We start from the raw sequence: 71,156 nt of genomic DNA on the forward strand, positions 1-71,156 counted from the left end.
AGGTTTCGTATTAGTGATTGTAGATAAATAGATAATAAAAGTAAAGTAAAGCAAATAAACTATCTAAACTAAGTAAAAGTTGTAAAGATATTTTTGTTTTGGGATTTTGTGTGTGATTAAGTAAAGAAAGTTTTTTTTGTATTTTCGGATTCAAATAGTGCTGCAAGTGGAAAGTATGATAAAAGTAATGTAAAGGTGTTCCTTATGATTAAAATTGGACTGGGGCTCATGGGTTCACTGTCTATCCTCTTTTTAAGTTGTAGTGGAAACTAAAAATTCATCAATGAGATAATATTGGTGGAACTTCATTATGTGTTTGATAAATATTCATATGGGCATAACGTCCTAACATAGATATGGTGCAACACATCTCTCTTATACTCCACAAGATAGGGAAAACTACAAGCAATCTTGTATTAAGAATTAACAGAGCATAGCTTTAAGTACTTTTACATGATGTTTGAATATCAAATATGCTACCTTGAGAAAACAAGATTATGACTATTGTCACATGATAAACATAACACATGCATGCACTTTCTCCCTAGTGAAGCACCAAAGGAAAAGGTAAAACCTTAATAGATCATGAATTTGTTATCACTATTCAATCACTAAAACCATGCTACTCCATCTAATACACACATCTCCCCACATATGTTCTTTCATACAAGTTGGATCAGAATAAACACTTAAGAACGGGGTACATAATATGCATCTATCAATACATCTTACACAAGATTCCAATCTCATATCTCAATATCATAGAATAAAGATCCACCATATAGGAATTACATATATGATCATAATCATGTTGAGCAGCTCATATGGTACTAAGATCTATGAAGAATAAGAGAGAAATAGGTTCAGCTACTGCCACAAACCCATAGCCCAGAGGTGGACTACTCCCTCTTCATCATGGTGTTGATGTGGAAAACGTTGGAGAAGGTGGAGATCTCTCCGGAGGCGGCTCCGACAGAGTTTTCCCCTCCAATCTTCGCTGGTGTAGCCTCTGTTTTGGTGTTTGCGTCTTTTGGCGACTCTTTCGTCGAGGAAACCTTGGGGTCATATATATAGGGGTTTTTAGGTCAAACAGAGTCCGTAGGCAAAAGAATCAGGCGAAACGGACGGTTTATGGTGAAAAGAAGGTGGGTGGCGCGCCTACCCTTACTGGGTGCACCACCTATGCTCTTTTGGGCCTCATGCCCTCCCTCGTGAGGTCCAAGCGGTCCATATGCTTCTCGTGGTGAATATTAACTGGTTGCGTGGAAATCTCAACTCAGGACCAGGAAACTCTTCTCGATTCTGTCTCTCCCCCCGCGCAGGAAAATCCTAGCTCTTCGCCTATCCCTCATTGTCGAGTGTTGCCAGTGGGGTGCCAGTGGCGGCCGGACCTTTCCCACGCGCATGAAGCCGGTGGTGTGCTTCGTCTATGCAATACTAAGGCACGACCGGGTGGTCTTGGGGGCGATGGCGCGGCTTCTTGTCGGAGGAGCGCCGTGGTAGTCTGAGCGCGGTCGGCAGCACCCTCCCGACCATGATCTGGGCACTTTGGGCCCTATCTGGGTATGGCGGTCCACCTCAAGTGCGGTAGCAATGCCCTAGCAGACGGAGGAGCAGCTACTCGTGTTGGGGGAGGCGGAAATGGTGGCATTCCTTCTACAGTGCGGCGGTGTGTCTTTACATGCTTTATCCGGGCCCAACCGGGCCTGGGTAGGCCTAGTGTCCAAACTGGTGCATCCGGCCAGCTACCGTCGATGGCGGTGGAGGACGTTCCCTCCCGCATGCTACTATACTGCCATCCCTTGCTGGAGTCCCTTCTTCTTGATTTTGTCGGACTCGCAACGTGGGCTATGGTGGAGCACTTCAGATCGTCTAGAGGTGTGGTTTTTTTTTGGGGTTTGGAGAAATCCTTGTTTTCTCGACACCGACATGGTGACACTGGTACATCTCAAATGTATCTACTTTTCCAAGTACTTTGCTCGATGATTTGTTCCGGAATCTCACCATGCTTGGACAAATCGTTGTTTTTAATCAAAACAAGGAGCCCCGGACTTTGGAATCACACGAGGGGGGCCAAGAGGCCCAAAAGATCACATGTGGTGCACCTCCCTCTACTGGGTGTGCCACCCAAGCCCTTTCGTCCCTGTAGCATCGTCTCGGCCTGGCGTACCCCCATATATACCTGAAAAACTAGGCATCCAGAAGCACGCACCCTTTGGCAAAACAGAGCGCCGCCACATCGACAATCTTTGTTTTGGGAGTTAGATTGGTCCTACTTTCCACACCGGAGAGGGGGATTTCGAGGTCTTTTCCGCCATCATCACCAACAACTATGTGCTCACTCTCCATCATCATGTCTGAGTAGTTCTCTGTAGGCATGTGAGGTGGAAGGGGATTGGATGAGATTGATCATGTAATCATCCATATGTATCGAGATTTGAGGTATTTGTCTTCTTTTATGAGTGTTGGTACACCTTTGCAATGTTTAATGCTTGTTTTTAGGGCCCGAGTGACATGAGGTCAGTACTGAACTTCTATTGCCCCATCATATATATGAGTTCAATATCTATTTGCAAAGTGTATTGCCTATTATTATGTTGATCGAACCTACGAACCCTAAAGTGATAGTTATGAAAAACAATGAGAATAGCGATAGTTTGAGGATATTGTGTGTTCATGAAGTGTTAATACTTTGTTTCGGGCTATTCGAAAGGAAATACCTTAATTGCATGTAGTTCCAAGTTGGCCCCGGTGAAATGGGTAGGCACGACAATGTATGTTATGCAAATTCTAGTTAGTACGTATAAAAATATTTGGATCACACACCTACACAGAACAGAATTAGAGAGAATTAGAGATGAATGGAATGTTGATAGGATTACATTCTATGCTCAATATCATTCATGCAACACCCCGCTATCAACTCATGCTTACGCCTTTAGCCACTGAAAGTTACACATCACTACTTTCAGTGAAAACTAGAAATCTGATGCTATTGTTTAATGCTTGTTCTACTGCTTTTAATCAACGGCTATAAATCACCACTTGCTTTGTGAGTTTATTGATATACATGTGTGGTTGGGAGGTGACGTCTCAATTGCTAAAGTCTTATTGATATTCTTGTGTTCCCCTAGAGTCGAACTATAAATTTAGGTAATACTTCCAATCGAAGATTTCAACGATCCCCTATACTTGTGGGCTACTTGTGGGCATCAGACAATTGTGGGTGTCACCGTTCCTTCCTGAAGGTGTACCTCCACTCCATGTACCGTACCAGGGGAACCCCTAGGGCCAGTCTAGGCAGCAACATCGTGGTCGTCGATTCCCTTTTCGGAGGTGTTGCTTGGTATGTGGCGCTTCAGAGTGCTAGAAGCGTGGTGGGAATTCTCCGGAGGGCGCAACAGTTGCAAGTCATCTTTGTTTTCATCGATCCACTGATGTCGGCCCCATCAGTCTCGTTCTATCGTGTGGTTGCTATACTAATATAGCGGGGTGCAAACCTCTTTCGAGGAGGATAGACCGTCGCGTATTACGGAGATATAGCAGGCAGCCGCGCTAACGATCTTGCTAGCAAAGGCTCGAAAGAAGGGGTTGTTGAGGACAATGTTGTCGCCGACGATGCCGATGTAGCCACACCAATAGATCACAACAAGAACAAACCCATCGTCCATGAAGGCCGCTGGGGACAAAAACTCCAAAGCTCCTCGGCAACTCCAAACCAAGCAACACCGAGACAAGATTGAATCTGGAGGACTTTTATTCGTGATGACATCGCCATGTGAGAGATGTTGCCGTGACACCAGTAACAAAGAAAAAACTTGCTTCTATGGATAAAAGACGGAAATTCTCTCCCCACTACGGCCCACGGCACCGGAGCGGTGGCCGGAGCTAGAGGGGAAGGAGATTGGATATGTGTGGCAGCTTCTATCCGTCCATCTGGATCGTATATGATCGATATCATGTGTAGCATTTAAATAACCAGTCTGACAATGAACTCTGTACTGCTGCACCTGCACACAAATGTTCACTCAGCAATCATCTGCAGTTTGTTTAGAAGTTCAGTCTCAATAATGCACTTGTTCTAATGCAACCGATTGCCCTAAAACAGGTACACTTGTGGAGAGTTTGGTTATCATAATACATGGCAGCAGCCAGATTTATCAAACACAAACGTTGACAAAGTTCTAGTCTATCAGACAAAAAGATGCAGCATATGAGCACATCATCAGGATAAACAACTCCGTGACTGCCATATCATGTTCTGTTTCTAAGCAAGCATGTACACAGAGCCACGGAAAAAATTAGCAGAGCTAAATGGAGGCGCCGGCGCTACGGTCCCAGCCACCGAGCCTGTCTGCAGGATCGTAGTTCGTGAACAGGCGGAACACGTTTCCCAGTTTGTTCGAGTGCTGAGGTTTGAAACCGCAGGGGCGCACGTCTAGGAGCTCCAGCGCGCGGTCCGTCTGAACTTCCCCTGGTAAAAGAAGAGCGAATCACGTGAAATTTCGTTAGACAAGAAAGAAATGGTTCGAAAGATCCGTCACATCTCGATACATTCACATCTCTCAACAATCAACACGAGGGAATGGATATTTTTCAACAAATTATATCCATGCCTTCAAGTTGTCAGGGAAGCTGTGAGCAAGTGCCTAACTGTAGATATTATGCTAATTACCAGTCATCGACAGCAAGCTAAAATGAGCGACCATATTTCTTGAAGAGAAAACCATTTGCATACAAGTAAAGTAGAGGCAGATGATGTTCAGTTTCAAAAGATGAAAAGAAGCTGCTGGTGTACTGTGGCACTTGCAGTAACAAGCCACCGACGGTCTATCCTCATGACAGTGTTATAAGCTGATACGATCAGAGCAGAGTGTTTACTATTTTTATTACGAAACAAGAACCAACTAGCTAACACACAGAACCAGGTTCCCGTTTACAGAACCATGAAGTATCAAACAATAACTGATTGGATCAAACTCTTCTCAGTACAAAAAAAAAAAACACTAATGAGTTCAGTTGACTTGACGCAGAACTGGAGCAAGCATCAATTTACCTGTGAGTAAGAGCAGGAACGAGCCTTCAGGCGGCGCGAGAAACGACACCGTCTTAGCAACCTTCTCCAAGCACTCCTGACTCTGCACCAGCAACAATCACCATTTCTCCCCACAATTTACTCAAACCAGGATCTATCCACCCAAGAAACAACCGAAATACCAGGTAAGGAGGGTCGGCGACGACGATCCGGTAGGCGTGCCTCATGCCGGGCGGCAGCTCCTCCGGCCGGTTGTAGTCGTAGAAGGTGAAGTCGGCGCCGTACCGCCCGAACCGCTCGTCGTGCTCCAGCAGCCGCGCGGGCACGCCCGGGCTGCCCTTCTTGAGGTAGGCGTAGAGCGTCGGGCACGCGACGCAGGCCACGGCGGCGGCGCCGGGCAGGCCGGAGGCGAGGCGGGCGACCTCCGCCGCGAGCGCCCGCGCGGTGCGGTCGTCGTACCAGAACTGGCTCAGCCGCCAGTCCTCCGCGACCAGCTCCACATCCTTTTCTCCCTCGACTCGCTGCTCCAGGAACTCCCGCAGAGCCAGCGCAGCCGCCGCGCTCAGCTGTGGGCTCTCGTCGTCGTCCTCGTCCTCGACCCCCGGCCTCACTCTCTCCTCCTCCGGACCGCTCGCCATTGTTTGCTCTCCGACCAAGGGAGGCGGCGCGGCCAGGTAAACTCACCGGGCAAAGTCTCAGATTCCCACATAAAGGGCCCAAGGGCCGGTTTGTGGGCTTGAGTTAGGTACGGGCCGGGACGTGGAGGCCCAGAGGAGCTGGAGAAGACCAAATATAGGCAGAGAGTGGCAATGGGGAAGTTCTTAGGAAAAACAATCGTCTATGTCACCAGTCATCATTGTTCAACAAGTTCTTATGAAAAACAATCTTCCTTATATGCATGAAATAAAAATTGGCACTACACATCATGTTTCTTGTCCTTATGCTCACCAATAAAAATGGTTTAATTGGGCGTAAGCATCTTCATATTGTTGAATTTGGTCTTGCTTTGCTTGCAAATCTTCTATGCCCCTAAAATTTGGGATGAAGCCTTCCTCAGTGTCACTTCTTTCTTAATTTGGCTTCCCACTACATAGAGTACTAAATTTTGTGTCTTCTACTTCTCAATGTCAAACCAAAATATGACTCCCTTCCTTTTTGATTATACATGTTGGCCTAACCTTTGTCCCTACAACACAACAAAGTTTGCATTTCGTTACAAATGTTCTGTTTTTCTTGGGTATAGCCTGCTTCAAAATGGGGCCAAATGTTTCGGTGTGTCCACTGGGTACATATATCCATTCTCTTCATCCTAATGTCGACTCTTGTTTTCATGAAGAAATTTTACTTCCGAGGCAACAATCATAGCAGCAACGAAAATGACACGAAAAATGGTGAAAACATCAAGATCTATCAAGTTCTACGCAGAGGGAAATAACTCCGGCGTGGATCCACATGTTAAGAGCCCTACAAATTCCGGGCATACAAGATTCTCTACATCTGTATCTACTTGAGCAGTGCAATGGAAGCATCTTCACATCGAGCTCCGCACGTAGACTACTCGTAATGGGGCTCTACCATAAAGCTAACATGTACTAGGCGTGTCGTCCAAGGAAATAACCACCTGGTCGCGAGGAAGAGACAAGTTGTGTCCTCAACCTCTTCTCCCGATTTCAATCAGAGCCGACCCATAGGCCGGGGCAACGGAGCGCCCATCCTAGGCCACCGAGAGGCAGGACACCTCAACCCAGGTAGTAATTCAACGTTAGTAGCCGCATATTTCTGATTTTTAGGCCAAGTTAGCGGTGTAAAATTTAGATAAGTGATTACAGAGGCCAAGTTTTAAGTAGAATATTGTCATCATCTATTATCTCCAACAAGCTATTAAATATCTATATAAGGCTTGGGTTTTTCTAGGAGCTAAGTCCATACCACAAACCTTGTATCATATTGGAGCAAACCAAATTGATCGACCATGGCGAGTTTAGCTATATTGATAATCTCGCTCTAGTGTAAACTCCCCTAGCTAGTTGTATTGAAGCAGTGGTTTTGATGAGCCTAGCAACTCAAGTTGCCTTACAAGAAATTTGAATAATTCATAATACTTTTATAATAGTAATTAGTAATTTTCAATATATAGTATATATCATGCATCCATTGTCGGATTATTGTTGAACACACTTTGTTATTGTGAAAATACAATAGACAATTATAGAGCGGTCCAATTATACTCTAAAAGTTCTTATAAATTTTCTTACGTAATTGTATACTAAAAATCTCTCTATTAAGATATTTGTCATGACGTGCCTAATAAATATATTTACCATACTATTAAAACCATTTAAATATTAATGAAGATAAAAAAATAACGATGCATACAATTTTGTTAACAGTCTGTAATGATTAATTTATATTAAAGTAAAAAATAATAATATTAATATTAATAACATCTAAATTTGATCAACTATGCTAACTGCGTAATGAGGAAGGTACATATTAATATTGTAGCGTAATAAAATAAGTTATTATGGGCCGGTTCGTGGGCTTGAGTAGATATGGACCGAGGGTGGCAATATAGGCTCTACCGTGAGGCGGAATGCACGAACAACTGCGAGGGGGCGGAAGAGAGTTGCTGAGGATTTAGTGGACCGAATCGTGTAGTCCAATCAATGGAGACGGACAAAAATGGTACACACCTCAACGTCACTACTAGGGCGGAAGGGGAGGGGTGTTCGGCTTAGAGGGAAGGTGCGACCCATGAAGAGGCAGGGAGCGGCGGCAAATTGTCGGAGGAATCTCGAGTAACTCAAGCAACATGGACAACACACAACTTGCCATCTCCTCCGCACTCGGTTGGGGTCATACGCGGAAGGAAAACATAATTACAACGTGTAGTCGAAGGAAATAGCCGCCCGGCTGCAAGGAAGAGATGAATTGTGTCCTCAACCTCTTCTCTTGGTTTGCAATTAGGACTGACCCATAGGTAGGGGTAGCGGAGCACCCGCCCTAGGCCACTAAGAGTCAGGACACCCCAACCCAGGTAGTAATTCAACATTGGTAGCCACATATTTCTGATTTTTAGGCCAAGTTATTAGTGTAAAATCTCGAAAAACGATTGCAGGGGCCAAGTCCCATGTAAAGTACTGCCATCATCATTATACTATTATCTATTATGTCCAACAAGCTATTAAATATCTCTATAAAGGCTTTCGGTGGTTGTAGGAGCAAGTCCGAACCACAAACATTGTATCACATTGGAGCAAACCAAATTGATCGATTATGGCGAGTTTATCTATTATGTCCAACAAGCTATTAAATATCTCTATAAAGGCTTTCGGTGATTGTAGGAGCAAGTCCGAACCACAAACATTGTATCACATTGGAGCAAACCAAATTGATCGATTATGGCGAGTTTAGCTGCATTGATAGTCTCTCTCTGATGGAAGCTCCCCTAATTGTAGTGAAAGCAGTGATATTTATTTTCATTTTTAATATCACTCACAATTTTGTCGAAAAAATGATATGAAAAGTTGATTATATCAACGGCCTTTTGATGAGCCTAGAAACTTAAGTTGTGTGTACAAGAATTTTGGTGAATTCACCTTTTATGATAGCCGGTAATTAGTAATTTTCAGTATCAAATATACATCATCCATGCACTGTCGGATTATTGTTGAACACACTCTCGGACCGTAAAAGACCGGTAGAAAGTCCAGCAAACAGCACAATTATACTCTAAAAGTTCCTATAATTTTTCTTACGTAATGATACATTAGAAATATCTCTATTAAGATATTTGTCGAGACATACCTAATATATTTATCTACCATGCTATTAAAAGTATTTAAACATTAATGTAGATATAAAAAATAATGATGCATACAATTTTGTTAACGTTGTCTATATCAATTAATTTATATTGCAACAAAACAATAACACAATTAATATTAGTAACATTAAATTTGATTAACTATGCTAACTATGTAATAAGGAAGGTACGATTATTGATTATTAATATTTTAGTGCATTAAATTAAGTTATACATAAGTATAAAAGTTTAGTGTAAATTATATTTATTAAAGTTGGCCTGACTTAAAAAAAGTTATTTTCTGAAATTTATTTGGACCATCTATTTTTGTAGTTTTCTTGTCTTGAACTTTGTCTATTTTGAGTCAAACCTTAACCTATAAATCACTCAAATCTAAGACCCTACAACTTTCTAATACCGGACTAAATCGCGTTTGTTGATTATTTTAGCCGGGGTGAATCCGGATTGCTGATTAATACATCATGCTGAAAGGTGGAATTCAACAAATTCGTTTGGTGTCATTTTTCAACTACCACTAAAACTTGTTCACTAATGCATAGAAATGTACATTATCATCCAATAAAGATATGATCAATCTAATGTGCACCATTATCATAAGATGGTCCAGATAACTGTGTGTCATTGTGCACAATCATTTGCAGTTCATTCAGAAGCTCAATATCAATAATTATGCACTTATTGTAAAGCAACCATTGCCAAAAAAACATGTATAATTGTGGAGAGTTTCGTCTATTAGACATAAAGATGTAGCATATGAACACATCATCGGGATGAACATCTCTGTGACATCTAAACAAACATGTACCCAACGACATGGGCCACGAAATAATTAGCAGAGCTAAATGTGGGCGATGTCGCTACAATTGCATCCACCGAGTCTGTCTGCAGGATTGTAATTCGTGAACAAGCGGAACACGTTTCCCAATTTGTTCGAGTGCTGAGGTTTGAAACTGCAGGGATGCACATTCAGGAGCTCTAGCGCGCGGTCCGTCTGAACTTTCCCTGGCAAAGGATGCGTGAAATCACACAAAATTGAAGAAATAAATGGTTCGACCGACCGGGCACATGAGGGAATGTATGTTTTTCAACAACTATATTTGTGCTTTCAAGTTAATAGGGAAGTTGTGAGCAAGTGCCGAACCGTAGATAATATGCTAATTACCGGTCATCGATAGTAAGCTAAAATGAGTGATAATTTTTTGAAGAGAAAACCATTTGCATACTAGTAGAGGCAGATGATTGTTCAGTTTCAAAAGGTGAAAGAAGTTGCTCGTGTGCGGTGGCACTTGCAGTAATCAGCCATTGACAGTCTATTGGGCAAAGCTCCCCTTAGGGCAAGGTATGGCATCTGCCCTATCTTAATTAATGGAAATGTTTCTCTGTAACCTCAGAATGCCAGCCTCCTTTTTATTGAAAATGAGATTAGCTTCCTTATGTTTCTTCTAGTAAATTCATATGTTTGGAACTGGAGAGCTAGGTAAAATATGCATAATTATACTATGCCATGTTTCAATTTAGTATTCTAGTCATTTTCTCGTTGGAGAAATAATTAAGTTATTGATACATCAATATACATGATGGATAAATGAGAAATGAAAACTGAGTTGAAACATGTCTATCAGGCATGAGTGCACATCCTCTGCTGAGTTGCACATTGTTGAGACCAATGTGATCTTCTAACTTGAACAATGCTTATTTTTCATAGCAAACCGAGCTCTCGAAAAATGTCATCGAAGCCAGGGAGGCACTCAAGTACCCTCTGGGTGAAGAGTCCTAACATGCCCTTAAAGCATTTGCCGAGGTATATCTTTGTATTGTGCTAGATTTATTGTCATGCTTTTTTTGCAACCTTCCGATCTTCTAACTCGAACAATTGTCAATTTCACAGCGAAGCAAGTCTTGGGCACGTGGTGTAGGTGCTCTTCTCGGTTGCCGCTTCACTGGCGATGTTGTGTCTACCACGTCTAGTCCTTCGTCAAGCGCTGCACACGGCTCTCTCGAGGACTCGAGTGTGGGTGACATCGAGGAGGAGGAATCGAGTGACATCGAGGGGGAGGAGGAGGAATCGGGTGACATCGAGGGGAGGAGGATGAGGGACACACGCATGATGAGACCAACACCTTTCAGATCCCCGATGCACATGAGCCTAGTCAGCAGCAGTGGTACAACTTCAAGGCGCGGAAGCAATGGAAATATTCGAAAGAAGATACTTTTTACTCCGGATGCGTACCAGAATAAAAATGCAACTAAGGATCCAGTCATCGAGGCGGAGGACAGCGAGGAGGAGCCGATTAGGAGGAGAAGGCGTGTAGGTGTTGCTAAGAAGAGTGAGGCTGACAAGGCAAAAAAGGAAAGGGGAAGAACCGATGATGTCGTTCACTTTTGATGATGTTGTCCTCAACTATGTTGTCACTTTTGATGATGTTGTCATGAACTATGTTGCCACTTGATGTTGTGATTTGAACTATGTTGTTTTAATTTTGAAGATGTCGCCATGTACTACTTTGTCCGTTGAATTATTTTCGAGATGAAGATGATCTCTACTATAAATGTGAGTTTTTCTATGGTCTGAACCTGATTAATCAAGATTGCATCAATATATCAGTTTAGATCAGGTTCGGTAACTTTTGGCTTCTAAAGGGAATTTTTTACATGTACATGCGAGTACGGCGCCCAGTACCAGGGCGTTATACATGATGGCGCCTCACGTCCAGGCATTATACAGCATGGCGCCCCACATCATGGCGCCATACATGCAAACACGTGGGCCCGGCTTCCTCGACGTGGCAAGTCAACTGCAGATACATGTCGCCCTTGACCACAACGCTGGAACAGCTAGCATGGCGCCCCGGGCGCGGGCGTTACAAGGATGGGTTGTTTCGTGAAATATTTTCCAGCCACGTTCATTTTGTGAATTTCTTTAACAAAAGGGTCATTTTTGTCGATATCGCCGAGGAGAGTGGCTAGGTGAGTTTAACCTGTGGGCCCCATGGGCAAGTCTCTAGGCTTTGCAAATGAAATTAAATTTTAAGGGGTCTTTTGCAAAAAAATGGCATAGTTTAGATCGGTCAACTCCCGCCACATCAGCAAATACGCAAATACAGAGCTGTATCGTATCCTAGTGACCTTAATAAACATTGTGCCGTAGTTAGTGACCGTATGTGCCATATGCCTAAGGTCGGTGATCGTATCGATTTGGGTCTCCAAGTTTGGGTACTACCGATGCATTTTACTCGAGCTATCATGGGGAAGGAACATGTGAGAGCAGTTGGTGGGGGGGAAGGCGCCGGGCTGTGGTCTTGGGGGGGGGGGGTGCCGCGAGGGCCTCCCGAGAGAAGTTGCGAGATGGACTCAGCCAAGCTGGGCTGTGAAGCTCGATTTAAGTTTCACAACCTGGCGAGAGCCCTTATTTGTATGAGGTGTACTTAGCTCCGCGCAACGACCCGACCTATGGTAGAAGTGGGACGAGAATAGATTTTTTTTGGGTTGACTCACTCTACCAAACACACCCTTAGATTCCCACATGAAGGGCCCAAGGGCCGGTTTGTGGGCTTGAGTTGGATACGGGCTGGAACGTGGAGGCCCAGAGGAGCGGGAGAAGAGCAAATATAGGCAGAGAGTGGCAATGGAATCGCAGGGGAAGTGAGGGGAAAAGCGGGGGAGGTGCTGCACCTGCGCCTCCGTTTCCGGGCGTGCCCTCCGAGCTGCGCAACCCCAATCCCCTCCCGTCCTCTTCGCGGCGGCGCCGCTTCGCTCCGACCCGCCGCCGCCAGCGTCCAGCAAGTCGCCAGCTCGAGGGACAAGGGCGGCAGTTGCTGCCGCGCTGCCTTGTCCGCTCTCCTTCCCACGGTCGCATTCGTTCCCCGCGCCGTCCCGCGTCCCGTGCGCGACCACCGTAGATCGACCCGCCAGCTCGCCTGCGTCGTGCTCGCGCGCAGCGGCGAGGAGCAGCTGACCAGCGCGCGCGGTGCGGCGCGGCTGCTTCTCCCGGAAGCTTCTGTGGGCAGGGCCGGATCCAGTTCGTGCGCAATGTCGGGGTCGTCGACGGCTGGGGAGGACATAGTGCAGCACCTCTCGTCGAATTCCAACCCGTCCTCGGACAAGCTCGCCAAGCTCGAGGCCCGCATGGCCGGCAAGGCCGTCTCGGCGCCTCCCCCGTCGCCGCCGCACCATCCAGCGGCCTCCCCGGCCTCCGCCCCCGCCTTCATGGACCAGGAGGAGCTGCCCGAGTCCTCCTCTTCAGATGATGATGTCAGCCCTAAACCTTGTACTCTTCTCCCCCCTTTTTATTGCTACAAGGACAACATCGTACTATTCATCTACTACACTCGATTACCTCGCCTGCACATTACCTATGCTTCTACGATCATGCTGGTTGCAACTATTTCTGATGTCTCCTTCTGTAAACCTTTGTAGCTAATTACAGATCAGTTAAATATTTCCATTCCTAATTCCATTCCCTCTAACCCAGACTAATGTTTCCTGCATTTGCTGGTCAGAACGGCGAGGAGTTCCTGATACAGAAGAACACAATGAAGCGTCCGAGATCCCCAGACTGCGACCACGGCCTAGCTCTTGGAAATTTCGAGGTGCTCTTCTAATGGGGATCAACTAGACTTAAACACAGAACTATTCTGTTTTGCACTTTCTCTCACTCCCCCTTCAGTAACATCATGTCTGCTGCATCCTTTTGCGATTGTGAATGCCAGGGATCAGCTAATGCGGCAGCAAAGATAGTAGATGACATAGAAGCACGACTGCCGTCAGAAAACCCAAACAGGAAAAAGCAAGGCCGCGGAAGGGGGCGTGGCCGAGGGCGTGGCTCGAAGACGGTTGATCAAGCACGCCAGACTTCTACTTCCTCAGTAACTGCATCGAATGGCCAGCATGACAAATTGACTACCATGGTATGCCCAATTTGTTCTCAAGATCCTATCTCCCTAGCTTTTGACTCACCCATGGTTAAGGTTGCTTTGTTTCTTTCACTTGAATTGATCACATCACTGCATGGGCTCTTCTTGGAGATTCTTTTAGAGGTCATTGGTTAGTACAAGATATAAGCATGATGGTGAAAATTTTGCAATAGCTTTACTTTGCTGTTGTTCAGATTAGTAGATGTATCAATGATAAGGAGCGATTGGCTTCTTGGATATGGAAAAGTTCTAATCAACTGGAGAATGCTGAAATAAAACCATTAGATTTTTGCTCACTTGGTGCAGGGGTGGATTGCTGAAAGAGGCCACACAGCACAATAAGCACCTCAAGGAATTGGATTTTACTAAATGACACGAATTAGATCGATAAAGTAGTTTAAGTTCCATAACATATTTAAAATTCCACATTAGGGTATCATCTGGGATGGAATCTTGTGGACTGGAATGAAACTCATGGCTGAAATCCTTGTTCAGTGATAAGCTTGGCTAATTTGATTGTAATAATCTGATTGTATGATGATCCCAAAGGTTTGTACATTCTGTGCTAAAGTGATAGTAGATATGGCCATTCTGCGGTGCATTTGAGGGCTTAATTTGTTGTAATCTCATACATATACTTATACAGTAACAGCACCATTTCCCTTATTTGCTCCATACAGTCCCCATTACTGATAACCAGAAACACTTGTAATGAACATTTCGTCACCCTACTATGGAATCATTCATCCTCATCTGCTAAATTATTAGCTTACATACCATTTGCTCCATATACAGGATTCCCGGTCAAGTGTTCTACCTGGGAATGAGGACAGGACTGCAATACATGTAAGAATTATTTCTCTACATCGTTTTCTATGAGATACAGAGTTACACACTATCTTGGTCTGCTATACAAATGCATCCTTTTACTATCCATACATACCATTTTCTTTCTGCTTCTGAATGTGTTTTGTGTGCTTAGATTATACATATACATGCAAGTACTTCTGATGATGTTCGTATATGCACCCAGAGTCCCAGACCCTTCCCTCTGAGAAAAAAAGAGTTTCTGTTTTGCCGAATATTTCCATTTGAGTCTACCACCTAGGCGTTTTAACTACATAAAGTAGTCTTTCTGATGGCTTTTGTACATGTATACATGCCCTTACCTTCAAGGAGAAGTGTTTCTATTTGATTCAGTACTTCTGTTTGAGTCTAGCATCTAGGCATCTTAACTACATAAAGTATTCTGCTGTGGTTAAGAACTTAAGATATCGTACTGAAAGCATGATCTACTTTGGTGAATATTGCAATGGGGCATTTCATATCTTATAGGGAATCAGTGATACTCGTGAAATGTAGTGTTCCATACTAACATGTTCTAGGGTCACTTGTTTTTGTTTCAAATTTATGTTCTCAAGCACTCCCAATTGAATAGGAAGAACTATCACTGTTACGTGGTAAAGTTGCATTGTTGGAGGAGGAGCTTAACAAATCGCGTCAAGAAGCGACTGACTGTCGTCAACTTAGTGATAGGTTAGCAAAGGTAAGGATATACTCACTAGAAGCTTTATTTTCTCTTGACTTCCCTAGGTCTCTTGACTTGTTGCCTTTGCATTATTCTACCAGGAACTGAAGGATTTCAAAGATCAAGATCAACAAAAGAAATCAAAGGTTTCACACTTAGAACCCTGGATGCTATATATCGGCAGATTGTTACTATTATCTCACACTCAGCCATTTCTGTTTACCAATTCTTCATTCTTAATTTCTTATGTACGCATAAATCTGTGTCCGCACACACAACACTTCTTCTACCCATGCAATAATAGCCATTATTAAAGTAGTAGTATTTATCTTACATGTCCATTCTCATTGATGCAGCAAATGAAGGTCCTGTCAGACCTGCTCATAGCAGTATCAAAAGCAGAAAGGCAAGAAGCACGGATGAGGTTAAAGCAGGAATCTTTTAGACTTGGGAACATTGGTGTTATGAGGTAATCTCCTAATTATCTGAACTTCCAACACGTAATGAGGAATAGTAGACTGTAGAAGGTCATATCTAAATCTCCTTTTGTGTGAAGCATAATAGTACTACTTTGTAAATGGGCCATTGTTAACTAGCTTGATATTGTTATACTCCCTCCGTCCAAAAATAAGTGTCTCAACTTTTTCTAGATACAGATTTATCTATAACAAAAATGCATCTACATACATCCGTATCTAGACAAAAGTAACACTTAGATGGAGGTAGTACAAGCATGTATGCTGCGATATTGTCTTCTAGAAACAGGCTAATAACATGACCTGTCAGTTGCTGTATAGATCCAGTATGTGTTCTAGTATTGGGAATTTTTCTGGAACAGTGGATATTTTCTCATCTCTTCTATTTCCTGTTTTGCGTATGGAACACTGCAAACTTCTTTGACTACTCTCTGTCATATAACTCAGAGCTGGAACTATGATATCTGAAACATGGGAGGATGGCCAGGCAATAAAGGACCTTAATTCACACCTTGTAAGTTTCTGCGGCTCCATAGATCTGTTCAGTTCGGTACACACTATTAGCTAAAGTATTCGTTTGTGAAAGATGATCATAATATTAATTGTAAACAACTTATTGTGAAACTTTGATTTATGTGATCTGTTCAGATACCCAGCCAATAACACATTTACTCACATTTACTCCAGAAGACATATTATTAGTGAACTTCTGTTCCTTTTTGTCCTGTTTGCGATTTCGATCACTTCCGCACGTTATTAACCTTAGTTTATTACCATCCAAGCATCTTATATAGTTATATGACACCTTGCTCTTTTTTAATTGAGCATCATGTTCACAAGGGAAACGTTTTTGCTCCTAATTTGCTGATCTGGCTTGGGTTGGCATGCAGTTTATATGCCATACAGCTTTATCTATTGGGGCACATTGTATGACTTGCAGCTCTTGTCTTTACATGTTTTGCCGCCCTGCTATATAATTCCAATTCTTGACAGTGACAATTATGTACCATCACTTTGTTATTGCTCATGTATGTTGTGCCTTTCTGTAGAAATCATTGCTGGAAACAAAAGAGGCTATTGAAAGGCATCGTAAATCTCTAAAGAAAAGACAATCTGGTAAGTGTTACCCTTTCTTTAAAAAAATTATCGTCTTGTACTGGCTCACGTTCTTTAGAAGTTACTGTTTGAACTATCTTGCACACTGAAGAACATCTGAAGTAGATGTATGTATTTTATTACTTCAGTTCATTATTTTGTACAAGAGAAAGCTCTCTGCATTTACACAAGCAAGAGATAAACACACATATCAGTTTAAGTAATATTTTTTTGCCGTCACTTCTGTTTACGCACACTGCTTATTTGTGATGGTTTGCTATTGTAGATAAGGGTGATGGCAGTGATGCTGAAACTAGCATGTCTGAGGAAGATTTCCTTTTACAGGATGAGATATGTAAATCTCGGTTAACTAGTATCAAACGGGTAACTTTATTTTCCTGTATGCTGGTCTGCTACTTGTTATCGTACACACTAAGGTGTCAAATGGGACCCACTGAAATCCCACTTGTAGTTCATTTTGTCATTTCTAGTGCAATTTTTTTTCTCAAAATTTGCACTAGAAATGACAAAATGAAGTATAAGTGGGATTTAGGCGGGATCCCACTTCGCTAGAACACACCTTCCCCCTCTTGACCTACTTTTTATAATTCAATGCCAGGAGGAAGAGCAGTATTTGAGAGAAAGAGATCGGTATGAATTGGAAAAGGGAAGGCTTATACGTGAAATGAAGCGTCTTAGAGATGAAGACGGATCACGCTTTAATAACTTCCAAATTCTTCATCATCGATATGCTCTGTTAAACCTTCTTGGAAAGGGTGGGTTTAGTGAGGTGTACAAGGTATATTCTTTCTTCAGCTATACATATATTAAAACAAAAAACAGGAGCACTAAACCATTGTTACCAGTAGTGCATCTTTAAGTACCAATGCATTTTGTGTCAATAAAGTATTAGCACCACTGCACTTTACCATTATTAATTTAGTTGTATCTCTCAATATCTGCTCTTTTTTTTTCGAGAAAACGCAATGACATTGCGTTTCTTTTCATTGCAAAGAAGAGTTATATCTGCTCTTTTCAAGAGCTTCATTTTGGGTGGGCAGGGAGGCTTGGATCCTGGCCTATCCAAGATGGGTGTAAAAGGTACAAACTATGGGAGGAAGTTAGAATGTTAGACACAAAGAAGCAAACCTGGCATTTATTTAAATTTTAGTGGACAAAATCTGTATAAAAACAATTGGAGTAACACTGCAACACGTCTGGCATTGAAATGTCCGTTGACTTATTGATTTTCTTGACAGAAAGGCAGGTGTTCTGCTTATTTCATTAAGATAGGAGAAATGCAAAGAGATACAATGAATATTTACATGACAAAAGAGGAAAACAACACCCTCATCAAGCCAAACAGTCCTCAACCGCGAAACATGTCTGCCACCCAGAGTGATTGTGAGCAAGTTCTTGGAAACACCTTCAAGATGGAAAACGGCGCCTGTGGGTGCCATCGTCACTGACATCAACCCATGTCAACGACTTAAGCATTCGCTTAGAACCGCACACGAGCATCCGACTGAACCTCGGAATGGTCTGGCCATGCCAACAGCCTCCATCAGAACAAAATACTACTAGCCAAAGCCTACTTCGGCAAAACCTCCAGCTCTTTTTTAGAGTCAGGGGCAAGCCCGGCCTAGCGCTTTAAAAAGGGCTGTCTGCATTACTGGATTCACTATATCAAATTGTGTATCATGGTCAGGTCATTAGCACAATGACTACTTTCATGGCTATGAGAAATAGATATTGTGATTTATTGACCACGAAAACCGGCCTTTTTAGAGGCACGCAGGAGACCTACGCTATGCATTAGTTTGTAGTTGGAATCGTATCCAGGTGCTGTGAGCAAAATCTGCTCCATTTTTTAAAAACTTCGTATCCAGCATGGGGCAACTTGTTACTTTTTTCCGTTGGTAAGTTATTGTGTTAGAAGGAGCTGCAAGGCACAAGATAAACACCGACCTTAGACAGGTCACCCGAAATTGTACACAGACTAGTTTAGAGGAAGTACTCTTTGCCAATGCCTCCAAGAAGAGAAGGACACCCACGAGCCATCATCAGCCCCTGTCGAATCCCGAGCTTTCGCCCAGAGCCTTAGGACTCTCCAGTCTCCACCTATCCGAACCACTGGAGGAAACCCTACCGGAGTGAACCTGCGAGACCGAGCTGCAATTCTGTTCGCCCTGCAATGTCGAACTGTACCTGCCGTATCTGAGAAGGATGTCCACTGCACTACCACGGAAGACTGCCTGTGCCCACCGCTAATGTGGCGCAGGCCGGCGGCAGAGGGAGCCCGGACAGGGGTTGCTAGTGGCTGCACTAGGGTCTGTTGGCTTACGTCGCATAGGAAAACCAGTACTCCAGGCAGCATGTGGCAGCAGCCATTGCAAGTGACTGAGAAGTGGATTTGGTTTCCAGCTGTCTGTCAGCTCCTAATCGACTTGTCAGATAGGGAGAAATAGTACGGTTCTATTTAGGAAATTATGCCTGTAGTTTAGTTTGCCTAGTCGTTGACTCGTTGTATTAGGATATGCTATAAAAGCATGCCAAGAATAAGTTATTTCTCTAATCCCTACGCTCTTTTCTCTCCTCCCTGTCCATTGACCTTGTACTGAGCTAACTAGTTACCCTACTGAAATCCTACCACGGTGCCATCCAAGCCTCGCAAGGGTGCTTCGCGCCGGACTTACCAAGAACCATCACCTTCCATTTCTGATCCTTGTCCGTGGCAGTTTTTTTCCTTTTCTGTCATAAAATGCAAGGTGTTATAAAATAAGCGGAGGGTATACCACCTTGTACCAGATTTAATGTTGAATTTATTTTTTTATGTCAGAACATTGATTAGTGTTTTCAGCTTTCTTTTTTAAGTCATTTCACTGCGTTTTGATATAGCATTCACATCTTATCTGTAGAAATCTTTGTATGGTAACACTTAACATGAAACTGTTCCTTCGAGCAGGCTTTTGACTTGGTTGAAAACAAGTACGTGGCTTGTAAGCTCCATGGTTTGAATGCTCAGTGGAGTGAGGAGAAAAAGCAAAGCTACATACGGCATGCTATTCGTGAATATAATATCCACAAGACTCTGGTTCATACGAACATTGTCAGGCTATGGGATATATTTGAGATTGACCACAACACATTCTGCACCGTCCTAGAATATTGCAGCGGTATAATTTATCTTCTTGACAGTGTAAATTCAGTTCTGTCGATTCTTTTGTGTGGAGTCTTATGTCATTTATTATATCCATTTCCTCATGTTTTTTCCCTTTAGTATTGGTTTGTGCCAGGATTGAACGGTGTAGCCCAGATACAATCTATGATGAACTCTTACACCAGCGAACTTATTCAGTTTTAATATTAGCAGTATAGGTAGCGAAATAAAATGTTCAAGGCAGGAACTAAAAGGGACATTTAAACCATGCTTCCATATATTTGGTCTTAGTTTTTTTACAGTTACAACTTCCACATTGCCATTTATATGATCTTTATATGGAGCACTAATACCCCATTATGAGCTTATAAGGTATGGAATACGACTGCCATGTTTGATCACTAAGATGCATACAGGAAACTATGCTGATGTCACTAATATTTTGCATAGATTATTAGCAATTCTAATGATATTGAATGGAGGCAGAAGTAATCTTTTTTAGTTGCTGAGCATGGCATTGATGTTGGCACCAGACCGCTAGTGCATACATATGGAAATTATGATAGATCATATCGCATATAGTAGATTGAAGTTTCTACATTTTTGCTGTTATCTTCTTAGTTATAGTTAGCATATACTTGTAGTAGTTTGTAGTTATTGATAATGATCTTACTATAAAAATCTAGAACTCCCAGATCAAGATGTAGTGGCATCTAATAATGTTATCTCCATTGCTCACGTTTGACCCAGGAAAGGATCTTGATGCAGTCCTTAAAGCAACACCAGTTCTTCCAGAAAAGGAAGCAAGAATCATAATTGTTCAAGTATTTCAGGGCCTTGTTTATCTTAACAAAAAGGCTCAGAAGATCATCCACTATGACCTCAAACCAGGCAACGTTCTCTTTGATGAGGTCGGTGTTACGAAAGTTACAGACTTTGGCCTCAGCAAGATAGTGGAGGATGATGTTGGGTCTCAGGGAATGGAACTCACTTCTCAGGGAGCTGGAACCTATTGGTGAGTGGCTGAGTGCGTTCACTTTCTCAGTTAATCCTTACTAGATAGACCGGATCTTAGTGTTTTTATGGTATCCTTTGGAGTGTTGGGATTTGATTTGCTGTTCCTGGTGCAGTAGTTCATGGACCTTTTAGTATTACCTTTGGTGTATAATTGTATAACCTTCAAAACAAATTACTGTTTGTTGAGTGGAACCATTCTTGTGTTACCGCCTATGTAAACTGGTTGTATTATACATTCAATTCTTGTTTATGTTAATGGTTGTATTATACAGAATGAGAATTTTTTCTGATTTTTAATTCTTTGTTCTTGTTCCAGGTATCTGCCACCAGAATGCTTTGATCTCAGCAAAACACCATTTATTTCATCTAAGGTATTGATATTTGCCAGCATGTTTTACCTTTCAATGTAATCAACAGTTGGTCCATTCTACTGTGTCAATCTGGTCTCGTGGATATGCATTTTTGTTTGTACAAAATCGGAGACATGATCCCTAGTTAACCCTCTTTCTTCAAGTTTTGGACTCATTTATGAGCTTCCCAAACTTTCAGTTTAAACAACCAAGTTATGGCAACGGCAGCTTCATTCCGATTGGTGAGTAAACTATTGCTGCTGCTGTCATGCAGGTGGATGTTTGGTCAGCTGGTGTAATGTTTTATCAGATGCTCTATGGGAGGCGTCCTTTTGGTCATGACCAGACCCAGGAGAGAATACTTAGGGAGGATACAATCATCAACGCACGGAGGGTGGAATTCCCTCCAAAGCCAGCTGTATCAAATGAGGCGAAGGTATATTTTCTGTTTGTTCATATGGCATATGTACGTTCTGAGCCAACACTTGTTGTAGTGATTCCCTTGCTAGATTATGCATGCTATGCGTTGTGACAGGAGACTGTCAGTTCGGTTTCAACTTGGCTCTTAGGCTCTAGTTTTGATGGATGCCATGAGTTGTCTAAAAAATGATGATAACATCGTTTATCTGCTAAGTATTCACTTTTGCAGTAAGTATGTGCCCTTGTTTGCTAGTTTGGCAATATTTTGATCTTGCATTGCCAATTACCACAAATGGAATTTTTTAGCTGTACTAATGTGAAACATTATTGTTCCCATCTTTTTTGTCAGTCAATTTCATTTATATTTTTTACTTCAACGTATGCAGGAACTGATACGCCGTTGCTTGACATACAACCAATCAGAAAGACCAGACGTTCTATCCATAGCTCAAGATCCATATCTCTCCTATGCAAAGAGGTAGACACTACACGTCTACGCATGACTAGAAGTCGAATTTTTGTTTTGGAGGTTGGGGAGCCACTCTTGCAAAAAGGATTCTGGAGAGGGGTTAAAGATCTCACGAACTCAAGAATGTCTCCAATGGTTTAACTGTATATATTGTAAATCGTTTGCTCTAGTAACTGTGGTGACCTGAAACATCAAAGGTCTGCCTCTTTTTAGTTTTCAGGGGCATGCTCTCTGATATCTCTCAATGCTTTTGTGCCGCCCCTCCATGCGTTATGTGATGTTTGTTTTTGGCTGGTGCCTAGCATTACTGACGATGGCTCCTTCAAAAAGGCTGTATTTATTCGTATGGCTGGCAAGGCTTGCCAAACCAGCATTCATCAGAGATACAGTATGTGAATCCTCGTATGTTCACAAAGGACTTTGGGGATATATAAGATGTATCTCAGTTGTTTAAGTTGGATATATATATATATATCAAAACTCTCGTTGGCTCTAGTAAAAAAAACCTGGAAATCATATTTACAAAGATTCAAAAAATCTTTTTTTAAAAATATGGATGCAGTCAATGATGTATCTTACAAGCTTGCAGAAACAATTGCATCCCTAGATTGTTTGAATTTTGGGCTACACAAAAATAACAAAGCTTGGAGTTTTGAAAATATGCACTCTTTACTATACTCCATACGTTTGTAGGACACATCACTCACTACATATAGATTTTTTTTCAGTTATTTGAAACTTGTGTTTTTTTTAAATAAAGTGATCCCTGAAGTTTGGGAGATGGAAATCTGTGACATAAACATTAAATTTAGATTCATATTTCACCTTGTTTTGATTTTGCAGTTATTAAAAATACCCTACTCTTGGATGTAGTGAAACCTCAATCACTTCATGTTTGATTTAAAAAATCCCCCAATTTCACATGGATGAATGCAATACACATACCTAACTCTACCCTCCCGTTGGTCTAAACTAATCCTCTCTAGTAGCTTGCCTTAATATGGTAATATTTGGTGTTGCTATTCTTTTTTTAAAAGAAAAACAGGACATAGCACCATTTCCATTTCCGAAACCAGATGTCACAGCGCTATTACAAAACATCACATATTGCCAGGTCTACTCAGACTTACACACAAAACTAGCTAGGGGGAGAAGTTTCAAAGCTCTCAACATTTCCCACTTCGAGGAAAGACTCCTGACAACATAAAACTGACACAAACCCAACTCTACAAGAGAAGACATGAGAGAGGAGGACTAAGGCCAATGAAGCACCGTGAACCCTTCACCGTCTCCCACCAGGATCAAGGCATTTGCTCTCAGAGTCCTCGCAAGGTCTGCAACAGTGATTAGCAGAGGTCCAGAACCCCTCTCCTGGTTCATAGTGCATACTTCCATAGTAGTTCTCGCCCTATTCTGAGGAGTCAGCTAGGTTCCGACCATGATAACAGAGGTGGCATTCGACCCAAGATTTCCAGCTTGTTCACCATCATTATCAGCCTTCCTTTTTCTTCCTCCTTTAGTAGGATGCCACATTGTGAAAGGTTGGAAGCAGTTTTCCTCCACAACACCTGCATCCTAAACTATTGTGTTCGATTGAACACCATGTCATTTCTGGTAAGCCAGATAATTCTCAAGATAACAGCATTTCAAAACATTTTTCTTTTTGTTTTTCCATAAGGCAGAGATGTCAACTATATGTCAACTATAGTTGCAGAGGGGAAGTAAAAACCCAAAACCCTCTTCATCCCAGACCACATGTTGAAAGCAACAACACATTCACAGAAAAGATTCCAACAAGACTCAAGCTCATCACAGAAAACACAAAAGTCAAAACATCTACTGATTCCCACATCCACCAGCTTCCCACGTCCAGATAAGAGCATCACTATCAGGAGTAAGCTGAATGGTGTATGCAATTTGAAGAATCTCAAACCATTGTACCATGAGCCTATGGTCAAAACATCTTCTGAAAGTTACTTTTAAGGATCCACCATCCCAAAGGTCAGCAATAGTTTTATTTTACTCATTCAGCAAGAAATATACTTCCCAGCTGAATGGCCAAACTACAAGTACCAAACCAGTGATCTTCCCAAAATTTTACTTCCTTCCCATCACCTACTTTCCACGGGTAACCCATTTTGGCAGCTTTAGCAGCCTAGAGCACACCTTTCCAAAAAGGAGAGGCACCAGTAGAGGGACATGAAAAGATATTAGGATTACCAACTCTGTATTTATGATCAATAATTTGTTTCCAAAGCTTGAATTCCCACTTAGATTATATCTTTTAATCTAGGAAGCTAGGAGGCAAAGATTCATCTCAGCTAGGTCAGGAATTCCAAGGCCCCATATTCCTTCTTCTGAGTAACCAACATCCAATTAGCTAAGTGATACTTGTGATGATCCTCATAATTATTCTAAAGACAATGAGTCATTTGAAAGTTGATTAGGGAAATAGCCTATTTAGGGAATTTAATGACACTCAGCAGATACAAAGGGATACTAGCTATTACACTTATAAGTTATAACCAGCTCCAACTTGGCAGCATGGTTAAGAAGTTTCCCCCTCCATCCTACTGCTTTATTCAAAAATCTTATCAACAATAGGTTGTATGTTCTCCTTCCTTAGCTAGTATCCCTAAATATTGCAGAGGAAACACCCCCAACTTGCATAAAGCTTGATCAAAAAGTTGTGCACCCCCCCTCCATTATACTAATGGGAACCGTTTCTCATCCCAGATATCTGTTCAAAGCAGGATATGATCCACTTCAAGTTGATAGCAGAACACATGTTATTTTCTAGGAATAACAGGATGTCAACAACATATTGCATACTAATAACCCCTCCATTACCCAACTCTTGCATAAGACCAGCAAGCTGCCTACTGGCAGCAGCTTTAACCAGTATGGTGAAAACATCAGCCATGAAATTTAAAAAGATTGGAGATATATGGTCTCCTTGTCTAACACCTCTACTGGTAAAAAAAGAACTCACTATTTTTATCATTTAATTGGACACCCACATATCCATTGTATGAAAGACCTTTAATGATAGACATCCAATGTGGGCTAAAGCCCCTTTTCTCCATCATCTTTAGTAAAAAATCCCTATCAGCCCTATCATAAGTTTTTTCATAATTCAATTTAAAGATAAAATCAGAATGTCCATTATGCAAATCATTATGAATAATTTTATGGGCACAGACAACACTCTCAAGAATGTATCTTCCTTTTATAAAGGCTATCTGGTTTGGTGAGATAAGCTGTCTGGTTTGGTGTTGGAGATCAAGTGGCTTCAACCTCTAAGGCGCGATTGGTGTTGCTGTTGGATTATAAGCGGGCGTCGATGCCATCGATGGGTACGACTCCATCGAGGTTCTCCACATACGCGCGTCTGTTAGGAAACTGGGAGAGTATGGAGGAAGGGAGCCGCGAGCGCTTGGCCGGCGGGGAGCCTAACCGGCGGCGTTGACCAACCGCTTCGACGGATCCAAGCAGGAAGTGAGGAGACGAAGTGGTCATGGAAATTTGCAACAGAAAAACAAGGCCAAGGCGGTAACTCGTGGGTCCGACGAAAGCGACTCGCCAATTCACTAGAATCGCTGCCAACCCTGGGAGCTTAGTGCTCTTTAGAGATACTGCTCATCAGTAAGGTAAAGAACAACCAAACTCAGTGAACGAAATCGCTCATCAATTGGATTATATACTGCTCCACAATGAGAACCGAGCATACAACCAGCAACACCAAACCAAAGCTTATGCAACTTATGCCACATTGCCACTCCACCAAAGGCAAAATCATTCCTTAGCATTGTTTTTTTTTCACAAAACAGAAAAATATTTCCGAAATGCCGAAGATGACCGAATTTACATTTGAGGAACATTTAGGAATAACTGTAGGAGTCGAGGAGAGGACACTTAGGAATAACTGTTGGAGGAGAGGACACTACATTTGATGATTTTGGATCGAAGATGATCCTGCCAATCCACATTTTCTATGCAGTTCCTATCTCGTCGCAATGACAATTGACACATGATTGTACGTTCAGAAACAGTAAGGTAAAGAACAACCAAACTCAGTGAATGAAATCGCTCATCAATTGGATATATATACTGCTCCGCTATGGGAACCGAGCATACAACCAGATCAACCAACATAAGAAAGTAAAGAAAGAATAGTACTAATAATAGTAAACCGGTCGAAACAAATCGATCGGCAGCCATGGCGGGGAGCAAGAACTCACTGTTCATGTCCCAGTTTCCTATCTCTAGTATGGTGTACCATCCTGCTGTCTGCTAATCCTGTCTAGTAGGCCTTGGTGGCGTTGGTGGTGAGGCCGTAGCCGAGCGGGAAGAGAGGGTCGTAGTGCGCGTCGCCGTAGTTCATCGGCAGCTGGTCCACCGACTTGAACCACGTCCGCGGCAGCTTCCCACCGAACCCGTAGTCGCCGAACAGCGCGTCGGTGATGCCCTGCCCCTCCGAGCCGGGGAGCCACGCCGCCACCAGAGCGTCCGATGCTGCCAGGAGCGGCTGCACCACCACTGGCCGCCCGCTGATGAGCACCGTCACGCACGGCGCCCCGCCACACACTGCCTGCACGGTGCTTAGACCGGGCTCCGGGATGGTCAGGTTCAGGTTGTCGCCCTTGGTCTCCGTGTACGGGTGCTCGCCCACCACCACGATGGCGTAGGAGAAGCCGCCGTTCTTGACAAAGTCCGCGTCGGGGTTCTCTGCGAACACCACCGACGTCGACGGGTCCACGGCCGCCTTCACGGCGTCGAGGATGGTCGTGCCCACGGTGGTGCGGCCGGTGTCGCCCTGCCACTCGATCGTCCAGCCGCCGCACTGGTAGCCCAGGTTGTCGGCGTGCGTGCCGGCGACGAGGATCTTGGTCGCCTTCTTGGGCAGCGGCAGCAGCGGCTTGTCACTCGCTTTGCCATCGTTCTTCAGGAGCACCAGCGACTTCCTCACCGCCTCCCTCGCCAAATCCCTGTGCGCCTGCAAAATCAAATTCAGAGCACACCATAAGTTGAGAAGTTCAGGTATGTTTCCAACATTTTAGTTTCTGAATTCAGCGACAGAGTTTCATCAACCAACCAGTACCTTGTTTCCGAGGTAACCAGCCATGCTGGGGTCTGAGTAAGGGTTCTCGAAGAGGCCCATGGTGAACTTGACGCGCAGGATCCGGGTGACGGCGTCGTCGATCCTGCTCATGTGGATGGCGCCGCTGTTGACGTGGCCAGTCAGGAGGCTGATGAAGCTCTGGTAGTTGTTAGGCACCATGATCTGCGACATCACAAGAATCGTCGATCTCAGCAAGCAGGATTGCAGTCGTAGATAGTTTCTTTCATTGGGAAGTTGGTCTTACCATGTCAAGGCCGGCATTGATAGAAGCCTTGACCGAGTATGAGTAGTCCGACCCTGCAGGGTTTGTGATCCTGTCAATGCCCTCCCAGTCTGAGATCACGAAGCCCTGTACAAGAAGATGCAACAGAGCAAATGAACATCTGAAGATTACAATAATCCAACATCTGGAAAGTAGTTCAAACTGTTTATGATTGTTACATATTGCTCTTACCTTGAAATTGAGCTTGCCCTTGAGGTATCCGTTGATGAGATCTCCATTTTCGTGCATCTTCTTCCCATTCCAGCTGGAGTAGGAGATCATGACGGTGGAGACACCCATCTTCATGGCGTTGAGGTAGGCCGGCATGTGGATACTCATCAGGCCCTGCTCGTTGATGATGGTGTTGTTCTCGTTGATGCCGTTCACCGTGCCGCCGTCACCGACAAAGTGCTTCGCGCACGCCGCAACCTTGTTCCTACATTCAGTTTTTTCTTTGTAAGGTGAGTTGTACAAACAAAGTAGTGAGTAGTGACGGACGGTTCATGTGTGACAAAAGTGTTCTTGGACGGGGTCTTACTTTCCGGCGACGTATGGCATGCCGCTGGTGAAGCCCTCGGGGACCTCACCCTGGAGGCCCGGGATGAGCTCCGTCATGGACTGCACGATCCGGTGATCTTCGCTGTAGCTCTCGTAGCACCGGCCCCACCTCGGATCTCTGCACACCTGTTCATGGACATAAGCAGCAGAGTTCAGCACAATGCAACAATAAGAAGTTCAAATTTCTGAGCGGCATTGCTGTTAAAGGATTTAAGATGACTTACCGCGATGCAGGGCGCGAAGGCGTACTGGATGCCGGTGGCTCTGACTTCGAGCGCGGTGGCGTTGCCGATCCTCCTGACAAGGTAAGGGTCCCTGGTGGCGCCGAGGCCGACGTTGTGTGGGAAGATGGTGGCGCCGTAGACATTGTTGTGGCCGTGGACGGCGTCGATGCCGTAGATCATGGGGATGCTGAGCCGCGTCTCCATGCAGGCCTTCTGGAAGCCGTCCACCATGGTCTGCCACTCCTGCGGCGTGGCGCCCTTGTGCGGCACGCTCCCGCCGCCGCTCAGCAGGCTGCCGATGAAGTTGTCCCGAAGCACGTCGGGCGTGGCCACGAGCCGCTCGATCTGGGTCATCTGCCCGATCTTCTCCGCGAGCGTCATCCTGCCCAGCAGGTCGGTGACACGCGCCTCCACGGGCTGCGCGGGGTCCTTGTACAGCGGCGCGACGTCCGCGTCGGTGGAGCCGAGCACGGCCCAGAAGAGCAGGAGCGCGGCGAAGACCGCCGGCGCCGTGAGCAGCGCCATCCTGTGCCGGTGCAGGAGCGGGACCAGGAGCTTCTTGACCTGCGCGAAACATTCAAGCGACCCGATGAGAATCACGGTGAGACGGTCCTCCAGCGGCTCGAGGACGCCGGCCCGGAGACGGCAGGCGACCGACATGGCGGAGGATCAAAGGATGCAGTCAACGGCGAGGGGATCCGAGGACGCGCAACGATGCAAGAAGCCATGGTTGTAGTAGTGCTAAGAGATAGTTGTGATCTGCGCCGTGTTTTTGTTAAAAACTAGTACTATACTACTAGTTGTCGGATGATTTCTTTTGTGCAAGTTGTGATTGTGAAAGCGAGTCGTATGATGATGGCACGTTAGTTTAAGCGATCAATTGTTTATTTTAAGGTATCTGTGCAATATCTGGCAACATTCAGAAAAACTGCAAGTAGTATTTAGTACTTCTAACAAAAAGAAGACTAAGAACCGTGCTAAAACAAGATCAAATCTACACCTTCAAATGGCAATTTAACAGAGTACTTGCAGACATTAGAAAACTATAAGAGAATCAACACAAAAGAAAGAAAATTGTAGAAATGAGCAAATAATTAGACATGCCAAATCACCAGAAGCAAAGGCAGAGGAAGAAGAGGGCAGCCGCTACAGCAGCAGGACGCCCGTCTTTGCAGACGCCGCAAAACGTATGAACCGTTGCAAGAACAGGGAGGAGGTGTTACTGTACTGCTAGCCTGCTGCCATGAGAGCAGAGCACTATTCCTATCCTATGAGAAGGGGCATTGAGGTGAAGTACTCAGGCGATGAACACCCAAATTCAATGCGTTTGTTGCAACCGATTGGAAATCTCTGGCAAAATCCAAGACGCGTGAATGGCCGGCACCCTTTGGACAGTTGGACTCAGGTCCAAGCCAAGCTCACGGTAAATGCTCCCAGCAAGCAACAGACAAGCAAAAAAAGATTTTTCATTTTTTTTATGTTTGACAGAAGACACAGCAATAGCTAGAGTGTTGAATGGGCAAGCAAGAAACGGCCGTGGCTGGCCTTGCCTCTCTTACCAGACGGACAGAGGGCGGTGGTGGTGTGAACCAGCGGCAACGATGAGAGAGGAATGGTAGCTAGGGTGGATGGGAAGAAGAAGACGAATGAGGAAGAGAGGAGGCGTGAAGCGCTACTGAAGCCTCCTGCCTTTCTCCCCACCTTTTCATTCCTCTTTATATAGCCCCGGCCGGCGGCGACGATAAGGTTCATGGATGGAGGAGTGGTTGGAATATTGGTGCGGTCATGGAAGACGGAGCAGCGGCCGGCTTCAATGCCATCCACTCCTTCCCAAAAAAACGGGCATACTATCGTCTGCTGGCCCTCCCCGCCGTTGTAACGGAACGGGGTGTTTTGGCATTCATACGGCGCAGCCGCCGGATTTGTTGCCATCTTGGCATCTTCCGGCGAGGCCCGCCCGAAGGTGAAACGGCAACAACGACCAGGTAATCGCAACAGACAGAAACAAAAATAAATAAAGTGTGGTCAGGCGGCAAGGCGCTGCTTAATTCTGCAGCCGATCTCGGCGACTCACTTTCCGTAGCAGCTTGGTGGCCGTGACACCCAGCATGATGCCGCCGGAAACGACGGTTGTGTGCTTTCAGCAAATGCGGCAGCGGGAAGACGTAGGGGAGACACAGGGGATTTGATTGAAAGGGGCGTTGGCGAAAGCAAAGATTGGTGGTGCTGTTTGGAAGCGAACTGAAAGCGGGTATAAATAGCGCGCGGGGCGGTTGGTTACTTACCGGAGTTGGGAAGCGACGGCGACTGGTCGCGGCGGCGATGAGTCAGGGGCGATCCAGAGTCCGACAGCGACGCACGAGCCTATCTATCTATCCACTGTTCCGCCACCTATCTGCACAGTCCCGCAAGAATCTCCCACCTGCCCGGTCGCAACTTGCTTGCAGGAAATCAATTCACCCAAGCAAGGTGATGGCCGGAGGTGGAAGACGGTGCAGCGCCCAACGGCTAGGTATGGGGTGGCGGGTGGTGTGATTGATTTGCAACGGAGCAGGGCACCCCCACGGTTTTATAGAGGGTGAAATGCTGCCGAGGAAGAGAGAATCAATGGAGGGAACACGCGCGGCGCAGACAGGGACGCAGGGGGGTCTCCTCTCCTGGATTAGATTAGCAATTAAACCCCAACGTTCGACTCGGGGCGCGCATCTGGCCGCTCGATCGGCGACGGACGGCTGGTGAGACGCGGGACGGGCGCTGTTGTGGGGGAACGTGACCGCCATGTTGCTCGCCCGCCGTCCGGTCGGGTAGGGGTAGGCCTTTGGGTTTGTTTTTTGGCCGTCGGTCCGACGCCTTTTCTCCTCGTGGGGACACGAGCGCCAACGGTAACCAGACCAGGGCCGATCCGGGCGAAACAAAACGTTTGGGCCACTACGATCGAGGATGAGTGATGCAACACATTTCTTGCGATTTTGTTGGACAGCGATGCAGATCCCTATGCTTCTTGTGTGTTCTGTCTCGTGCTGGATGGATCTGATATTTTTCTTTTTCTTTCTTCGGTTAATAGAGGCCAATCCGGGCGAACTAAGCGCATTTTGTCAAAGAACGAGGTGTGAATTCTGATTATACTTAATCTGAAGTGTCGGTTTGCGGTAATGCCAAGCTGTTTTTCGAACGTTGGGAACTTTATTTTGTCCTAACGTTGGAAGATTTGGGAATAAGCACTCTTTCAAGTTTCTCTGCTACGCTAGAGGTAGAGTGCTTAATGGAGGTAGATCCAAAAATATTTATGACTATGATATTGAGTATAAGATGGAGCGACAAGTGACACATTTGCCCCGGTAGTGGAAGAGGAAGGCTCATGCAGACGCGGTGTCCGCGGTGACACATTCGCATCTCAAAATTAGGCTTCAAATGAGCCACCGCTGACGGCTCGATCCGCTAGAGATGTCTTTAACCCACGCAACGTCTCCTATCCGAGCACAGGTGAACACATTGATAGTTATGTCTAGTCTTAAAACAATGTATGTGTATCAAAACAAAGACATACAAACTCGATCAAAATATCTTTACCACGACTTAAAAGTCTAGACCGCTCCACCGGCACAACACTAATCATAAAGCGCTACCACCACTTTTACAGCCAGCACTCAAAAAAACTTAATCTTCCTCTGCTAATTGGGAGCAAAGCATCATAGCACGACATGGATCGAGGTATCTTCTAGATGCTATTGGATGTATGCCAGAGTCACCATCCCATCGTGACCAGGGGCGGAGCTGCTTCTTTTTCATTGGGGTCAGCTAACTCCAATGAAAAGTGACAAAACTTCACTAAATTGGTCCTAATTTAGGTTCACTTGTGAAGACTGACCCAATGTAAGAGAGATGATATTGAGTTGACCCCAATGGCATTAATTTCAAGCTTCGTCCTTGATTGTGATACATTTTCTTTGCAGGTTCCCAGGAAGATATCCAGTTGAAGCTTGTGCACTTGAAGGTTCCTCTAGCATTAGAGGAACCGAGGTTTTCTCGCCAACAAATCCATGATCAGTGATAGCTCGCACCGAACAGGTTCTTGAACAACACTTTCCATCTCCTCAGATAAAGTAAAGACAGACTTCAAACATGTTTCATATTAAGCCAGGTTGTTCCATTAAAAACTTAGCTATTTCTACAATTCCAAATTCCCCACAAAACGGTAGAGGAAACGAAATTAAACTGAAGTTTGTTACATAACCACCTAGATGCAACATCCTCAAAGAACTTGATCTCTATTTTGAACACATCAATAATATCATCCCAAAGATTTCTAGCTACAATGCACTCAAAAAACAAATGCTTTAGAGATTCGGAATATTTGCAGAAATTACATTCTATTGGTTTTGGTATCCTTTTTTCCTGAGGTTATCCCAAGTCATAATTTATTTTGAGAGATTAGTCAAAGGAAAAGCCGCACTTTGGGGAAAATTTTGTGATCCCAGATAACATGTAGATAGACTGGTTTTACCTCTCTAAAGTTAACCAGGACATACATGGAATTAAAAAAATCCCACTAGTTTAATAAGACCAGATAAGCGCATCTTCAGTACTGTAGTAAAATTAACCGTGCTAGCTATCGCCATCAGCTCATAGCATTGGGTCATCATTTCCTGGGTAAAAGTTCTCCTAAAATTACATCTTAAGTTTGTCCCATTCCACCACTCATCTATAGTTTTAGTTTGTTGGCTAAACACAAAATATGTATTCTAAAATTGAGTAGCTAAATTCAGGGACGGAGCCAGGATCGAACTGTGTTGTGAACTTCATGAGGGGGGCAGACATGGATAAATCAGCATGAAAAATCAGTTTAAGTGCCTACTATTCTTCACAAAATCTCAACCTTGGCGGGGGGGGGGGGGGGGGGCTAGCCCCCCCTCGTCCCCCCTTGTTTTCGTCACTGGCTAAATTAGTGTTTCCGAACCTAATGGAGTAGATGTCTTCCTAGAACCTAATATTCCTACTATTATCCACTGTCCACTTACGACTTACCTCGACAACCTCAACTGCCCACATCACTCTCTTCCAAATTAGAAGGTTATGTAGCACGGCAACAAGGAATGCTAGGATTTCTAGTATTATATTTATTATTAATTATTTTCTTCCACAAAGTACCCACACTCTGGATATATCTTTTAATTTAGGACCCAATTAAGCAAAGTTACAGGTCCTGAAGATTAGGATACCCATACCCCTAAACTATTTACAGTGATTCATGTATAGATATTTTTGTTTTAATTATTTATTTACACATTTCACTTTCGGCACGTTTGCACGAGGCATGTATCGCGTATACCGCAGTCTTGTCCGTTCGGCGTAACTTTATGTTCATGTGCTTTTCTTAACCGGAAATACGTGCAGGAAAGCAGCTACCCACCGCCACACCGGCCGGCAAGCTAAACATATAAAAAAGGAGGATCTATCGTGGAGGTCCGGTAAGTACACGATTGTTTGAACATTATTTTTGTTTTCAAAAGTGCATATATACGGTGTTCATTGATGAATCTTTTTTGAGTTATTTCTTTGTTCAGGGCAAGTATGCATCGCATGTGGCATCACGTTTATCCAAAACCAAAATGTTGCGCTCTAGAAGGAAATCGTAATATCTCCCTGCAAACTACAGTCTTATGAAACTATGATTTATGATTTCTCGTCCATGTTATATTCGGGTTTATGAAAGACAAAACACAAAAGGTTCGTCTAAGTTTCAGTCGTTTGAAATTTTGTTGAATCTTAGTCAACAACTGTTGCACTTCCCTCAGAACCAACCTGAGGTAAACCAACATGAGGTTGGGTGTTAGGAGGGTGGTTGTACCTACAGCTCACCAGAGTTTAAACCCTAAATTTGACATATGTGTGTCTCATAAATGCGGAATGTTCATTCAGTGGGAGGTTACATTCCCGTCGACAGCGATGCGTCTATGATGGCTTCGTCAATTCCAAGATCCAATCCGCCGGCTCGGTCTTTAGGAAGTGCTATAGAGGTAGGGTGTGCGTGTGTGCGTTTTTACGGGTGAGTGTATGCGTATGTATGTGAGCGCCTACGTTTATAATGTGTTTCTAAAAAAATTTGTTGCACTTTCCTAGAAAAGGACAACTCGTTAGCAGAAAAGTGCAATTGAAACTAGTTGTATTTCCTTGAAATGTGGTTGCACTTTTTTAGGTCGATTATGACCTAAGAAAATCGCAATCACCTAAAACTATTGCCTCTAAAAATATATTAGGCAGTGGGACCAAGTACCCCACATATCCTTATAATCTCAGCCTTATTCAAGGGATGCACAAGGCATCAATGAAAAAAGCTGCTTTACAAATTGCCAAGATGAAGCATTGTTATGGCTACTATCTACAAAGTTACAAAAAAAAAAAAACTTTGATGATCTAGACTGCTACCGTTCCCGCCGTTTTCCGAAGAGTTTTTTTTTGTCTTCTGCTTGACGTTGCCATCGTACTTGAGCGGGGTGGCATGCTATGTGTCGCGCGGTGGTAGTTCACTCGTGTCTCCAGCGCAAGTTGTTTGGCAGCCACTGTTGAAAAAGGCTACAGGGGCACGATAAATGGAAGTGGGTTTCGAACTTTGCACGCGGCAGCTATTTTTAGCAGCGTGTGGAAAACCAGCACGCGACTAGTAGGCCAGTAATAGCAGCGTGTGGCACGCTCCAGCACGCGACTAGTAAGTGAGAACCACCTCCGTAGATGGCAAGAAAATTCCACCGCGAGCGAATCTGGTCACACGCGACATGTACGGAGTTAGTGGCAGCATGCGCAAAGTGAGCACGCGACTGATATCCGTTACCCGTACCTAACAAACGCATTATCTTCTTCTTTTTATGAGTGCACACGATGCATCACTCAATGACTACACTGTATAAGACGATAAGCATAGTGTAAACGTACCAACTTAGATGCTATATATATGTACCCGTCACACCCTCTCAAAACACAAAATTTTGCGAAGATTTTCATCTATTGATCGTGCGAAGCTCCTATGGCAGAGCTTCTCGAAGATGTCTTATGCTTATAACTCTTTAGCTAGCACTTATAAGACATCTTCGAGCAGCTCGTCTTAGGATCAAATCATAAAAGGATGATTAATTATAGGGGTAGATTTATTGGCAGCATGCGCTAGGCGGGGCACGCGGATAATAATAACCGTAGCGCACCTAGGTGCGCACACAACTACTAACTTACGCGCAACGTGCGGCTTTTAGGGCACGCGGTTACTAACTTACCCGCAGCGTGTCTCTTCTTAGTGCACGCGGCTACTGCACCGTGGTATTACTAATAGCATCCTCCTCTTTTTTTCCCTCATTCTATCTAAAATCCGCCCGAGCCAACCCTAGCCGTCATACCGACGCGTCACCGCCGATCGCCCGCGCCGCGCCATCTTCTCCGCCCATGCCCTCGCCGCCGCCTTTCCTACCCACGCCCGCGTCGTCGCCTTCCCCGACCGTCCGATATGTTTGATACTTATATGGATTTACATTCGAATTATGTAGATTTGTTTGTTACGTATATAAAATTGTTTGCTACTTAATTATACGGATTTATATTTGAGCTATGTATATTTGTTTGCAACCTATATAGAATTGTTTGCTACTTAATTATATGGATTTATATTCGAGCTATGTAGATTTGCTTGCTACCTACGTAGAATTGTTCGCTACTTAATTATATGGAATTATATTTGAGCTATGTAGATTGTTTGCACCGGAAATATTTGATGAGGCGGTGCTTCCGACGTGTGGTACGGACGAACGGTACGGGCGGGTCTTACTCGTACCGATGCCGGTTAAAGCTCATGAAAGCTGCCCTCGCATTATCCTTTCGCCCAGGCGCATTATTAAGTGCAAACATGATTTCTATCACGTCAAAATGCTAGAAAATAATAGTTTTCATTGATAACTTATTATTTTTAAATTCTGTGTAGACAAATATAAAAGGGTGCAGTAGCGCGGTGAAATACAAAATCCCTACTACTACTTAATGATAATTTAACGAAATAACGGTACAAAAACATGCTAAAAATGCACTCATCATCGACCCAAAGCCATTCACGCCCATGTCTCCCTTACCAGAATTCCCCATTTCTCCCTCTCTCCAGCGCGTGGGTTTTTGCGGGTGAGGGTTTCTTTCTAGCGAGGCAGAAGGTGGCCGATGGAGCATGACGCCGAGGTGATTTATCGCCGAAGGTAGGCAGGCTAGGAGGTCGTGCAATAACTCCGACATGTGGGAAAACCTATTGTCGCCACGTGAGAAGCCGCAACGATGACTAGACACATCGACTGCCACCACCTAGGGAAGTAACATGACTCTATTGCGCGCCCCTTAATTAATCGAAGCACACTTAGGTCATCCACCAACATAGAATTAATAAAACTCCGTGGTTCACCAAACCAAACATTCGGTTGAGAAATACACACTCCTTTGCTAAGTCATGAGGCACCTTATTTGTATTTCTAGGACGGAAGGAAAACTCGACTTCGTTGAAAGTTCTTGCTTGGACACAGATATCTTCAACGATCCGTGCTGCTCCATGAGATGAAAAACCCTCATGGTTTCCTTTGCTTTGAGATAATTGGATTGAATCATCACCTTATTTATTCGCAATTGATTTTCTGGATATAGCGCATACCTAATCGGCAAAGCTTCGGTGGTAGCAACATCAACATTATGACCGACACTATTATTACTTGCCTTGAGAAACTAGTACTCCCTCCGGTTCATATTAATTGACTCTAATATGGATGTATCTAGACACATTTTAGTTTTAGATACATCCATATTAAAGTCAATTAATATGAATCGGAGGGAGTATATAAAGTTGACCGGCCTGGGTAGACCCCATTTAATCTATCTGATTATCCAGTACGACGATGTCAAGGTAGGGTCGGACCCAATTGTAGCTGAGTGGTACTACGCAACATGATCAGGTTTCAGCGAGATGTTACCTATGGCAAGGCTAGCCATGGTGGGTATCATAATAAGTACTCTCTCCGTCCCATGAAATACATCGAAGGTTTACCAAAATTTAGATGTATCTAGACATTAAATAGTAATAAGTACATTTAAATTTTGACAAAATTTCGACAAGTTTGTGGGACGGAGGAAGTATCATACATGTAAAAAGTTGGTGTATCATTGCAACTAATGATAAGATAGATTATAGTATCTCAAAAAAGATAGATTATAGTGCTATTATCATAGTAGATACATCATATGATAGCACAAAGAACTAGAAAAATTGATATCTAAATCTTACACATAATTTTAGATTCCACACATCAATAAATATAGCAAGACTATGATAATACTCCATGATACCATGCATTATAGATACCTCTGTTTCGATAAATAAGGCTTATAATTTAGTGACAAGTCAAAATTATTAAATTTAACCAAACGTAAAGAGGAAAATACAAACATTTACAACATAAAGCAAATTGATTATGAATCTACTAATTCGTAAATGTCCGTATTTTTTCTACTCATATAACATTAGCTAAAGTTAGATGCTGCTAACTTTTGACTAAATTTATAAGCTTTATTTAAAGAGTATGCATGACTATGGCCAACTTTACGTTGAGGGGCTAGGTTACCCTCTTTTCAGTTTTACCTCGCACGAAGTACTCGATCGTGCCGGTTCACGCACGTCAGGGTGAGATAAACTTGCCGCGACATACGCGATTACACGGCCGGTGCTCAGCTTTCCGTCGTGCCCATCTCAGGAGGAAGCTTGTCACCGGCGTAGTTCACTGCACGTGACTGGCATAGGGTGTCCTCGGAAACAAGATTTCAGCGCGTCCGACGCGTCGATCGCGCGAGCCCTTGAGAAGGCCGGGAGGAACCAGCGTGAGCTTGTGGTTGCTTGCAAGCATCCGATCGAACCCAACGTGGACGGTGGATTGGCGAGGGCGACATGTCGCAGCTGTGCAGTGCAGGGCCGTACGTACGACGACGTATTGATTATCAGCTCCGATGACATCTGATCGATGCGGAGTCGGAATTTGCCCGTTTTCCTTGGAAACACTGCGCGCTGCCGCCTGGCGCCTCGCCTGACCTCGTGCTGGACTGGATGCACTGAATTGAATCATGCGTGTAGATCCGTCGTGGTGTTCTGCTTCCATGGTGTCGATTGGATACATATCAGACCGGGCAAGATAGCGACGACCTGGGTGACTGGATTGGTATTTGGTACTGCCAACCGCGCGACCTGTCCGGCTTAGGATTTTTTCATGGTCACGTACGGCTCATGCGTACGTGCTGCTTGGCTGTAGGTGTGACGTGTCTGGCCATTTGATCTTTTATCTTTTTTGGAGAATGTCTGGCCATTTGATCTGCTTCCCTGCTCACCGTTTACCATTGTGATGGAGTACCGTATATGAATACCGCTAGCTCTACGATGAGACAAGTTATGTTTAGTTCCGGCGACAGTGATGCATTGCAGCTATCTCATCTAAGAGACTAAGACCATCTCCATCGGCATTATAGGGTGGGGTGCCCCGCACGAGAGATTCCAATAGTCTATCCCAAATAGTATAATTGTTTAGCCACAATAAACTCAAACTCGCAAATTTGGGATTAAAATTCGAATCAAAATTTTCGAATAGAGATTCAGAGTCCAGTATTTCGCCATCATAGTCCGGCACCAAAACAACTTGGGCTTCATGGCCAGAAAGATCAAATGAAGCACCTCCATCACTCATCGATGACAAGTGGCTCCACGGTCACCCGTCGTGTTGATGCCGCCAAAGATGCCGATGCCGCCAACGCTTGGGCAGCCATCACCTTGATGGGCTCGCCGGACATCTCGTGCCAAGCCCTCGCCAATGGATCCATGCACGATATGCCCGCAGTCAAGATCTTTGCTACTTACGTAATTTTGGCCAATGCAATGTGCGATGTTTTATTTATGGCCTTCATCACACCGGCTTGGGCTTGATTCTTGGCGGCTTCCACCTTCTCCTCTCAAGCCCCGGTTTCGCGTCTTGTTTGTACAACATGGCCCTCCATATGGCGACGCCGCTTTTATCAGTCTCTTCGTTGTCGGAGGAGAAAGATGAAACCATCTTCCTCAATGGACGCATCAAAGCCCGCCCATGAGGACAACCCATTCCTCTCGGCCTTGGCCTTCTTGTTGCCGATTGGGCGACTGGTCAAGGCTGCCGAGGAGGGGAGTGGTCCATCTTCCTCAACACCGGCTCCATTGAGAATGAGCCGGACCTTGTTTGATTTTCTTGAAGCTTATTGAAAAAATGCATGAAGACGAAATCCTTGTCCTCATTGTCCGATTTTCTTGAAGCTTCTTGAAGAAATGCATGAAGAAAATCCTTGTCCTCGTTGTCCTCCTTGTCGTACATATAGCAAACAAGATGAGAATGCATCAATATGAGAACGTCGAATTGACATGTGCACCGGATGAGACAGGCCCTTACGTAGTCCACCATGGTTTCTCCACACCCCTTCCTCGCTTTGATCCTCTCAACGTGGCCATAAAATTTGTTGCATACCACCTCGATGCTCTCATTAAATTGGTCCTAGGTGTGCATGTAGTACTTTCCGGACATTTGGTTGGCGCCGATGATGGGGTCAAGGCTGATCGCCTTCCACGCCTTGATGATGCACTCATTCTCCAACGACTTCCACATTGGACCACGGTGTGTCGGCCCTCCGTCTCCTCTTTGCATTGGTAGTGGTGCCTCTATCCACACAAACCACGTTGGCATCTTCTTCCTCGTCGCCCTCGTCACACTCTTCTTTCTCTTCGCCATCATCTAGGGCGGGCTCAACATGCACTGGTAGGAAAATGGCTATAGTAGCAGGCCTACTCGTAGAGGGCGCCATTTTCAGCCCGGATGTTACTACTAATGACCGTGCGCCTAAAATGGGGCGCGCCACCATATGTGCTTACTAGTTGCGTGCCATAGTATAAGGTATGCAACCACTATGTGGGCCTCAACTGCACTATGGGCCAGAAACTACCCGCCGCGTGCCCTTAGCACAATCGACTAGTATTGCCCTATCGGTAGCGTAGGCATTGCGGAGAACGCGATCAATAATGTAATTTGTAGCATATGCCTTACGAGCATGGTTCCAGTATTTGCGTGGACATATAAAATATCTTCCCATCGAATCCTTTCCCTCAAATCCCTCTTCTTTCAATCTCTATCCTCTCCCAACCCCGCGTGCCTCGCTGGCCTCCCACGCCCCTACCACTCACAGGCATTGCTATGGCGCCTCGTCCCCGGCAGAATCACCCCGCCCATGAACCCCTCCTGCCCGTCGGATCCTCCCACCGTCGAACCCTGCCGGCTCCGGCGGCCGTCCTTTCGGGTAGACCCCACGCAGTTGTCGGGGACGACGGACTCCTGCACGTGTGTCACCAAGAGCATATGTCATTTTCGCGGGTGGCGAGGGCAAAGTTTGCATCCGCGCGGCCTGGATTGAGGTCACACCGAAATCTACGTAAGCAGCCTTGAAGTTTCCCCCTCTTCCTCGTTCGTATGGTCAGGTGCATAGGTTTAGGAAGCAGTAAACCATGTTTTATAGTATTGCATATAGTGATGTGACTCATTGGTACTGTTCTGAATATACTGTTGATGATTAAACTATTTCACACCCGTGCATTGCAGTGCCACGATTGTTTCTATTTAACCTTGTGTATTGCACAAGTTTAACACCCGTGTGCATTGTACTTGGTTGGATAGACCCAATTATGGCATTACACGTCGCTGGTAATATGATGCCTTCATTTTAATGTGGTTTCTTCCTGTCACTGGTTTTATGATGCCAATATTAAAACTGTTGAGGGACTACAAGTTCCTCGATTTCTCCTATGATCCTGGGATGGTGCTAGCGACCTATGTGATATGAACAAATAAAAATCTTGTGCATCCTACTTGATTCGCTAGTACCATCCCTGGATCGAGTTTGTGTGCCCAATGTAAGTATAAGCAAGTGTGAGACATGTTGTTCTTGATTTGGCCCTGTTTTGTTTTGTTTTGTTTTTTCTTGTTTCATTTTGTTTGGTTATATGATGCCGATGATTAAAATTGATGAGGGACTAAAAGTTACTCAATTTCAGATGTGATCACGGGATGGTGCTAGTGATTCTTGTAATAAGCACAAATACAAATCGTGTGCATACTACTGGCTCACTTGCACCATCCCAGTAGTTTGTGTATCCAATGTAAGTATGAGGCATGGAGTTCTTCATTTGGCCCACTTTATGTTCTTTTGGTTCTATTTCATTGCAATGGACGATGATTAAAAGTTTGGATGCTCCTCCCAGGATGGTGTTATTGAGCCTTGTGATTGCTGAAATATTGGGCCCACATGAAGTAGCCTAAATTAGATTTCAGATTTCCCTATAAATCTCAAAGCCCACATAGTGGCAGCCCATGTGAGTTTGAGCTCAAGTTGGTGGCAGCTCACTGAGGAGTGGCAAGAGGTGGAAAATTTAGTCCCACATGGAAAGTTGAGAGGAAGTTAGAACACCTTATAAGGTGGCTTGTTCCACCACTAGTAAGTGAGTGAGTGAGAAGAGGAGTGGTACACGCGCGCTCCTCCCCCTCCTCGCTCGTCTCGACTCGACACGTCTCGACGCGCGCCCCGCGTTCGTGGTGAATGGATTGAGCCTCGAGCCGAGATATTCATTTCTTTTTTGCAGTTCAGGAAAACGAGCGAGTCCTAGACGAACGTGTCGCAGTTAGTCGGTTCGGGTCGCTGTCGAACCGTGGGCTATCTGTAACCTCTTCAAAATGTGCGTGCGACGTGGGCGTGGCCCATGTTGCCTAGGGTTTCCTGAGCCTATATGATCTCTTGTTTGGTTACCGCAAAAACACATCTAACACACGAGTTAGGGTTCTGCCACCTCTCTCTGCTTACGCCACTATCGTAGTCTACTCCATCCCGCTCTCCGGCGTACACCGGCGAACGGGAGAGCGGGTCTCCAGAACCGCTCATCTTTGCGATCCTGTACGGGAGAGGGCGAATTAGGTTTTTGGGAAGCGCTCTGCGCGACTGCTCAAGTTCTTCATCACAGGTCGTCTTCCATCCAAGTCGAGCGGTGCTTCCTACCGTTGTCTTCAACACCGTCTATTTCGACCCGTCGTCAACAACGTTGTCATGAACAATATCTCGATCTATTTAGCGATGGATGTTTTAGCGCTTGCGCTGCTACTATTCATGTCGATTAATGCATCTAGTATGTTCGAGTTTCATATGTTAGTAGTTGATGTCGTCATGTTTAATATTCTAGAATTAATCATGGAAATTTTGCCTAATTATCCAATAATCCAAAAACCTAATTGTAGGTAATTTCCTGAGTTAATAATGGCGGGTTTTGCTGATACACTGAGACCGGATAAGTTTACCGGTGTGCACTTTAAGAGGTGGCAAATTAATTTCATGCTCTGACTTACTCATTTAAAAGTGTTCGAAGTTAGTAATGGCATTCCTGAAGGAACTGCATGATTGGCGAGATGTGTCGAGGAGTAATTAAGGCTTTGGTTATCCAATTAAAAATATACTCCCGAGTACTATATTTTGTATCGTTAGAAAGTTTAGGTGATGTACTTTCTAATGTTATAATTTTAATTTAGCAATGCGTGCATGCCCTATTATCTGGAACAGAGAGATTAATCGAGGTCATGCAGCCGATTGCTTAAGGGTGTGTTCGGTTCTAGAACCAGGGGCGGAATGGAATGGTTCCATTTCGATGTCATGGGATGGTTCCGACCCCATGTACGGTTCAGAAAAAGTCGAGGAACAGAATGATTCCGTTTTCTATTCGGTTCTGGAATTGCACCACGGAACGGAACAGTCTAAACATGATTTTTTTTCTAAATCAAAATCAACACGTGCCTAAACATGATTTTTTTTTTGTCCAAATCAAAATCGTCGCCGGTGGGCTTGCTTGGTCGCCGCCGCGCGTGCTAGCGTGCTGGCCGTCGTCGCGCGTGCTGGGCAGAAACTAATCGCGACGTTTTCTTTTCTTTTTCATCCGCTCGGTGGTTAGCGCCTCGTTTCTCCAAATTCTGCCAAATCGGTCGGACGAGTCCATTCCGCATCTATGCGGTATAATCCATTCCGGGGAACTACTTAGCTCCGTTTCTTCTACCCAACCGAACACAGAAATAGATGCTAAGTGCAGAACCCTCCCGTTCCATTACTCCTGATTCCATAACCGAACACACCCCAAGTGTGATATACATTGAGCGTTACGTTAACGTTGGGTGCATCTTCGGTATTGGTAAACCAGGAAGGCACGTCCACCCCAAGCTCAAGGTGCACGATCGAAATGCCCAAATCTCAGAGAGATGCCGCCCGTACACGGTAATTAATAGGTGCCCGTGGGAAACTTAACGCTCGTGCTTTGCGTACGTTGACGCGGCATTACGCTACCATCGTTTTTACCCGTAACGAGGCACTCCTTGTGCCGGGCGCTTTCGCGGTTAACCTGCCGGCCGGCGTTCACAGACGTTGAAATGAATAAACGCGATGCTATGATATCCGTCTCCGGGCAGGTTGTTAGGCCATCTCCAACGGGATGACAACCGTGCGTTCGCCGGGCTGGAAAATGCGTCTGGGAGCATCTCCAGCGGGGCGACGCAAAGTAACCGGACCATCTGTGGCAACGCAAATCTGGCACACTCGGATGCGGACGCTGCGCGGACGCACAAAGTATCCGCTCACGTCTGGCGGACGTTTCGTCGGGCCTGCCTGGCAGCGACCCTGTGTCGATGCGCCAGCGACTGGCGCCGCTGCGTCGCTTCAGCAGTCTGCGCTACGTTAATGGCGATGCCTCGGATGCCGAGCGGCCGCCGCCCACCTCCGCCAACACAGTAATGGCGACGCCACGTCCCGCGGCCGTCGCCTGCCTCCGGCCTATATAAAGAGGGCACACGTTCTTCTTCCTCAGCCACTCCTCCAAACAAACCCTAGCCGCCCACCGTAGCGCCGCCTAGCTCTTCGTGCGACGCAGCCAGACCCGCGAGGAAATCCATGGCGGGTCCTGGTGGCCGGCGAGGCGGTCGAGGCCGCGGGCCTAGGCGCCCCCGAGGCCGGGGCAGGGGCTGCCGTGGTGGAGCAGCTACGGCCCCACGCTCGCCGTCGCCTGTGCCCTCCTTGTCTTCGCAGGAGGACCGCTGCTTCGAGTTCCTCCTCCGTATTGACGAGGATCCACTCGGCATCAAGCAGCTCCCGGAAAAGTTCGCCGAGTTCGTCGATGGCGTCGAGCCGGCGCACTTGCAGCTACGGGAGGCCAACTGCAACTTCTGCCGGTGGATTGTCGATGTCTTGTTCGACGGGCAGGGCAAGATGTACCTGCACACGGGGTGGGACAAGTTCCCCTGTGACCTCGCGCTCGAGCCCGGCTGCCAGCTCACCTTCCTCTACGAGGGGGATGGCGAGATGATCGTCAAGGTGTTCGACGACACAACGTGCCGCATGCCCTACCACACTGGCGAATCCGGCTCGGACACCGATAGTTAGAACTTAGAGTGTTCTTTCTTTGCAGCGAATATAACTACGGGCCAGTTGAAGCCAGTAGTGAAGGTTTCTGGTTGTTCTTCCTCGGAAGAACCAACAGGGGCACCATCAACAGCTGGATTTTTCAGTTTGGGTGACTGAGTGTGCCCTCGAGTGTTCTTTCTTGGCAGCGAACATACGAAAATCGACACAACTGGTTTTCTTTTTATACAATGTTTTTATTTACGTTAACCATGGTTCAAACTATGTATTAGTTTATGTAAATCATGTTCCTAATTATGCATTAGTTTGTGTAAAACCATGTTCCAATATGTAATGTTTGAAACTATATTTAAATGGAGAAGAGGAAAAAAACAAGTAAATAAAATGCGTCATCCCCCTGGAGCCACCCAAAACGCAAACCGACGCGCGAACAAAACAGTCATTTTTTTCATCCGCGGCGTGACGCAAACAGACTATCGTGGACAATAAAATACACCGGACCGCTGAAGATGCCCTTAGTCTGCACGTGAAAACACCGCCACATTTCCGGCCAGCTCTTGTGTTCCCAACTTTCCACAAGGTTTTTCACATGACCGGTGTCCTCGGGAACGAGATTTCACCGCGTCCAACGCACGGATTGAACCTTGATGAGAAGGGCAGGAGGAAGAACCCGGCGTGAGCTTGTGTGGTTGCTTGCAATGGTGCAAACATCCGATCGAGCCTGTGATGCGCACGGCGTTTTTGTCTCGGCCGGCGGACGACCCAAACTTGGCCGGCCGGTGGTGTGGCAAGGGCGACATGGAGAGCGCGGAATCGCAGTTGTGCACACCATGGAACCAGTACATACAACCACGATAGACTGCATGTCTGCATCCAATCCAACACGAGGTCACGCTCAAGCGAGACACTGAGGCGCCATGGGCGGCAGCGCGCAGTATTTCCAAGCAAATTCCACCATGAGATCAGAGCAGATAATCAAGACGGTATACATAGGACCGGGCAAGAGATAGCCACGACCTCGGTGACTGGATTGGTATTGCCGAGTGCCGACCGACCGAGCGACCTGTCGCAAGTCTAAACCGTATACAGATACGGCTAGTTCTACGATCGATGTGACAATTGCAACTCTTCACAACTTTCTCGATTCGAAAATAAGCACATGTCATCAACCACTGGCTGAGCCTTAGACATCATATCAACCTAACGAATGAGGAATGCCAAGTGATGATAGTGCTAGTCTGCTAGCTACTAGGCACACAAGACACACCTTGGAGTAACCATTAGCTCAGCACAAGACACAACTAGGAGTAGTTTGGAAGGCTACGGATGGATTTGACCTCCTTATGTTTGGCATGTCCACGCGTGCCATGGCCATCTAGATCAGGGCTTTTTTTTGGCGAAAAATGGGAAATGATTTCCTTTTTTGTAATTAACCAACGTTTAAGGCAAGACGTTGACACTTTCTTTGGCATTTTCGACATGGTCATATCTTTTTCTTGTACGCAAAAGGCAAATGTGTGACGATGATTACTTATTATACCGGCAAGTGCAATAAGACTAATGTGGACTAGAAATGATCCTGCGCGCCGTGCACGTGAGTGGGTAGCCGACATACATGCGCTATATACGGTCATCCTGACCGGATTTTTTCTCCCTCTTATTAGTCCTGAATCCTGATCCGGAGTAAGTTTGACTGGGGCTGACGTGTAAGATACCTCTGTTCCGCGCAACTCACGTGTTGGGCTTGCATAGGTTTACAAGCTAGGCTGAAAGGAAAGAGAGGCTTTGCCGCTTCGTCTTGATCTTTGACGCTTTGCACCAAAATTTGATTCAAAAAAAAAACCTTCTCTAAGGTTTTTTCTCTTAGCGCGTCCTCCTTGCGACAGTGTCATGTTCTCCTCCCCGTGCGTTCCAATTCTGTCAAGTTTCACATTCTCCTTCACCATATCCTTCCTTGGGTGCATGCATGTTTGCCAAATGTCGGAATGAGGAGCAGACTTTCGAGATGTCTTACCGGTTGTGACGTGGTCTAGAGTTTTTGTGTCTTATCCCCTCAACATTCATGGCTGGAGACTAGGCACCGTGTGTGATAGTATGGCAGCTGTGGCTGAAAGGATAATGCGCGGAAAAAACCATTTGTAGCTGAAATATTTCCAACCGGAGAGGACTCATTCAACATGACTTCAACAAACAAAAGAAAACAACCAAACATGTGGCATCGAAAATCAAAATGGACTAAACAGAAGTTTGCCAAGCTACTACCTATCCGTTGCCACAATTCTTTCCACTATTAAAGGTTTTTTTTATTCAAAGGATTCGCATATGCATTTTGGAGGATTCAAACCATTAGGGTTGTTTGATTTGTCGACTGGATCTAATAGGATTTTTTTTCCCAGGAGAACTTTACACTAGTTTTATAGGAAATCTAACATTCACTCGAAGCTTCATTTTTAGAACCTTTCTTTTTCTCCGATAGAGCCCAACATACTTTGTTGCGTGTAAAATATTGTAGGATCGGAGTGGACGTGACGTCGTAATCATACTTTTTTTTCCTAATCCTATGTTTTCATAATCTTGAAAACAAAAGAAACCCCGTATTCTCATTAGCATTTTTTCCTGGAAGACATTCTTGTATGTTGGCCTACGTAGATAGCCACACTCGTTTCATGAACGCGACACCACACGACATCATTTGGTTGCATACTTGCATCTAACCAATGGATGGTCCACAATGTGCTATTGCAATAATGATGAGAGATCATGCCGCTAAGATCTCTATGACAGGTGGGATGTCTTACTCCACCTTTCTTTCTCCTCTCCCCATCCTCTTGAGAGTCGTCTCCCGACCCTGAGCCCTCCCATGCCTCAAATCCGGCGACACCATTTCTTGGGGGAGAGATGCTCGGATTGCACATAGTAAGAGTAGTTGTTTTCGGAGAAGCGGTCTCATGGAGTGACATGGGGTAACCACGACAACGCCCATATGTAATGGACATTGGTTAAGAGAAAGAAGCATGATGGTGATTCTGACAGTGTACAAGCACACGATACATGGGAAACAAGGTTTTACCTATCTTCTAGCCTCCAGAGAAGAAACCCTACGTGATGCTTGTTGCTTGTATTGATGATGAGATTATAGAGTCGTCGAGATCAACTAGGGTTTAACGAAACTAAGGGTTGTGTTGCGTATGGCTAGTGTTTCCGGATTGCTTGCCTCGCTCAGAGGCCCCTCCTGGCCTTTATAAAGGAGGCCAGGTCTGGGGTACCCACGCTATTTGAGTCATATACGGATTAAGTTCTTCCTTTTATGAACTTTCCTTGATTGATATGTCCAGCTTAATTATGAGCTTCAGATTTCTTGCAAAAACGATGCTTTCTCTCTTGGGCTTCACGGCCCATCATGTGGGCCTCTAGTAGAGCGGAACTAGGTATAACAGTGATAGGTAATCGATAAGGTATACCCACAACATGCTGTGAACAACGAATGGAGTTACATAGATGCATGTGAAGGGGAGAGGGCTAGGAGAGGTGGTGGCCGTGATTCTGCACATCAAGGGTATATATAGGCAAGAGGAAATAGCCGTTGCATCGTGTAAGAGAGGGGATTTTCTTGAGGCTGGTAGAAAGAGACGTTGTCGGTCTCTTACGAATAAGAGATAGATAATCCCAATTCGTATGGATGTTTCCCTCGCGGATTTTAGCACTAGAATCCGGTTAAGAGGTTTCTACAAGTAGGAGGAGTGCGGGAAAACAAAGGCTGCCACACATAAAAATACGAATTGGGATACACAAGAATGGAGACTTATGTGAAGGTTGCAGTCGCATGCTATGATGACCTTGAAGACGCTTGCATTGAAGACCCCTCGCATTCAGGAGAGGGATAACTCTTTTTGGCTTCCGCCAGCTTCGTCATCGCTGCACGAGGCATTTATCGTTCTGCATTTCTCAGAAAAATATGATATGTTTGACTATTCTAAGTGTCATGGATATCCAAAGGTTAATGACACTGAGCCATTGGTATTTCTACTTGGATCGTTGGCCTTTACTATAGATAATCCATCACCTCTCATCTGTAAAATACTTACATCTTTTCTTACCATGCCAATAGCTTATGAATCAAATTTATGAGCTAGCCTAAGAAAAATTTCTAGACCCGCCACTGCAAGCAAACTCATACATTGCTTAAATCTGTGAATTATTTTTCACCAAAATCTTTGTATGCATGGTTTGGTATTTTCTCTAGAAACTACAGGTTTTACCCTCCTTTGTTTCATTTGTCATGTGGGCGGCATGAACATCAGTCGTTATTACACCACGTGAGCCATTTTCCTGAAATAGGATCGACGAGGGCAGCCATGCATGACACGCACGCAGCCGTGACGAAGTACTCCTGCTGCCGGATGCAGTCGCAGTTAACCTTGCCGTTTCACGCACGTCAAAGTAAAGATAAACTTGCCGCCTCTCGGGAGAAAGTGAAAGCTTTTACTGCACGTGAGCGCCCTTGACTTGTCCAGCTTTCCTCACCGGCACGTGCCTCATGGACGAGATTTCACCGCGTCCGACGCATGGATCAAACCCTGCTGAGAGGATGAACGGGAGTGTGAGTTTGTGGTTGCTTGGAAGCATCCGATCGAGCCTGTGATGGATGCGTACGGCGATTTGTCCATGCCAGGAGCCGGAATTTCGACGTTTAATTAATTTCCTTGGAAAACACTACCATTGTATTAATGGTCTAATGGAGTACCGTGTATGAATACCGCTAGCTCTACCAAGTTTAGCCGCGACAGTGATGCATTAATTGCGGTTACCTCTCTTAATTAATGAAGTCATTCATGTATTTGCTTTCTCAGTTTTTTACCTAGCTCTTTTTTTCTTATAGTCCTTATCCCAAAAATGTTGACCGGGAAGCGGGCCGTGCGACTGGTCTCCGCGATGGGCAGGACGGGGCTCTATTCTGGGCCATTCACGTGCCGGGCTAGGCTAGTGCAAATTATCCATTTGACACTGAGGCCATAGCATAGTAAATCAAGGCATGCTAGTACTACTACTTGATTTCATTCTACGTAGTACCCGGATATTTTCTAACGAAGAAGAGGAAAAAGATTTAAGTTTTTTCCCCAACAAAGTTAACCTGCCTCTCCATTAAAAGCATAGCGGAAATATATTGTTCACTACAATAACTAGATGAATATGAGAGGAAAGAAAGCGCGAAACCGAGTTGCTGTGGCGGTAGAAAAAGCCGCTGCGAGTGATCAATCTCGAAACACCCATACGGGGAACCTGCTACCACTGGAACAACTCAATTATCGGCAGCTGCCCTCATCAATTTCCCGGTCCCTTCGACCATCTTCATCTTGTTTTAACCTGGTTGCAAATCGTGCCGAGTATGAAAGAAGTATGAAAGGAAGGAGCACAAATAAACACAACCTCAGTAGGGTCCTAAGCGCATAAAGATAAAAAATAACTTTTTTTAATGGGAGATAAAACCTCAGCCTCTGCATCAGAGTGATGCACATAACTTTTTATTGCAAAGTTTTAAGATTTTGAATAGTACGATAATCAGAGATAACTTTGTTTCGAAATATTCATATTTCCCAACTAATGACAATAATCCCACCATAGGCATCTTTTACCCAAGGTAAGAAAGCATAAAACAAAGAAACTGATTGCCAAAGAGACCTTGGACATCTGTTGATTAGTACCTAGAATATTACGCAGTATCCCAAACACCTTGAGCTACCGAACAAGTAGTGGTTCATATCAAGCTTCATGCACTAGCTAACGCAACCAAAAGTACGAACTAATGGAAATGGCTAGACCATCCACTTATACATATCAACACCCTTACGCACGTGTGACCAGGAGAAGAGAAGAGAAGGTCATCACGTGGAAAGAAAAATAGCACACGTATGAATGATCGTATACACGACGGATATAGGGGTGGGCAAAATAATGTGAATGCCAGGACTTGAAATCGAGACCCTGAGCTCTGATACCATGTGAAGCTTCATGCACTAGCCAACGCAACCAAAAATTTGAATTGATGGAAAGGGCTAGGCAACCCACATATACATATCAAGATCACAGATTCGCTCTGTTCGCAAAAGGAACATACATGATTACTAGGCCACTTACCGCGCCTCAGGTTATCCGTAGTAGGGATAGCATTCCTCAAAGTTTGCCACATGAATATCTGAATTTTCAAGGGCAACATAGCTTTCCAAACCAAGTTATTGTTGGAACCCAATAGGTTAATCCCCAAGAACTCATAGACAGATTTGGTAGAGAAAAGCTTGTTACCAGTCAAACCCCGGAAAACATTATCAGGAGAATCATCCGAATGAGCATTATCAAACTTTTTAAGGGTACTTTACCATTGTTTTTTTGAAATCTCATTTTTTTCCATTTCTTATAAACTTGTTGAAGTGTATAAATGGATTGCACTAGCACTTTCCATTAGTTTGGATTTTTCTTTATTGCGTTGGCTAGTGCATGAAGTTAGATATGGTATCAAAGCCCAGAGTTCAAGTCTTGGTTTCGCAATTTATCCTAAAATTGATGTTGCCCCCTCCGCGTTCACGAATATACCTCTTCAGCTATACCTTAATCTTACAATGTCACCTTTATTAAGATGCAACTTCTTCCCGACGAAACAAATAACCGAAGCAATAGTTTTGCTTCTAATATATCTTGCTCTCACAATTCTTTGCCAAAATTCATGTTGTGTTTCCATTAACACCACCACTTTACTAGTACTAGTATACTAATGTTCTGTCTCTGCAAATCTTTGATTAAAATGCACCCTTTCTTCTTAGACTTACACACTTTGGGCCATTTTTCCATGTACTAATTATTCTTATCCTTCATTTTTTGCCAGAAAAAATCTCTTCCTATGTGCATCGGACTTCTCAATGAATGATGTTTTGAGGAGAAACATGGACATAGGATAATACAACACCGTAGACACACATAACTTTCTTACCACCAGAAGAGACTGAATTTCCTATCCAAGCATCAAGCTTCTTAACATACTTAGCATCAACGAAATCCTAGTTAGAGGTTTTCAAAACTGCTGAAGAAATAGAAATACCTAAATATTCCATAGAAAGAGCATCCAAACATATCAGAACAGAAACCAGCAATCTCATTATCCCCTCCAACAATACAATCACTTTTCATGAAATTAATTCTTAAGTCAGACATCAGTTCAAAACAATACAAAAGCAATTTCAGGTTAATAGCTTTCTCAGGATCATGAGTAATATCATCCGCATATTGTAAAATAGCAGTGCCTTGAGGAATCAGATCAGAGACAAGCCCAACCGATATATCATTGGATTGAGCCTTCAAACCCATCTTATTAAGAGATTCAGCCAAAAGATTAAGGTTACTCTATCTAATGTTGCAACCAACGAAAGCAAAGGATCTCCTCTGAATTTGTACGATCCAAACCAGCCAGGAGGTCACCAAACATTAGCTAATGCACGCACGCAACCTTTAAAAAAATGAAATGCAGGATGTTGAGAAGTTTCAAGTGTAATTGATTTTTTTATTTACTTCAGAACTCACAGCATGCATCACACTTTATTGCCAACAAATCCAACACAAAGCCATGCGTAGTATCTGATTTCTTACAGTGTTCATCCCGTCTCATCCGACTCATTTCTTCGCCTCCGTGGTGAGCCCGAATCCGAAGGGAAAGAGCGGGTCGTAGTGCTCGTCACCGACATTCATCGGCAGTTCGTCCACCGACCTGAACCACGTCCGTGGCAGCTTCCCCGTGAACCCGTAGTCACCAAACAGTACGTCTGCAACGCCCTGTCCCTCTGAGCCGGGCAGCCACGCAGCCACAAACGCGTCAATGGCGCCGATGTATGGCTCCACCACCAGAGGCCTGCCTGAGATGAGGATCACCACGCAGTTGATGCTCTCGCACACGGTCTGGATCACTGCCAGGCCGGGTGCCGGGATCGTCAGGTTCAGGTTGTCGCCCGCTGATTCAGCATAGGGCGGCTCACCGACCACCACAATGGCGTAGTCGTAGTTGCCAGCCTCCACGGAGCTGCTATCCGGGTTCTCCGCGTAGACCACCTGGGTGCTGGGGTCGACTGTGGACTTGATCGCCGAGAGGATCGTTGTGCCTAGAATTTCATTCAATGAAAATTTGCTCTAACAATTGATGACGTTGCTGCGAGCTAGTAGTACCCGCAAAAAAGACAAAAGACAGATCATTTACCTGCAGTGTTGTTATTGCCAGATTCTCCTTGCCAAGTGATCGTCCATCCTCCACATTGGTTGCCCAAGTTGTCAGCGTGGCTTCCGGCAACTAGGATCTTATTGGCTTTCTTCGGGAGAGGCAGCAACGGAGTGTAGGAAGATTTTCCATTTTTCAGCAACACCAAGGATTTCCTGACAGCTTCCCGAGCAAGTTCTCGGTGTTCCTACCAGCAGAAGGGAATGCATCGGTGAATATACTAGAGTCTACGGCTCTACGCACGAAGTGTGACTACGAGAGAAGAATTGAGTTGTTCAGAACTGACTTGCTTGCCGAGTTCACTGGAGAGACTTGGATCGGCGAAAGGGTTCTCAAATAGACCCATAGTGAACTTGACCCGTAGAATCCTGTAGACAGCATCATCGATTCTGCTCATTGGGATAATGTTTTTCTTAACTTGGGACGTCAGTTCATCAATGAATTCTGTGTAGTTAAAAGGAACCATGACCTGCATACAGTGTGTTTCAGATTATGACCAGAAAGTGAAGGCATCATTGCATTTGCATCAGTTGTATAAAGAGATAACAATCGTCAAGGATGTATCATAACCAGTAGAAGAAGGGCCACCCTTCATCATGGTTTACGTGCTAGATACTAACTCCACAATTGTCTCTAATAGCGAAACTGAGGGGACTATGCTTTGCCGAAATTTTAACATGTAAGTTCAGAGCACATAGTTCACGGATCATACCATGTCAATACCGGCACCAATTCCAGCCTGAACTGAATAAGAATAGTTCAGGTGCGTAGGAGAAGTGAGCTGATCAATGGCTTGATAGTCTGTAATCACAAAACCCTGTTTGTTCGAAATCCAAAGCAAATAATGACATTAGAATCTCTTAATATTTCTGATGAAAGCAAATCAAGAGACCATCATCTTTCTGTGCAATGAGGAACTGACCCGAAATTTGAGTTTGTTCTTGAGAAAATCAGTGATTAGGAAATGGTTAGCGTGCATTTTCTCTCCGTTCCAACTAGAGTAGGAGACCATAATTGTGGAGACACCTCTGATGATAGAATTATAATAAGCAGGCATATGAATGCTCATTAGCCCATGGGTATCGATGATTGTATTGTTTCCATTGATTCCCATATATGTCCCACCATCACCGACATAGTGCTTTGCGCATGCAGCAACCTTCTTACTTCACGACAGGAGAGTGGCATCAAAGTTAGTTCATCTTGTAATGAAACACTACTTTCACTTTTACACATTATTAGGGTGTACAAGACACACGAAAATTCAGTTATTATAACTGTTTGATCCGGTAGGAGCATTACCTTCCACCAACATATGGTCTTCCAGTGTAACCTGACGGAGCATCGCCTTGCAATCCAGAGATAAGTGTGGTCATTGCTTGGACAACCTTTGGGTCTTCACTATAGCTTTCGTAGCAGCGTCCCCATCTTGGGTCTCTACAAACCTGAGAAATATCAAGTAAACTACATAAATGAGTTCAAAGGGATAATAAGAAGACATGTTTGCACAAAGTCCAGACTAAAGCATCCAGCAAGCAATCAGTGTTATCCATTACCGCAATACACGGAGCGAAAACGTAAGAAATTCCAGTTGCTCTAACTTCAAGAGCAGTTGCTTCTCCTATACGCTTCACCAGCATAGGATCCCTGGAAGACCACAATACGCATAAATATAGACCAACATATGCATCGCAGCATCACTGTATGCATCAAAGTTAGTGTTCTTTCCTCGGAAAAACTGACTCGATCTAATGTAATACTAGGATGAGATGACATTTGACTATCATATCACAAGTAAAAACAGTTTCTACCTGGTAGCTCCAAGCCCAATATTGTGGGGGAAGATAGTAGCTCTGTAGACATTATTGTGACCATGGACAGCATCAATACCGTAGATCATCGGAATACCTAGGCGGGTAGAAAGAGCACCCTTTTGCATTTCGGCCAGCATTGAAGCCCAAGCCTCAGCAGACGCTTGAGGAGCAGGCACGCTGCCTCCGCCACTCAGCACGCTACCTGCATCATACCAATTGGTTACACATACAAACTCTGCAACTAGCCCTTCACCATCTGCAGTTGTTGCAGCATAAGTAAAATATGAAGTACCTATGAAGTATTTGGACATAGCCTCTGTCGTGGCAACTTCCCTCTCAATTTGTGTCATCTGTCCTATCTTTTCTGCGAGAGTCATCCGACCAAGCAGATCCTTGATGCGAACAGCGAGAGATTGCTTTGGATCCTTGTACTTGAGATACTCTGCTCTCCCCAACACCAGCAAGCAGAACGTGACGAGAACATATGTGATCTTGTGCAAACTCCCCATCTTGCCAGTATTCAGTCACCACAGCCTGCTATATAGACCTAAGTGAGGGACGCCAACCATGCATGTGATGAGTAAACACTCAAGTAAGCTTATACCAACAGTGGGAAATGAACCATGTGTTAATATGCGATGATCTGGTATGAAGAAACCATTCATTAGACTAGTCAAAGATTCCTGAAGATATCATCTCATACAGAAATAATAATAAACTAGATACAAGGGTACATATTACTTAAAACCAGCTTGAGTGTTGTTCAAGAACGGGCTGGAACAACCCCTGCAAGCCGGCAGTTAAAAAAAAGCAAGGCAGACTGTGTGCACTCTGGAGACTGTTCTCTTGTGCACGATATTAGTAGCTGATTTTGCACGGTTTAAGAAAAAGACACCCCTAAAACCAGGTAGGGTTTCCCCAGTTTCAGTGTTACTGGATAGCAGCATGATTATAAGCAAAACAGCAAGCAACTTGAACCACAAATCAGGAATTGCAGAACAAATAGGTGAGAACAGAAAATGACGCATAAACAGAACACTCCACTGCATCAGCGGAAGCTTAGATAGTACTGCATATGCTGATATGCATACCTTCCCAAATACGCTCCACTGAAATGAGAGAGGGCGCAGCAGTCCGGCTGCTCGCTGGCACAAATGCGAGAAATCGGGACCTTCGCACCTTCGCGCGACAATAAAATGGTTTTATAGCCTAACAGCTCTGCAAAGAGCCAAAGAGCTTCTTCCCTTCTGAAGCTAGCCTTGCGAGAGCATTTTCCAGTGAGAGCATCTTCACCAACTCGGCCGTTTCTCATCTTCCGCCTCATTTCTTCTCTCTCCTCTCTCTCCTCCCCCATCTCTCTCTCTCTCCTCTGACACGCCCGTGACATCTTCTTCCCCATCTCTTCTAGTGGACCCATCTGTCATCCTCTTGTGCCTCATTTGCAGCTCTCCAGTAAGGTCTTGGTTTGCGCGCGCTGGTTGTTTTCTTCTGCACGAAACATCCCCGTCTACTCCACTCCCATGTGAGCTCACAGTTGATGTGGAGCATGCCAGAGCTGATGAAGAAACAGCTGGAAAAATAAATCATGTGTTTAATCGATGAACTCGGCATATATTTATCAGGTTATCGATATGTACTCTGAAGAAATTCTAAATCTACACAGAAGAGCAGTACATGTGTGCAGCCCTAGCAGTTACAGCACATGCTATGCCAACTCTTCTTCTGCCAACTGCTGAAGTAAAATTTCGTATGGGGTAGTTCAGTATTCAGAATTGGAACCTAAGTGACTGCACTTCAACATTCAGAGGTAGAGCCAACCATCACCTTAAGTATTTCTTTGTGCGTATTTTCTGAAGCCTAAACAGACTCTTGAAGTATACTTGCGGTGTTTGTATATGTGTCCATTCAGAGATAGAGAAAAGTATTTTGCACAAGTCCTTACAACTTAATGTGAACAAACGCAGTCTGCACCGCATTCACATCCAAATGAGCAATATTCAGAGAAGTAGGAAAAAACATCACATGCTTGTGGTGTCTCTCTTTACTGCTGCTTGTTGGGGATTAAACTTCAGTGCTGGCCTACCATTGTTACTGGTACCTACAAAAGCATTGCCACGTGTTGATGATTCTGCTGAACAAATAGATATAGGCTATATACAGTATTAAACAAAAGGATAAATGTAAACACATGCTGGGACAGAGAAACAACATGCACCACGAGATCGTGAAGCAAAAGTAACATATGACATTTCATCAAACACCTTTGGTGCAATCAAGGTCAGAAACATTAACCTTACAAGAGTATGCATGGACGATTGGACGGAGTAAACTTCCCAGAGCATGGCGGTTGGGAGGACATTCATCAAAACTTCTTGCACACCTCGATGACGACCTCACCGAGGGTGAAGTCGTGCGCCACCATGAAAATGCGAGGTTATCCGCTGACGGGGGGCTCCGGTGGAAGCGGGCGTAGGAGCGGAGATCGGCATCCGTGAGTAGACTAGCGCCAACGGAGGACTTGGAGGTACGCGGAGATCGTCGCTGGCGCCAAATCGTCAGGTGCAAGTGGGCGTAAGAGCGGAGATCGGCATCGGTGAGTAGACTAGCGCCCGCGGGAGGACTTGGAGGCACGCGAAGATCGACGATGGTTCTAAGCAAGGTTCGATTTGGCGCCGGCGACCTCCGATTGCCGGAGCGTGAAAAACGAGACATTACAAAGCGCGGGAATGCGAATCCGGATTCTGTTTTTGGAGATCTGCCGATCTAGATCTAGATCTAGGTAAGCTGAGAATTTCCAGTTCTTTTGGGGATACATATTACAGACATGATATTTCTAAAAATAAAAAAGTAGTACTCCCTCCGTTCATAGATATAAGGTGTATAGTTTTTGGCACGAAAATTAAGAAACATACATGAAGAAAAAAATACACAAAATTTTGACGTGATTGATCATAGACAATTGACATGATAAAATAGAGGAGTTTTCAAAAGATAAAGAAACACAAAAAAATCCTAAAAAATATCCAAAGGGGTTCTCCAGGCAATATACCTTATATTTTGGAGTCTTTTCACAAAAGCCTATACACCTTATATCTAGAAACGGAGGGAGTAGTACTCTACAAGATATCTGTCTTTGACACATAGGCACCATGCTTGCTCCAATTTCAGATTTTTGAAAATTTTAAAACCTTACCTTTCTATGTTTTTAAAAATTATGGTGTTAAATATATAGATAGATATGTATAGTATGGATGTATGCAAAAAAAGTCCAGTTAAAAAATATGTTGTATTTTGGAAAATATAAAAAAGACAAATTTGTGACAGTAAATGGTAGTACAATAGTATTAAAATAGTATATTTTTTGTCAGAAATTTATTTATTTTGTATTTCTTAAAATTTAAAGTATTTTTTACCGGGACTTTTTTTTGCGTTGACTCCTCCTGTACATATTTATCTACATATTTAACAACATAATTTTTGAAGAAATAGAAGTGTGAGGTTTTGAAAATTTTAAAATTCTGAAAGTGGAGGAAGCACTGGTGCCCATGTGCACCAAATCCCTATCCTACTCTACAACAAAACTCTCGCCTTTTGTATGATTTTGAATGTAACGGCAGTCAGTTGCGGAAATGGTCATGTAATGGAATGATCTTGTATTCTTGTTGAGCAATGCTGGGAATATCGGAAGGAGACGGACGATGGTGAATAGTGATATAAGATGGCATTGCAACTAGCATATAAGTATATTGAATGTATATCTTATTATATTATACTTACTCCGTAAATAAGTGTATATTAACACATGTCTTAGTGCATCTCCTGGCCCAACGCATTTCGAACTAAAAAGGTGACCGCATGTGATTGTTTCCGGTGGCCGCGGACGTGAAATTGGCCTTCAGCCAGGACTGTCCATTTGCGTCTGAGGGTGCCCCAGCTGCAAGACGCATTTCAATGTTTCTACTTTTTAAATTTAAATAAAATAATTTACATAGCGTTAAAAATAAAACATGGACAGCTAAAACCCTAACCCTAGCCTACTCCTCGCCGTCGTTGGGCAGTTGGTTCAGGTCGACGACATCAGGGATCACCCATTGCCAGTTCGGATGCGGCGGAGCATATGCCGGCGTGACCGGTGGTGGTAGAGCAGCCGCAGGTGCCCACGAGGGCAGAGGCGGCGACACCAAGTTGAAGGTCTCTTCCTTCGAGAGGCCTGGTAGCATGAGGCCGACGGTGTACCAGGGCATCAGTGGCAGCTGCTGCAGCATCTCCGGCATGATGATCCGAAATGTGTAGGAAACTCTTCATGCACATGTTGGATGCAATTGAGGTTCATGTATGAAACTCTTCATGCACATGTTGCATGAGGCTCATAATGATTACTTCAGACATATATAACGTAAGGTGTCCTTTGACTCATATAATCTTCTTGGAAATTTTCTAGAATTTAGATCTTGTAAAATTTTTTTCTTGGATGGTCTTTGATTCACAGGATTGTATCATGTAGGAAATATTCCCGCAAGGACACCATAGTGCATCTTCACAGGAAAACATGCATCAGGTCACCTTATGGTTTAGTCCTACAGGAACTATTCAATGTTGACGACTATCCATTACAATCAAACAACCATCCGTGAGAGTTCCTGCCCACGCACGAGAAACGCCAGGCGATCGGATCTAAGCACGGCCGCCTCCAGCTACCGCCATTTGCCTCCCTCCTTTCCTCCCTTCGCCTACCTCCTAGATCGCCTCTTGCGGGTTACTTCAGAGACCCCTTCCCCACCATAGCGAGCTGCTCCTTGATCTACTTCTCATGGCCACTGCGTTATCTTTGTAAGAGCATGTCTAACAGACCCCTTAAAACGCCCAACCCCGTAAAATAACCGCCGATATATGGGGTAGAGCTCTACCCGGCCGTCTAACAGACCCCTTAAAATGCTCAACCCCGTAATTTTTTTACAGTTTTGGCTACGGAGCGGCTCCTCGCCCATTACAAGTACAGGGTGGGAGGCTGAATACAGGGCGAACCCCTCACCTGTGGCGCGCTGAATTTTCACCAAATTGCAACTGCTTCCGCCATGGAGCCCGCCGGAGAAACGTGCGACCACCTCCGCCGCGCCGCCGAGCGTCCGTGGCTGCCGCGGCTGCGAGTGCTCGCGGGTCTTCTCACGGGCGGGGGCGGGCGGGGGCGGCCGTGGCGGGCGAGGGCGGACGTGCAGGCGAGGGCGGCCGTGGCCAAGGCAGTGGCGGGCGGAGGCGGGGGCGGCGGCCGGCCGGCCGGTGGCGGCGGGCGAGGGCCGCGGGCGAGGGCGTCGGCGGGCCGGTGGCGGCGGGCGGGGACGACCATGGTGGGCGGTGGAGACGGGGCCGTGGTGGGCGGGGCGGCTCGCCCACGGCCGGTGGCCGGCGGAGGCCGTGGTGGGCGGGGGCGACGGGGGCCGTGGCGGGCGTGCGCGCCGGCAGGCGGCGGCGGGGGCGGCGGCGGGCCGGTGGCGGCGGGCGGGGGCGGCGGCGGGGGGCAACGGCCGGCCGGGCGGGCGGGGCAGGGGCAGGGGCAGTGCGGCTGGAGGAGGAAGAAGGAGAGGAGGAAGAAGGGGAAAAAAGAAAAAAAATGATTTGGTATATTCTAGGAATATGCTCTTTTACAGTTTAGGATACGGGTTCTGCTAGCTCGTCTGAGTTTTCGGCCGGCGAAAAGTGAATACAGGGCCCTTTACTCGTGTTTTAAGGGGCGAAAATATACGGGGCCTGTTAGACATGCTCTAAGCGGTGGTGGCCACGTCCAGCCTGGCCAAAGGCCGTAATTTTTCGCCGAACACGAAGTTTGGCTGAAAAGCCTGTCTGTAGACCTTATTTAATGGTAATGATAAAAAAGTAAACTTTTTAGTCATAGAATCGTCGCAGCTATGTGAAGTTCCACGGGTTCTTCTCCATGGCTCTGGTCTTCTTGTCTTTCAGCCGATAAGTTCCTCCACAGATTACTTCTGTGACGATGAAGGGCCTGGGCAACGGGGAGTCGAACTTGCTATGCACATCTTGCTTGAGTTTAAGGACCTATGTCCCCGACACCAAAGGATTGTGGGCGTAGCCGACGGCTATGATAATTTCGCAGGTTTTGTTGATACATTATTTCTCTTGTGAGTCCTACGTTGTGAGCCTCGTCGAGTGCGTCAACGTCATCTTCAAGTTCCTTTGTGGACTCGACTTCTTCGTATTCTGCAACTCTTGGAGCCTCGTGGATTATTTCGACTGGAAGCATGACCTCATCGCCATGGACTAAAAAGAAAGGCGTCTCTTGAGTGGCGGAATTTGGTGTCGTTCGTAGACTCTAGAGGACGGAGGTTAGCTCATCTACCTAGATATCTAGGTGATACTTGAGAGTTGCCGATATACCTCGAGGGTGGTCGACAAACCTTGAGGTGTCTCTACAACCTACTTTGTGCATGGCCCTTAGTGTTGTCAAAAACTAAGATGCCAATAAAAATGCAAACACAATTGTGAAATATGTTTAAAAATACTCACGGTGGCCACAATACAACACACAAGATGGCAGCAAATTTCAAATAGCATACAAGCATAATGGCCGCAAACAGAATCAGATTTCAAATTGGATAGAGTTCTCAAACTTTCACAATTAAGACAAGGTTCAAATTTATCTTAACTCAACAACACAAGTGGGTACATAACACATACATTACAAGCTAAATTAACATAGGTCACTAAAAGGACACACCAATGTCTCCAATATTACATATGAGATCACTCATCACAAACATCTCTGACCCTCTTGAGCTTCTCCTTATTTTCATCACTGACCTTTGGCAAATCAAAGAGCATATACTCAATCTTTTTCTTTTCTTCTTTCAAAGCCTCTTTTTATGCCTTTAGAGCCTCTCCTTCTGTCATTACATCAGCTTGGATTCTCTGCACATGCTTCTGCTCAAGAACTAGCTTCTTCAACACGGACATTTCATCATCAGCTCTAGACATGATCCTCTTGTAATTATCCCGGAGCACACTTTTCTCTGTCTACTCTGTAATTTTTTTTTTTAACATCAACTAGCAAACTTCCATATTTCTTCTAAATCTTGGTCTTTTTGCAGCAATCTCCTCATCAAACTTGGCATGCTCTATTTTGTCCTCAATTCTAGATCCGAGTTGCTAGAATAATACATTTCCCATGTTGTAGTGTATCCAGCTAGTCACAATCTACCTATGAATGAAATCCATAGTTGTTGACATGTTGCAGTAAAATTAAAACATCCTTTTGGATCATGGACACCAGTGCTCTCATTGTATAAAAAATTCGGAAATTATATTTATATATTTCAAAAAATTATGTAGAAAAATTCTAAAAGTAGCCAATGATGTATTCCGCATTTCCACTAACGTATAAAATCTCAATTACATATGTTTTGTTTTCTGAGCTACACAAAAATGATAAAGTCTGATTTTTTTTGGTGATTTGAATCACTATACTCATATTTGTTATTTTTGTGCAGCCCAAAATACATATTATTTCTAGTTCAAAATTTACACGTTTGTGGGATACAATACTAACTACATCATGATTTATTTTCAGATTTTTTTGAAACTGAAAAATATGATTTTTAATTACTTCTCTAAAAAGGCATCACTGGTGCTCATGTGCACCAAATCTCTGTCCCATTTGCTCATATATTTGATAACACAATTTAACAATACCGTTAAATTAATACATGCCCAATATACTTGTTAACACGACTAATATGCTTTGATTATGACTAAACGATGCAAATACAAAAATATTTGTCTAACTCCATGCTGGTTTATGACTAAACAATGCTAATACAAATTAATATATGTCCACCAACTCCATCTTGGATTATCACTATATCGTATCAAACGATAAGGATACACTAGTTTAGCTGCTAGTCAATCATCCCAACTATAAGCATACTTGGACTATGACTAAACACTGGAAATACCAACATTCATGTGCAACACTAAACTGTGATACTACAACCAATCCAAACTAATATATGTCAAACTATCAAACTACAATTAAAAATGGTTCATTCCTACAGAAAATGGTAACTCAAATGCAGATAACAAACACTCACATTTTCCACAAAGCAAAGGTAGAATCGTCGCCACGTACGTGTTTGTGCCTTCAAAAGGCCACCCATTTGTCCGACTCAATGTTGTGGACGCGGCAATGTTCATCGGATCCCACAGCTACCCGGTGAAATGTCAGATCTTCAATGATCTCAGGAGCATAGTCGATGTCGGTAAAGTCCTAATCGGCAAAATATGATAGAAAATCTGAGTAAATCGACTAAATTGACAACAAATTCCAAATTTCCCGATCGAAAACCCTAGATTCCCTGGAGAAACTTACAGGGAGCCTCTCTTCTAGGAGCCTTCGTGCCAGCTTGGAATGGCGTTGGTCACCGGTGGGCCGGTGAACGGCAACAAATCTCCTAGCGGCGGCAATACTCCATTGTGGCGAGGACGGCGAATAGGAGCAGAGTAAAGGGGGAGTGACTTGGTCAGCAACACACAGGAGGGGCAAGTCGGTACTTACCGAAGGAACTGACCGTGGGCCCCATCACCCCGTTAATGGCCGTTGACGGTGTCTAAGCCATCCGTCTCTCATGTGCCACGTTAGCCTGATAATGGGGCCAACATGTAGTTTCTTGATTAAAACATGGCCGGACGGGAATCATTGCTACATGTTACCTCCAGTGGCGGCTTTTTAAAACCCTAACGTAAAGTGGTAGCTTTTTGAAACCCTAACCGCTAATGTGATGTTTTTTCGTCATTTTCTCTGTTTCTCAATAAGCATCTAAGAAATTGGGAACATTTTTTTTGTTAAAAAACATTGTCATTGTGATAATTCCAAATACCCCTCTAAGTTTTTTGTTGATCCATCTTAATCAGTTTTCCATCATATTCGCAACACTAGATGAAGGTGGAAGATCAAATGCTACCAATATTATGCGCCATAGTAGGTGTTCAAATGGACAGGAAAAGATCATGTACAGTACTATTTCATCTTCGTCACAAAATAACACTTTATTTCCATTCGTTAGAATCTGTCGTCCTATAGACTGTATGAAACGTGTAACTAAGTTTGTCGTCACATTTACACGTCCCGGCAGGAGGGCTTTGTGTTATTTTCTGCCCAGCTACAGAGCTACTCCAAGTCGCGCCCGTTAACTATCAAGTGATATACGCATGATGTGACGGTAGATTGACTAGAAGCACCGAGTGGTATATTTGATGAAGTCCAGGAAACTTAGTACTCGTCAGTCGTCACTGAATCATAAGTGTCCAAAGAACACTCGCAGGCTGCTCATGTGTACGCCATTTCTTAATGTTTCTATCACTAGTCAGCTGACTGGCGACAGAGATTAATACCGCCCTTAATTACTTTCTACTCTAGCCACCAACGTGGACAACTAAAACGTCAACTCTTATCCATGGCTAGGGGTGAAAAGGAACCGGATATGGATGTATAATGGTTGCACCGCATCTTTTCTAGTACACTCCCTCAAATCCATATATTAACTATCCATATTATCTGTTGCTGATTTAGTACAGCATTGTACACTCGATATGGATCGAAGGGAGCACTACTTACGGTTAATTGAATATACGCAGTCGTACCCTTTTTCCGATTTACATTTTTGCACCGTATTTAGCACTGTTACTAACCATTTTCAACCCTTCGAAACGTTTGGGAAGTTCACGTTCCTGAATGTTCTACCAGTACTTAGCTAATAGATAATCATACTCAAGATCAGCTAAATCAAGTACATATATATATTTTTTGGTTCCCTCTTCCAATGGCTTGGCACATCATCTTGTAGTGCTTCATGCTAGTGCTAGTCTTGTTTAGCAAGAATTTCCTAAATGTGGCGCACATCGTTAGTAATAGTGCTACATATGGTGCAAACTGGAAGAATTTCTAACATGTGGTTCAGAGTGTCAACATGATAAATACAGCGTCCAGACTGAAACGTGTTCCTATATATTTGACTTACTAAGTCTTCCTAATTCACCATCTTCCCACATCAAATCTATCCAACCAATGAACTTAATGAGTTGAACAAGATATTACACTAAGTACAAGTTACACTACATCTAAGACCTCATAGTGAAAGTAACATGCATTCCACTATGAGCAGCCTATACATGTCACATGCATGACTTCAGTACTCCTTAAATAGCACAAATACCCTGAGTGAGAACATCAGCAATACTTGGTCCAACTTGCAAAAAATATAAGAAGGGTTAATTATTGGTTTGCCACTACACCCCACGCAACACTCAGTTTTGCCACTAGAGCAGAATGGTGCTCAGTTTTGCCACTAGTCTGTGTGCAACGACTCGTTCCGTGAGTCTGCCGTTTCATTCAGGTTAACGTCCTTGACTCGGCTGTTTCAGGTGGGACCAGGCGGAGACGCATTTGAAAAGAGGACCGGCTGTTTCGGGTGGGACCAGGCGGAGACGCATTTGAAAAGAGGACCGTTGCTCGGCCGTTTCACGTGGGACCCACAAGGCAACCGTTGGAGCTCAACCCCATTTAAAATCCCCGATCGCGCGGCGGAGCTCGCAGCGGTGAGAAGAAATCGACGGGGTTGGAGACGGCCCCTCGCGAGAGGTGCGGCGCGGGCGGCCGAGAGGGCCTTGTTGACGGGGAGCGCCGCCGACGGCGGGAGCTGCGGAGGGCGCAGCCGTCTGCCAGAAGCACCTCACGGTTCAGATCCCGCGCCACCTCTATCCATGTCTTCTTCTAGCTCCCGTGCCACCTCTCGGTTCGAGCTTTCGGTGCGCATGGAGATGCCGATCCTCCTCTGTCCGCGGTGTCGGGCGCCCGTTGATCGGAGGATTTCGCGCACACCGAAGAACACCAATCGTCCGTTCTACGTGTGCAGCAGCGAGAAAGGGGTAAGAATAGTGGAAATTTCAGTATTTTGTGCATAGTTTGTGCTCAATGTGGTTGATCTCTTTCGTGTGCTTGCGAGATAAAATGCTTCTTCGTTTGGGTCGATGTTTTGCTCCGGACGGCGATGAATCGAGCTGCTAGATGAGCACGAAGAATGGTTGCCCATCTTGCCACGGACGACACGGGTCGCCGCGATAGCTAGTGCGAAAGAGACGCGGGCGGAGCACGCATTGACGAGAGGTAGCTTTTGAGCTAAGGTGGATGAACCAGAAGATTAGAGAGCTCGAAGATCAATCAAAAATTTGGAATTACATTTGTGCATTTGTAGGTGGTATTGTCATCGCACTAGGTTTAATGTTGACATTGTATGGAAAGGCATGAATTTGTGATGAATTTGTAAGCTTCAAATTGTATGAACTTGTAAGCTTGAATTTGCAAGCTTGAAATAAATAAATCTGATCAAAATTCGATAGTGGCAAAGATTTGGCTTTGGGCAGATGAGAAGGGTGTTTAAAAAAACGGTGAAAAATGAAATAACAAAAAAGGGTGTGGCTAGAACTCGAACCCAAGACCGCTTTGTTTGGTAGTGTGAAGGATTGCTCTGGTAACCAGTGGGGTGGATGGACAGATATTGAAAAGCAAAAGGAAGAAATCTAGCTATAGTTAGTTCTAGTTCGTGACTTGGTTTATGGTGTAAGGACGCATATGTTTGTTCTTTGTGTTTATGCACGCTGCTTAACCAAAAAAGGGTGCGTCTTTGTTATTTCAAGCATTACGTGTTTGTGGTTTAGGTTGGAAAAATAATCAAACAAAAAAAGGTGCATCTTTCTATTTTTGCGAGGGAAAAAGTGTGCATTTATCTGATTTCAAGCATTGCGTGTTTGTGATTTTTTGTTTCATACTTATATGGGTACCCTACTTATATTACATCAAAGTTCATACTTGGATCCATGTTTGTGATTTCATAATTCATACACCCTTGATATATTACATCGAAATCATAGAAAACTAAGATACATGAGATGCAAATATTGGTAGCCAGATCATCACGCAAAATAACTTAGATAAATTCGATACATAAGATGCTTAGTTCCACCATTACACGGAAATAACTTAGATAGATAGATGGGTACCCTAGATAGATAGATAGATGGGTACCCTAGATAGATAAGTTCAGTGACACACGACTTGACACGACTCGACACGGAACGACATAGAAAATGAAAACGTAAAGCTAAAAAAACATGATGAGCTTGACGAGAACACATCTTGGCCGCACCACCTACCGCAGCACCTGCGCCGCACCACCGTCTTCACCAGCGTCTTCACTTGTAGTACGGGAGGCAGTGCATAGGTTTCCCGGGAGAAAGAAGATGGCGTCGCAATCGGTGAAGACGTTGTAGGTGGTGAAGAAGATTGACTCGCAGCCGCACCGGAAGACCTCACCGAGGAGGGCGTACGCGTCAAATCGGTTGGCGAAGGTGACCGTGAGCAGCTTGAGGGCGACGCCTTCACGAGACTCATTGACGTAGTACATGACGGGCGAGCCCGGTGGGAGGTGGGAGAAGCCCTCGTCGAGGAACTCTCGAGTGAGCTCGATCTCGGTCCTCCACCTCGACTTTGCCCACACACGGAGCGTGTTGTCGACGAGGACGTCCGCCGGATAGAGTAGCTCCGTCCTGGTGCGCGGACGGCGGAAGGTCGGTCCCGTGTACTGCATCTTCGGAGAGGCAGAGAGGCTCGCTTGAGTGCGTGGTGCTTTGGAGATGGAGAGGAAGAGAGGCTCGCTCGGTTGGTGTGTGGGAGAGGAAGAGAGGCCCCTTATAAAGAGGTTGGCTCATAATTCGGGTTCCTAATGATGAATTAACGCGTGTCTAGCCGTCTTCCAAAAATAATTATTGGTTTTGACGCGATCGACGATGGGACGGCCTGAGACGATGGCAAAACTGATGCGGCTGCATCGCTGCGAGAGCTGAGACGATGGCAACGCTGAGACGCTGCGTCGATGCATTAAAAGGCGTCGGCGAGTGCATGGCGCATGCATGGCGCATGCATCGCAGGCCTAGACACGCGGGACGGCCCAACGGACCAACGGAGATTTCAGTGTTCTTATAGCCCACCACAGAAAAGAGAAAGGAACCAATCATGTTGAAGAACGAGGGTGTCCACGGATCAGCCCCGAAACGTTCTAGAAGGCTAGATCGGACGGCTGGCGTTACCGCAGTGAACAGTCCACAATGCAAAACAGAGCAACCCACGGATCGGTCTGGTTTCCTTCTAGAAGAACAGGGTTAGCTGGTCAAAGTTAGGCTTTGACTAAATTTGAAATGAGCATAGAAAATTCAAAAAAAAACAAAAAAATGGAAAACCTTCTCACATAGACTTCTTATGTCATATACTACCCATTCTAGTTGATAAACATGGTCTACATGCTGTTCAACAAAAAAACCATGTGTCTAATGTGATATCTCAAACACTGGGGTACAAGTTCGAGGGTGAAGACAAGAGGTTTAGGGTTTGGAACATGAAAAGTTTCAAAAACCTCACCAAAGCTTCATTTTGGAGTGAATAACAAGGATCCATGCTTAGTTTTACAATTTCATGTTTCAAACTTGATAAAATGATGGTCAAAGTTAGCTTTGACTAAATTTGAAATGAGCATAAAAAATTCAAAAAAAATCAAAATAAATGGAAAACCTTCTCACATAGACTTCTTATGTCATATACTACCAATTCTAGTTGATAAACATGGTCTACATGCTGTTCAACAAAAAAACCATGTGTCTAATGTGATATCTCAAACACTAGGGTACAAGTTCGAGGGTGAAGATAAGAGGTTTAGGGTTTGGAACATGAAAAGTTTCAAAAACCTCACCAAAGCTTCATTTTGGAGTGAATAACAAGGATCCATGCTTAGTTTTACAATTCCATGTTTCAAACTTGATAAAATGATGGTCAAAGTTAGGTTTGACTAAATTTGAAATGACCATAAAAAATTCAAAAAAATCAAAAAAATGGAAAAACCTTCTCACATACTCTTCTTACATGGAATAGATGTGTAGTGAACTTATTTGGCCAATTTAGACAAGATCAAAAAAACTTGCTTAGAAATGAGGCCATTTACCCTACCTTTGGAGCTCTTTTTTAGCACATTTTGACATGAGTTCCTCAAAACATGTAATCTCATCACTCCAACATCATTCAAACATAGTTCAAACATGTACTCTAATCATTCTAACAGCATTCAAACACAAATACAACATTATTCATGAACTTTAGTTGGTTCATGACAACCCCTATGGACTAATGTTTTCATTGAGTTTATATGAAGGAATATTCCATAGGTACTACTTGCTCTCCATGTGTTGGATTCAAGTATGGATGCCATGAAGATAAAGGTATATCTTGTGTATTGGCATCAAGATCATCGGTATGAAGATATATATATGTGATATGATCAATAAGAAGAAATGAAGATGGAGTTCTTATGTGGAACTCAATATTAGCCATGCTCTATCTTATGTGAGTATGTGAAGATACAAGGTTGAGTTGGGCAAGTTCAAGATGAGCGTCTCAAGTGAATCACATACTTGAAGCTTGCCGTCCATTTGATGATAATGGACTTGTGAAAATGTGCATCAATGTAGCTTTCCCATCATAGTGTATGGGGGAGCATTTGCGAGTCTTCACGAAGCAACATTGATCAAGAGAGGCATTCCGGCTTGAGTGAAGCTTGAAGAGTTATCATCAAGATCAAGCGGGATGCGCAAGGTAAAGGTATGGCCTTGCTAGGTTTTCCTTTTACCGGTCTCAAGGTGGATGTTGGGAGACCGGATTATAGGATAGATAGCCGCACTATTAAGAGGGGCTTTCGGTTGAGTAACTTGATCACATCGTCTTAGGGAGCTCAACCTCTTGCATACTTTGCATATCCTTATTGCTTCTTGGTGTTTCTCTATGTGAGGTTCTTGAGCTTGTTGCTAGCTTTACAACAAGCCCAAGTTCATCGAAAACGGAGTTCGCATGCATCTTCTATTGCGTTTTCGAGGTTGGGTGATTTTACCGGTTATTCATGATATAAGGTTCTACCCTTTTATATTCATGATAAAATCCCCTCCTACAGTTTTTTGAGTTTGGACTTTCTATTGGATGGCATTTGTTATTATCTTTCCAACGGAATTTGTTTCATGTCAATAGGAGTTCGGGAGCAATAGTTATTAAAGAAAAGATAAAAGAAGAAAAAGAAAAGGAAAAGAAAAAAAGGGGAAGGCCCCGGTTGCCGCCGGCCCGCCGGGCCGCACGCCGGCCCACCCGGTCCGCACCGGTGCCAACCGGACCGGGCGGCCACCGGCCCACGCGCCGGGCAGCCCAGCCACCCTTCCGGTCCGACCGGACTTTTAACCGGGCCGCCACCCCGTCTGGCCCACGCTCCCGTCGCGCCCCCGCGCCCGCGCTCCGCGCCGCTCGGCGCTGCTGGGCCGCCGTCGCCCACGCGGCCTGGGCCGCTCCCCCGCGCGGCCTGAGGCATTTCCGCCGCCCAGCGCGCTTCTGCCCCGCCCGGTCGGTGGGCCGGTCCGACCGGACAGGCCACCGGCCTCTCCGGCCCAGGCTCCGGTTCGACCGGCCTGCTGGCCGGCTGGGCTCTTTTTCAGCTCGTTTTTTATCCGATTTTCACCCGGTTTTCTCCCCAACGGTTATTTTTCTCCTTAGACTATAAATAGCCCTTCTTCCACCTTGGACAACAACTTCTTCCCCTTTCTCTCACCTCCATTGTTGCATTTGAAGAAGTTGCTCTCTCCCTTGATTCCTCCAACCATTCTTGCTCATATTTGAGGATTTGAGAGAGGAGATCTAGATCTACACTTCCACCAAACCATTTCTTCTCTAAGTGAGGGAACCTCTTGGGATCTAGATCTTGGAGTCTTTAGTTGACTTCCCCTTGTTCTTCCTCTCCAATCTCATCCTAGCATTCGTTGCTTTGGTGGGATTTGAGTGTGAAGGACTTGAACACCTCCGGTGTTCTTGCTTTGCATCATTGCATAGTGTTGAGCTCTCCACCACGATTTGTTCGAGTGAGAGACCGTGAGCTTGTTACTCTTGGAGGGTGACCTCCTAGTTGGCTTGGTTGGTGTCCCGGTGATCTCTTCGTGGAAGATTGTGAAGGGGCCGGGCTTCTCCTTCGTGGAGCTTGTGAAGT

At 44.7% G+C, this 71,156-nt stretch overlaps 4 protein-coding genes across 4 annotated transcripts; 1 reads left to right on the plus strand and 3 right to left on the minus strand.

Annotated features, from left to right (window-relative positions):
* Window positions 1–4,084: 4,084 nt before the first annotated feature.
* Window positions 4,085–5,673, minus strand: LOC124700585 (EEF1A lysine methyltransferase 1-like). The gene is made up of 3 exons (XM_047232678.1): window positions 5,218–5,673; window positions 5,057–5,138; window positions 4,085–4,474 (listed from the first exon to the last, which is right to left on the minus strand). Exons 1-3 carry the CDS (start codon window positions 5,671–5,673, stop codon window positions 4,311–4,313), a joined length of 702 nt encoding a protein of 233 aa, XP_047088634.1. The 3' UTR covers window positions 4,085–4,310.
* A 7,192-nt stretch (window positions 5,674–12,865) lies between these two features.
* On the plus strand, window positions 12,866–22,743 carry LOC124704348 (serine/threonine-protein kinase TOUSLED-like). Its single transcript, XM_047236601.1, has 16 exons — window positions 12,866–13,112; window positions 13,361–13,450; window positions 13,571–13,768; window positions 14,570–14,620; window positions 15,213–15,320; window positions 15,404–15,448; window positions 15,659–15,771; window positions 16,226–16,292; window positions 16,828–16,894; window positions 17,160–17,257; window positions 17,493–17,672; window positions 19,839–20,049; window positions 20,784–21,048; window positions 21,367–21,421; window positions 21,675–21,836; window positions 22,207–22,743. The coding sequence occupies exons 1-16, from the start codon at window positions 12,891–12,893 to the stop codon at window positions 22,300–22,302; spliced, it is 2,028 nt and encodes a 675-aa protein (XP_047092557.1). The 5' UTR covers window positions 12,866–12,890; the 3' UTR covers window positions 22,303–22,743.
* Window positions 22,744–26,366: 3,623 nt separating this feature from the next.
* LOC124704349 (beta-glucosidase BoGH3B-like) lies at window positions 26,367–30,670 on the minus strand. Its single transcript, XM_047236602.1, has 7 exons — window positions 30,530–30,670; window positions 28,456–29,019; window positions 28,212–28,357; window positions 27,866–28,109; window positions 27,656–27,760; window positions 27,391–27,573; window positions 26,367–27,285 (listed from the first exon to the last, which is right to left on the minus strand). The coding sequence occupies exons 1-7, from the start codon at window positions 30,563–30,565 to the stop codon at window positions 26,593–26,595; spliced, it is 1,971 nt and encodes a 656-aa protein (XP_047092558.1). The 5' UTR covers window positions 30,566–30,670; the 3' UTR covers window positions 26,367–26,592.
* A 21,892-nt stretch (window positions 30,671–52,562) lies between these two features.
* LOC124704353 (beta-glucosidase BoGH3B-like) lies at window positions 52,563–55,538 on the minus strand. The gene is made up of 9 exons (XM_047236606.1): window positions 55,322–55,538; window positions 55,027–55,231; window positions 54,772–54,862; window positions 54,518–54,660; window positions 54,138–54,381; window positions 53,928–54,032; window positions 53,502–53,684; window positions 53,198–53,402; window positions 52,563–53,102 (listed from the first exon to the last, which is right to left on the minus strand). Exons 1-9 carry the CDS (start codon window positions 55,536–55,538, stop codon window positions 52,621–52,623), a joined length of 1,875 nt encoding a protein of 624 aa, XP_047092562.1. The 3' UTR covers window positions 52,563–52,620.
* Window positions 55,539–71,156: the final 15,618 nt, after the last annotated feature.

Source organism: Lolium rigidum, chromosome 3, assembly GCF_022539505.1.
Source record: "Lolium rigidum isolate FL_2022 chromosome 3, APGP_CSIRO_Lrig_0.1, whole genome shotgun sequence".
Taxonomy (NCBI): Eukaryota; Viridiplantae; Streptophyta; class Magnoliopsida; order Poales; family Poaceae; genus Lolium; species Lolium rigidum.

What these genes read in the sequence shown, in the direction of transcription:
- LOC124700585 (XM_047232678.1), bottom strand. Translation starts at nt 5,673, where the DNA reads ATGGCGAGCGGTCCGGAGGAGGAGAGAGTGAGGCCGGGGGTCGAGGAC. An exon ending in TCGCCGACCCTCCTTACCTG is followed by an intron (nt 5,139 to 5,217) that starts GTATTTCGGTTG and finishes TTGCTGGTGCAG; the next exon opens with AGTCAGGAGTGCTTGGAGAA. An exon ending in GTTCCTGCTCTTACTCACAG is followed by an intron (nt 4,475 to 5,056) that starts GTAAATTGATGC and finishes TTCTTTTACCAG; the next exon opens with GGGAAGTTCAGACGGACCGC.
- LOC124704348 (XM_047236601.1), top strand. Translation starts at nt 12,891, where the DNA reads ATGTCGGGGTCGTCGACGGCTGGGGAGGACATAGTGCAGCACCTCTCG. An exon ending in AGGACCTTAATTCACACCTT is followed by an intron (nt 16,293 to 16,827) that starts GTAAGTTTCTGC and finishes GCCTTTCTGTAG; the next exon opens with AAATCATTGCTGGAAACAAA. An exon ending in TCTAAAGAAAAGACAATCTG is followed by an intron (nt 16,895 to 17,159) that starts GTAAGTGTTACC and finishes TTGCTATTGTAG; the next exon opens with ATAAGGGTGATGGCAGTGAT.
- LOC124704349 (XM_047236602.1), bottom strand. Translation starts at nt 30,565, where the DNA reads ATGCTGGGTGTCACGGCCACCAAGCTGCTACGGAAA. An exon ending in CCTTCGCGCCCTGCATCGCG is followed by an intron (nt 28,358 to 28,455) that starts GTAAGTCATCTT and finishes GTCCATGAACAG; the next exon opens with GTGTGCAGAGATCCGAGGTG. An exon ending in AGGGCAAGCTCAATTTCAAG is followed by an intron (nt 27,761 to 27,865) that starts GTAAGAGCAATA and finishes CTTCTTGTACAG; the next exon opens with GGCTTCGTGATCTCAGACTG.
- LOC124704353 (XM_047236606.1), bottom strand. Translation starts at nt 55,538, where the DNA reads ATGGGGAGTTTGCACAAGATCACATATGTTCTCGTCACGTTCTGCTTG. An exon ending in ATTGGGCTTGGAGCTACCAG is followed by an intron (nt 54,863 to 55,026) that starts GTAGAAACTGTT and finishes GTGGTCTTCCAG; the next exon opens with GGATCCTATGCTGGTGAAGC. An exon ending in AGAACAAACTCAAATTTCGG is followed by an intron (nt 54,033 to 54,137) that starts GTCAGTTCCTCA and finishes TCGAACAAACAG; the next exon opens with GGTTTTGTGATTACAGACTA.